This window comes from Lottia gigantea, assembly GCF_000327385.1.
Source record: "Lottia gigantea unplaced genomic scaffold LOTGIsca_15, whole genome shotgun sequence".
Lineage (NCBI taxonomy): Eukaryota > Metazoa > Mollusca > Gastropoda > Lottiidae > Lottia > Lottia gigantea.
Genome location: NW_008707797.1, coordinates 3,261,509 through 3,333,597, shown reverse-complemented (window position 1 = coordinate 3,333,597; position 72,089 = coordinate 3,261,509). Strand labels below are relative to the sequence as shown.

Below are 72,089 nucleotides of genomic sequence, written 5' to 3'. Positions count from 1 at the left end.
TCATTACATATTTCAACAGCACTTTAATATATTATGATAAATGGTCTCGACTTGTACTTATTTTTAAAGGGGTAATCGAAAAGTTGTTTCATTAAGATTCAAATTATGTAATTGAAACGACATGAGCAAAACTTTGGAATTTCCCCGACAACTGCGATCAGCTGGATGGTTGCAGGTTCCGACCGCTAAGTTCGACGAGAAGATCCAATTTTGCTGCAACATGGGCAACTGCGACTGTCGGTGCGCTAGTTGACCAATGCTAGCGATAGGTCATATTCTGCCAGATGCCACAAGACGCAATTATCTCGACCTGTTCCCGGCTCTCCTGGGTGATAAAAGGGGCCCCTTTTGTAGAGACATTCGTGTTGTATTCAGTTTGTGGTATGCTTGAATGAGTCTAGCGGTTACCGTAGTGGATGTAATGCGCGGGTAGAAAGCACTTACTCTACACATTGTGTCATCTTCATCTTGATCTTCAACTATAGATGGCTCATCTGCCTCGCCTATCTCCTTGTCGGCATTTGGACTTTCACTTATGAGTTGCGATGAAGTGAAGTTTGGTGACTTTTCTCATGCTGATAGAGCTAGAATACAAGCAACGTCAAGTAATTTGTAACGGAGAGATACAGTTCTACCTTCCACCACCAACCACTGAAACCAAGCAATACAGTGATAATATGAGAACTGCACTTTAAACCATTGACATTCCACTGAGTAAATCTCATTAGCCAAGTAGAATATTGCTCTACTCTCTGACTATTACTAATGTGTATTCATTAGAAACTAGAATTATCCTACATCTACCCCTGAAACCTGCAATGAACTAGTTTGTAATGAAGGGTAAAAGTTCCGTCGAACTCCGAACTCAAACTTCAAACCATTGACATTCCACTGAGTAAAGCTCATTAGCCAAGTACTCCTGCATAATGATATTCTAGTTTCAAACAATTACTATTGTCTATTCATTAGAAACTTACATGTAATCTATCAGACGTACTTCAACATTAAATAACCTACTTTCTCGTTTTTCTAATTACCTCACGTTAATTTAACAGTCAGGTTTCTGTTCCATTCTTCACTAAAGTTGAAACGATGCTTGAAATAAGTATTTAAATTTTAACTATCGACATAAGGTAACTATATATCATAATAAATTAGTTCCTGAATGCTGATAACGTTCTCAATGTTTTATTAATTTCAATGACAGAGTTATTCGTATAAGACTTTATCATAATGAGTTATTGTGTGTCATTATTTTAGGAATTAAAATAAGTTAATTGCCCTTGGTAAGAACAGAATACATTGTTCCACCTGTAAGCGTTCGAGGAGCCGCGATAAGTATCGGTATTCGGGAAGTCGCGGGTCTTTGAGAGATTCAAAAGAGATTATGTTCTCTTGCGCTGGCATTCAGCAATAGTGTCTAAATAAGTCAGGCAAATGAAATGAAATGGAGTTTTACGTCCTGCTTTTCTGTTTCTGATTGGGCTATCACCGAACAGATGAGCTGGAGATATAATCAACTTGTTCCAGAAAATCAGGACAAGACCGAACAGGTGCAAAAGAAACTGACCAAAATATCATGGTTTATTAAAGGTCAAGAACATAAGACGTAAAACTCCATTCCTAATCTATTTTACATTGTTAATTGTCGCACCTGCATGGACATTGTAACCTTTAAATGCTGATGTAGCAAATTTAAAATTGTAATGAAACCAGGGAAGGTCAGAAGTCATTTCAAATAAAGAGAGAATGAAAATATTATTGTTTAAAAACCACCATCAAAACATTTCAATGACAGGTAATCTAACCAGTTTGACAATGAAACAATAGACCACCCTATCTACAGCTAAATACAGCCTATCTGTAATAACGAAATACTTGAAATATTTTATTAATCCCATAATTTTAATTTATGATGTAAAAAACTTGATAAATAGGTTTGTTAAACTGTTATAGCAAGTTTGGTGACATTATTCGTAACGAAGTGCAGAACTTGTTTTAGGTCAAAATGTTCTCAAGAATACTCAAAAGACAGCACATGTTAAATTTATGCAAGATAAAACGTGTGAATATCATTTATTTATTAAAAACTTAATATTCTAAAATATACATATCATTGGCTGACCCCCTAATGGATTGAACTGGAATGACAAGTTAGAAGTGATGTAAACGATCAGTTATTTTGAGTCTTCCAGAGTTTATAGTCTGTTTCGACAATTTACCCTTCAGTTTTCAGACCGACACATGCTTAGACTCGTTATAATTTATTGTCTTGTTAGAAATAAAAAATTGTTTACCGAAACCATATTACATGTAATATGTTAGCTGCTCTTCAAGGTTTAGATCACTGCAAGTCTTCCGTCTCGCTGTGTCCACACGTCATCAAAAGACGAAATTTTGGGAAGGTGTAGAATATTTCAATTAGATCTTTATAATACTATCAATGGATTCACTTCTGCACATGTCTCAGTAAAACTTTAGTCTGTACCAAACCAATATACCATTCTAAATAACCTCTCTACCATATATTTATTTTATGCTAATCATATGAAAATTCAATATATTATAGGTTATTCCAAATTGCCCACAAGATCCTGAAAGTGGCTTATGATGCCAATACTGAAGATCTACAATGCGAGTACAGATTGAAGTATTATATTGTGTGGTGAGATGATTGTGAGAAAGAAATAACCATGTTTCTCCCAGGACTGTACATCTTCTTATTGGTAAGTTTTATATATAACATATTTTATACAAGCATTCAGCCAGCTCTATAATTAAAAAAAAAACACGAACTAACGATGTTATCCGAAACGCAATACGAAACCCGAAATCCAAAATAACATTTTGGCATCACATTGGTACAGATGTGGTATAATACGTTCTCAAAAATAATTCTCAAAAATGGGTACCACTTCCATCTTTATATTTGAATCGATAGAAACAATATATCTTATAGAAACTAGAGAAAATAAGATAGATATTAAGTCCAAAGCAATTGCTCGCAGAATGAATATACAAAATAAGGGAAGTGGATCGATACTTTGAAACAGCTCGATAAAGTCGTTCAGAAAATGAGGCTTCACAACAATTATGGTATTCTTAACAGATAAATTAAGGTTTCGATCCCCAAATTATGACTCACGTATGCAAATTACAGCAACACATCATAAGGTTATATTTACAAAAGGGAAAACATGTGTAGACGTCATTTCCGGACTAATCCTCAATTACAGCAGATCAGTAATGGTCAATGATCTGAAATCCTCCATTACACATTACAGTGGGATGTGGATACGATGGTCTTAACATCATGATATTACACAATGTCCTGTGGGAAAACAGTCAACGGGAAACAAACTGTATTATTCAGTCCTCTGAAATAAAACCGATTCGCATATCCAAGTCACAGGAGTCAAAATTTAACAAAATACGATACAAAGGCTATATTACATTCAACATCCACCAAACTTAAGGAAAGAGCTGAAAGGTAACACGTGTGAAATACTTCATCATATAAGATAGACACATATTGATCATAAAAATTTGTACATGACGAAAAATTTCAGGTAAGGTTAGGTTCGGGTTCCAAGTTTACTCTCATTAGCAAAATTATAAAACATCAGAGGATAGCTTATGAAGAAAATTTCTGAAATTCCCATAGCAAAGTCAAAGGTTGTCTAAATGATATCAAAGTTAAATAGAATATCTGTAGTTGATGGAAGTTTGATTAAACTAAACCCCTGGGACTTTCTATAGCAATCTATAGCAAACTATTAGTTTATTAAAGACTTTTTGATTTAATGAAGTTAGAAACGGTCTGGATAATAGATATTTGTCTGATTCTATTAATAAATGAAAGACAAACTTCTAACGATGAATCCCCGGTAATGAAATATGAAGATATAATCACACGATGTCATACAGAGAGTAGAGTCTATATCAGAGAGATCACAGTGTATCTAGCAGATCGTACCATGTTCATTCAATAGATAACGCTTCATTGGTTTGGCTCCAAAACCAATATTTGTCTGATTCTAGCTAATAGAATATTGGTTCTTGGTGATAAGGGATGGATTTGCCAAGTTAACAATATTAGCTGGAGGATTCTTTGAAAGTGGTGGAGAGTGGATAAACTAGGTCGTCAAGAAGTATCAGGTGTTTTAAGGAACATGCTGCCCTGGTATATTTGAGAATCAAACCCTCCATTCAGAACTTATGTAATGGAGCAATACCACCATTTAACTTGACTAAATACCTTTAAAAGGCTGAATAAGGACCTCGAGGGGATCGTGTCACCAACAGAGTTAGTTTTTATTAAAAGAAACACCCATCCTAGCGTATTAATGAAAAAATTGGTGGGTCACGTTGCTGAAGGGAGACTGGGGTTATTAGTACCCTCTTGCCCTCAGTACCGGTTTTAAGATGATTAAGGTTGTTGAAGAAGGACTTCGGGAACAATCTTGTCCACCAGCTGAGCAATTTCTTTTAGTAATTTTAGCCTCTATAAAATAGGTAGATAAAAGGTAATCGGTTCGGTTGTTGAATATTTCTGGTATTTAGATGGTTGAGCTGCTTCAACTGTGAATCTCATAACCGATTTAATAGTCGAATACTTGCTTTCTCTAAATTCATGAGCATAAAAAATGATGTAAGCCGACCCTTGACAGAAAACAAATCTCTTATGAAATGGAGCATGATACAGTAGAATAGCTAATCCCTTAAAACATGATCTACTTGAATACAAATTCACTCTTCTTATCGAATTGAAGCAACAGGGCGACAAGTACACAATAAAATGTCATTAAATAACACATCTACATTTTCTAAATATCTAGCGGTTAACACTCGTATACTACTATAGATGGTGTTTTAGTCTAATATTGGTCAGAAATATTGGAGAGGGCATCGAATTGAATTCGAGAGCATCGGTCATGACATGGATCTCTCTTTCTAAGGTCTACATTTGTACGCTGACAGTTTAATGCCGAGATAACAAGGAAGCATTACTGGTCAAAAACTATAGATAATTGGAGAAACCTTGTTGATACTCGAAAGTAAAAGTAAGACAGGGTATTTCTTGGCATAGCTGCATTTTATGGTCTGGTGATTCAATGTTTGAAATACTCAAGGGATCAAAAAGGGTGTAATAGAGGCCAAACCTTGGGGGTGATAGTTGCCACAGATATCTGAAGCACTGTTTGGTGTTTCTTTCGATTCCTGTATTTAGTGCTCTGGTAACTCATGACTACAGGATGAAAATCGGAACACAGCAATATTTTTGTAATCAGAATGTAATTAAAAATTTACTATACTCACCACAAAAACCAGGTAAATGGCCACCCAAAGTAGATAGAAGTTAAACAATTCATGACATGTGGTTTTGACATGTAGGCTGTGTTTCTAAATATGCACTTTAGTTTACAGTATGGTGCATTGGGAAACGTTATCTTAAATACTTGTTGACTTAATGGTTCGTTCATGCTTTTAACGGTTTTCTATAATAGAAGTTTAACGGGATTAACACGCAATGTTCACTGGATAATGATCTATCTAAATATTCAAACATTTTCGAAAAAATGACACAAAATCTACTCGCTTTCGTCTGTTATTTTGGCTACACTTTGTTGAGTTTCAACACAGAATTAACTGTGTGTGGTACACAATTTGGTGAGAACAATGACAGCGAAATTAGTTTCTATGAAATGATTAATAAGACAATGTGACATGTTGAAGCATCACAGAGATAATATCTGTAGTGGATATTGTAAGGAGGTGTCGAGTCGAGTGTCAAGAGGGAAGCATTTATCAATTTTAATTAATATATCAGTACAAAGGCTTACAGGCGTTGTATAGGGGTTAACTTGCAAAGTTTCTTTCAGGTAGAAATTAAAGCTTAATCAAGGAGTAGATTTGTAAGAAGTATATTTTATTGTGCACACTTATCCAGCTGATAAATTCAGTCTGAGACCATCAGCTCACATCAAGACGGTTCAAGAACTATCAAAATAGGTTTTGCCGTACCAGTATAAGTGAAACCTACAAAATGCGCCATAGAAAAAGAAATCACCTAATGTCAGATTGATATAAGGGGTCTGTATATAGTTATGCTTAGCAATTATGTGTATGAATGAATATACTTTAGTTAAATCGAAGCAGTAACAAGTCTCGGGAGTAAATCTAATTTTTTCAAAAGATTCAGTCAATATGTTTTCCATTCAAAAACGGGCGTTCAAGGAGAGTGAACATATCATGTCTAATTTTAAATTCAATATCGATTATATTTGATGACTTCACGCTGTTGTACGATTGTACATGTAGGCCTCTTCTTCTTTATCACAAATTATTATCTTTACAGCCATTGCTCATTTTTTCCGAATCACCAGATATTCTGAAAGACAAACATTCCCTATTATACTCTTCAATGTACACAAACAGTTTATAATAGTCAACAAATGATAACTAAATATCAAATCATCTTAATTGAGCAGACGAAATGAACAGTGGCAAGAAGATAAGTATTTATTTAAGACTAAAAATTAATTCAGAAGAAAAAATTCATTGTTAGAAAATGACCTCTCCATCATCTATCTTTCATCCTGGCTGAATAGAAGGGCAAAGTACTTGAAATTGGGGAGAACATAACACGCCTATTGAGATTGATGTTTTGTTATGACACTGTAACAATAAGAGACGGGTTAAGACGGAACCCTGTCTCATACCTTCAAAGGTAAACTTTCTTTCTAACATCTTACTTCATATTATTCAGTCATGTTTGTCCAAATTAAACGTCGTGTGGCAGATCTGAATTATTTACCATCAAAGTCTATAACAGCGCTAGTTCAGAGTGTCGTCGCATGTCAACAGCCGAGATGCGTCCACATATTGAAATAGAAACATGTGCACGTTACAAGAACGAAATACATGAAAGGACTCGTATCACATCAAAGGTTTGATTTTTAAAGTTTTGAATCTAAAAAGCTACTTCAACTTTAGGTAGAGAAGAAATAATACATATTAGTGAAGTATTTTTTAAATGTACAATAAAATATTGTATTCACCTGTATTAGCAATTGATACAATTACAAAAATCTTACAATTACTATAAGTGTTTGGCCTTCTGCATCACGAGATACATATTGGTTGGTAGAGATTATTGGGTAGTCAGCTATACATATTATACTATTTGGTGGCATATAAAGAACAATTGTAATATATTTTTATTTATATGCGAACCTAATATTATACATCATCTTCACCATTTCAAGCTGTTACGAACTTATACCTTGACTCCATTTTTTTGTATCACGAAATGCAGCGATTTGATTGGATTGTACGTCAGTGAATAAATCCAATCAGGGTCCTCGATAGAACGACTGTTAACATGTCGAGTCCTCTGATTGGCTGTATTCGCTAGCGTACAATTCAATCAAATTGCTGCTATTACAAACGTGTGCGAAAAATGAAAGGTGACTATTGACGTCAAGGCATAAAACGAAAGTTGTTATAGCCTGACATTGTGAAGATGAGTATTCATGTACTGTCTACTTCTTGTAGAGATTAGCAGTTTTGACAAATAGACGTTTTCTTATTACCAGTATTGTTTATTATTCTAGCATGTAAAACCATCAAACCGTCTTGTTTATGTGTAAATAATGCGAAAGCAAGTCTTTGTTATTGTTTATATAATAAACACCTAGATTCTATATACCATCTCTATTGTATCTATATTATGGTTTGGTTGATAATGGGCTGTGTTTCTTCAATTGCTATGGCTTTGTGTTTGAGTTTACACACGCTTGCTGATCAAGAGTTCCACGTTAGTTCTGTAATGGGGGTAATTTGGCGTTTTAAATCGGTTTCCTTTGTCGGTAATGCCAGTCGAAGAAGCTGAATTAAGAAGGGTTATTTTTAAAAGGTGCATGAGGTGTTACTATTTGACCAATCAAGACATACCGATTGCAGTGTGGTGAGAAATTTAAAACTAATTTTTTTCAAAAAGTTTCAGAAAAGTTTAATATAACAGAACGTTTTCACTTCGTTGGTCAAATTTCTACAAGAGGAGGTGGACGAAATATTCCCTGGCCCCAAATTTGTCACGGGACAGTGCCATTTGTGTGATATACCTTCACGGTCCACCCATACACCTTTGTGTACTATCATACAGGTAAACCTTTATAGACGTTACAAAACATAAATAGTCATTAGTCTAGGTGAATTAAAGCATGGTTCTAGAGTTACTAAATATTGGATATCAAACATGTCGTCAAAACATGCTGAGAAAACATTGGGTTGGTTTGTTTTGTTCTAGTGGTAAACCTGTATCATACTTTACTACCCGCAAGTTTCAATTACCGAATTCCAGCTCACATATCCAATTTGGTTATTATTTTGTAGGTATATATAAACATGTTTAGTAATATTTCTATATCTTTCTATAATTGGTGTATTGAGCACTATTTTAACTGTGGTATTTCTATATCTCTCTACAATTGATGTATTGAGCACTAATTTAACAGTGGTTTTTCTATATTTCTCTATAATTGATGTATTGAGCACTAATTTAACAGTGGTATTTCTATATTTCTCTATAATTGATGTATTGAGCACTATTTTAACAGTAATATTTCTATATCGTGCTATAATTGATGTATTGAGCACTATTTTAACAGTAAAAATATTTTGTTATTGTAGAATATGATATATGTATTTTCTCGAGTACCAATAGTCAAAGTATCAAAAACATAACAAGAATAAAACCTGATATATCACATTAATCATGTCTGTATTATACTTGTATGTATTATATTATACAACGTTCAATGGGTATCTTAACACTTCTCATACTCAACAAAATCCTTCTTGAAAGAAAGTCATCTTCACTAACTAAGGAAACCCACTGAAAAGGTTTAAAAATTATTACTCTTCAGAGAATAATTGAAAGTTGCTTCCACTTACGTTCTATAGCCTGCAATAAGGCAATCTGCCGAAGATTTATCATTGCATGAAGACCAGCAAACAATGTGCTTCAATCGAAAACTGAGTCTATAAGATGTCGGCTATCAGTATTGCTTTTCGGAATAAAAAGTTCCAGCTCGTCTGATCTGGTAACTTGAACTGTATTCATTTCTGTCGAAGGGTTGGAGTAAAGTAATTTTGAAAGTTAGATCTACCATCTAGTAAAGCAGAAGTCCCTTTAAGGCACTTCATAACTGTTATATCAAAAGACATAATGAGACGGAATGTTCTTTGAATCAAGGACAATAACTCGTGCCTTTCTCACACTTAAAATACCATAATACATAATAAATAACACGTTTTTTACTTTTATTTTATCGTTTACTTTTACATAGCTTTTAATGCCGTTTGTACTGTAGACTCTTGTTGACTATACATACAAAATACTTATAGAAATGAGAAAACTATGAAAGACTGTAAGATTATATGATGTTTTCTTCTCTCTACATTATATTGTAGTTCTATTAGACATAACAAAACTACTTGAGTTTTTCCTATTTCTACCACAAATTCGTTATTTCGTTATGAAAATTAAAAACAACATCACACAGCACAGTATACATGGTATACAGGGCCGTAACTTCATCAAGACAAATGAGGCAATGCAGAATTTGACAAAAGAATATATTTTGTTTAAAAAATTAGAAAAAAAACAAAGTTTCGACCCTGGTATAGTCATTTTACATTTGGACCTCACTAAGGAATACCCCATTGATACTCTGAAATAACCTAGATAACAATATGCTGGTACTCTGGATGGCGTCAGTGTTACTCTAGAATGCCGAGTGGTGCTCTGAAATGTCAACTGATGCTCTGGAAGTTCTGGTACTCTGGTATGTCTGGAATGGCCCACTGGTATTTCGCGTCAATGGTACCTTAAAATACCTGGAATTTCCCACTGGTGCAAAGCACCCTAGGAACACTGGAACGTACATACTGTACTCTGAAATGCCTCGCACGCAGTTTCCAAACTATATGGCGGTCACAGAGTGTAAAAATATTAGTAGAAACTTGGTAAGAGAAGACGTATTAAGAATATGTTTACGTGAAGAAGAATACATTAACAATATCAAGCCGCTTTCCTATTAAACGTAACAATTGAAAACTTAGATAGGATATTTAATCCGAAATATTCCGCAACTTTGTTGGATATGCGAAATGATATCTTTTAGACAGAGTATTTCACCTATCCTATCAATGCCTTACTGTAATAAGGACATGGGGTACTGCTATTTTACATAGAATGCAGCACCAACTGTTTTTTTTATTTCGATTTTTGAAGTGCACAGGTATCGACTTTCGTCTTAACTCGAGCAAAATGGCGCTTTTTTTGAAGCCATCGCCTATACATTTTTGAGTAAAATCTGCATAAATTGTATCTGCGATTTTTCACTTATATAGTTTAGATTGTATTCTTCAAATCATTATAAAATTCGTCGAAAGATGGTACTTTACGGCTGATTTGGGGTTTCTAATCTGAAAACAGCTTACCGTTACGAACATGGATGCAATACGAAGATTTTTAGAATCTGCCATTCTGATAGAAGTGTTCGGTTTACCAATATGACACGAGGTGGTGACAACAATCCATTTCTACCCCAATTACGTCTTTTCAATACCCATTCTTTATAAATAGATTGGTAAAACGGGATTACAAGACAGGTTCTACCCAGGTTTTTGTTGTCGGTAAATAGGTTTTACAAACCGTGTGATGAGCATTTTAATTCCCGCATTATTCCATATGATTTATTATGACTAGCTGTATATAAACTGTATTTTTGATATAAAAGAATACAAATTCGACCTACCCCAGGTGTAATATTTTATATAATACACGTAATACATGTCCTTTATAATAGAAGGTTTAATTTTGTTTCTTATAGTACTTTAAAACTTCAAAACTTTCACAAGTTATTTAGTCACCTCAATACTTATACTTTCATGTTAAAATATTCTTCAAAATTCGGCTTGAAAGTATTTCAAAACCTATACACAAGGGATGTAGTCGCCTCAGTGTCTTCTTCACCGACTGATAGATCTAAATTTTAGCTATTTTACGGAAAAATGATACGGTTAGGGGGGGGACTGGAATCAGTGGCTACCTCTAAGTATCCCTAACTTGCTTTCCCTACCGTAGACAATTCATATTACCGTCACTATTCCTAGCATTCCCCCCCCCCCCCCCCCCCCTTTGGCTCCACCACAAAGCCAGTTAGAAAAGTCGTCACAAGTGCACTTGGGTTTCTAATAGAAGAGGAGTAAATTGATACAGTAGGAACATCAGTATTCAAGTAGCATTGTTTACTCTTATTAACAACTCGGTGTGTAAAGTCCAAAATGACCAACAATACCCCTTTTTTCTCGATTGACTTTGTAACAATGGTCAGTGTAAGACCAATATTGACCTTCGACCCCTCTTGTACAATTGACAAACGTCAGTAACCCATACAAAGGAACAATTAGAAACAGCCACGCGAATCTCATCACCTCAAAATCTTGGCTTCCTCACTTTCGGTTAGTCTGAAAAGGATCAGACCATTCACTTTGTTACAATAATAAAATATTTTCACTGTCAGTGCTCAATAATCAATTGTAGAGTAGAAATGCCACTGTTAAAATAGTCTTCAATACATCAATAGTAGAGCGATATAGAAATACTACTATTAAAACAGTGCTCAATACATCAATTGTAGAGCGATATAGAAAAACCACTGTTAAAATAGTGCTCAATACATCAATTGTAGAATAGAAATACCACTGTTAAAATAGGGCTCAATACATCAATTGTAGAGTGATATTGAAATACCACTGTTAAAATAGTGCTCAATACATCAATTGTAGAGTGATATAGAAATACCACTGTTGAAATAGGGCTCAATACATCAATTGTAGAGCGATATAGAAATACCACTGTTAAAATAGTGCTCAATACATCAATTGTAGAGTAGAAATACCACTGTTAAAATAGGGCTCAATACATCAATTGTAGAGTGATATTGAAATACCACTGTTAAAATAGTGCTCAATACATCAATTGTAGAGTGATATAGAAATATCACTGTTAAAATAGTGCTCAATATATCAATTGTAGAGCTATATAGAAATACTACTGTTAAAATAGTGCTCAATATATCAATTGTAGAGCTATATAGAAATACCACTGTTAAAATAGTGCTCAATACATCAATTGTAGAGAGATTTCACTTGTAGAGAGATATTATAACAAATTTGCAAGCCTATGGTAATGTCATGGAAAAACATTGGAATTAATGGTGGCAATCTCCTTTTGTTTACATAATTTATTAATACCATTATCAATCAGTGAATGCATTATAACAATTCTATTCTTCGCAAATTTCTCTAAATACTTTATAAGTACCTCATGCTAAGAACCGGCAGTCCTCTCTCAATCCGGAAATCAATAGAAGATGACATTATGCAATTATATAATCCGATTTCATTAATAATCCCTTTATCAAACAATAATTTCAATATTGCATTTCCGCTCTTTCAATAACTCTTAAGCTGCCTTAAATAGCTATTATGGTAATAGTCAAGAAGGAATAAAAGATATGGAAAATAAGAAATCGTGATTCTGCATTAGTGAAGAGCTTACCTGGAATAAATCTGATTGTTGTAACAAAGAAATTGTGTGACATTGTAAAGAATGGGGTCAGTACATTGCGGACGATTATTGTCAGATAATGGTGGTAGTAAATAGAATGGGTAGTTGAGTGGTAGTGGTAAATGATAAGTTAACGTCCGCTTCCAGCAAACTGATATCACAGACAAGCGGTCAGTTAATTACAGCATGTTCTTGAATCGGACTGAGATATGGGCATGGTGCATGTTTTAATTAAAGGATCAGTGATCAGTAAAAGTAATAAAGATAATGCTTGCCATTAAATGGTTAAGACGCTTTTAAATCAGGGTCATCTAGTCCATTGGATTAGGTTCAGGGTTCTTCAATAAATGTGCGGTTTAAGAAGATCTTCAATTACACGAGAGTTAGTCTTTTCAATGGTATATCATAACAAAGTTTCTTGTATCTGCAGTAATATACAATAAGATTCCTCGGATTCGTTGCATTGAAGAAGGTTCCAGGGTATTTAAGAGGGTTCTTTGGAATTGACGTCCCTCCTACACCAACCCTCTGCTTCCCATAGGATTGTATTAGCTTGTTGACCAAAATAGACTAGTGTACGGGTCAGATTTAATAATGTTTAGAAGACAAACTTCTCTCACATGGTTCTTGTCCTCAGTTTACTTTATTAAAAATGACGTTTATATCAACCATTGAGTTTGCAAGAAGGGACATTCGCGAAATCAGTGGCATATCCACATAGATAACTTCGAGGGACCTGTAAAGTTACTTGGAACACACAAGGTCTCTCATCTCATCAGAATGATTTGTTCATTTCGATTATGAGATTAACACGGCAATTTATTAAGTTTTGTACACGTTAATTTAGTTGTGAACCTTTTTTCAATTTCGCGAGGTGTGGTCTCATTATTTGTGGTCATTTTGATGATTGGTCATCTGAAAACCTATCAAATCTAATCAGAATCAATGAAGCGAGATAAATACACGTAGTTGAATACAAAGCTGTAATGACCCGATCAGCCCGGGGCCTGACATCTGATCATGTGATTTGTAACGGTGAGTGTGGGATCTCAATGGTTTGTTATGAGTTGTGGGGTTAAGTTTAACCCCTCGGGCATGTTATGCCCAATAAATTAAAGCAGATATTCTGATGATGATCACCTCATAGAGATGTCATTTCTCGCACCGTCGTAAACATTTCAATTTATTTCCACTTTTAAACACTGTCATTCTGATTCTGTGTCATTTTGAAAATTTATTTGGCAATTAGTATTCAGGTATTAATTACCGAGACTAAAATTTGAATGCATTGCGTTGCATAAATTGCCATTTGTGGCGTTAAGCCATTGACATTTCTTCGCCGATTTAAACAGCATGTCATAGACGTTTTGATTCAGTTGGCATGCGTTATCCATTAGAATCTTTTAGTGAAAATTGTTTTGAAAGAGTTGTGCTATCTTAATGCTATTTATGGCGTTTCATCATTCAATTTTTACTCAACTAAATTAAATACATGCCAAAGACCTTTAACTTCAACTTCTATAACACGTTATCTTTAAAAATCGGCCAACTATTGTAGAATTGTTCGATATTAAAAAGACTAAATTGATCAGCTGTCAAATTTCCCAACTCGCTTGAAATACTTTGATAAGTTAACGTGCACGTTCTTTAGAAATTTGAAATAGTTGTGGGGCAAAGACCATGAGAAATTATTCTAAATATTTGCCCCTATAGAATCGAGAATGACTTTAGTATAATATTGTATTGAATTGGAACCTAACACTGTATTGTGACGATATTAATAAGCTGTCAGTCTTTTTTAGAGTTACTTTGTTTAACACTTCTAAATTTCAAAATAAGTGTTTAAAAAATAGTCTATTTTGTATGCAATACTATACACGCCCTAGCTACTACAAGACATGTTTGCTTTTTTCATTTTTGCTTTAAAATTCAAGGCGGATCCCTAAAATTAACTCAAAATCAAACTTGGGGCTCGTGAAATTTCTATTCCTTAGTAAAATGTGATTTGAGAGGAGAGGAACCAAACCTTGACTAGCCCTAGCCAGCCTACCCCCCCCCCCCCCCCCCCACCAGTCCCCGTTGAAACACTCCTATAAATTGCTTTGGGTAAAGGACATCCGACCTTTTCATGCAGTCCATCTTAGATAGCTCTTAGAAAAGGATGTACCTGTATGACCGTGGAAATGGACATGACTCGGTATCTAATAATAGTTTTTCTTCTGTGAGAATTTATAAGATCTGTCATTTAAAAATGTTTTCAGGATTGACAGTCGAGATTTCCATATATCTTCTTAGATACTAAAACAAACCTTTTTATAGTCAAGCTACGATATCGGCTCCGCTCCCTCGAACACGGTGTCGTAAGATATTTTGACTTGATTACGAGAAAGAAAAACTTGCCCATGTAAAAAAGAGTATTTTGATTGTATTGATAATGTATTTGTATAGTGTTGTATTGAAGATAGTGTCGTTTTATATTCCACAAAAAACAGCTGTAGACTATGTATAATACAGAAGTCGTTAGGTCGCAAAATACCTTTATTGTATACCTTATGATATTAAAGAGAGAGTCCCTAGTTCTTGATAATTGTGATTTAGCAAAGATATAAAAGACCGAAGATGTCTACCCCTGATTTACTAACTTGGCTTGACTATATAACATTCTGTATCGCTATATCGTCATCGTTTAGGTACCATTGATATACAACAAATACAATGCTGCGAAGTTAATGGGTTTGATTTTATCTGGAAGACCTTCGAACCAGGATCATCGTGATGCCAAAGACCGAACACTAATCTTGTAACCTATGTAATAGCACCCATTTAATACTCCTGTTGTATGTTCTGTTGATTATCGTTGGAGACATCAAACATTGAATTGTACGAACTTATCGGTTGAACTTTTGCTGTTTGTATATCGTCGGATCCTCTCTTTAATATCTTGCGTAAAGCTGTGTGTAGTAGGGTAAAGAAATATGCCATATATTTTGATTGTTTATATTGAACTATGTATGGTATTGTGTGAAATAATTTCAAGTGTTTGTGGGTTATATTTTATATCTCACCTTTATAGATACTGTAGATTTGTATGACCCAAAATATATTATTGTACATACCCGCCTTACATATTACACAGTTTTAGATTTTTTCTTCTTTCTCTTTCGTACGGTGGCTCACATACGACATATTTCGCTTTTAATTTTGAATTAAAAACATTAATTATGTCGTATGTGAGCCACCGTACTTTCGCTCTCATCACATTATCTTCACATTTCATCTCTTCCAAGCTGGGGAAAGATAACCCTATCGATAGCTAACAGGTTGGATTGCTGTCTGTGGGCCGTTTTGGTTTAGTCACAGGAAATTATTGTGACCAATTTACCTTGTGACCATATTTATGTGACCAATTTTCATTGTAGTCATTTCACTATGACCAATGAAGACTTTCCTTCGTGACCATTATACTGTGACCAATTCCGCCAAATGACAAAGTGTGCATCTCTCGGAAAATTTAGGCTGTTTTGTCTCTCTTATGGGTTGATTTTCTTACAAGCTGGATTATATATCAAAGTAGGGTCGTGTAATTGCATCACCATGAAGATGGTTTTAATATATGCTGCATTGTTTATTATGCAGATTTATTGCATATTTATCATACGTTGCATATCTCTTGAGACCTGAAAATTCGACTTTAGGTTTAATATTTTTCTACTTCAATGGTCTTCAAAAACTGTAAAAAAAAACGTTTACACTCCTCTCTTGACCTTTATGTAATAGTAAATTAAATAAACACAGGTGGGCCACAATCAATGGAGCTCAAATGATAAATACACCATACGATTATTATTTATTTTGAAAATATCATTTTAATTTAATTATTTCAATACATCTTGTTTATCAATATTAGAATTGGCCTACTTGAGTCTCGTCATGCATGTCAATAATTTTCCTCCTTCGATTTTACTTAATGTGGCTTACTCTGTTGATCTATATAGTACATTTATACATTCACAACAATTCGCTGAGCTCTCATTTTACAACACTCAACTTCTTGACGAGAATTCTGCTTGTTACGGAAACTAACGAATATTGGCGATGGTTGTGCCGAATGATTTTATAAAATATCCTCGAAACCCTAATGCGTTGTAAAATCCTCGAGTAAAACGGATGGTAGATCTAAATGTTTGGGACGGAGGGATAATTTCTGACCGAAATTTTCACCCAATTTTCGTCATTGGATTGTCTTTACTTTGATAGAGCGTGTTAGTGGTAAACCAAAATTACTTTTGTTCAGCATGAAACCTCTATCTAGAAACTCGGATCATATCCCTGCAATGAGCTACAGCCTTCCTCAAATTAGCTTCCACCATCCAGTCCCTCTTTGTTTACAAGCAACCTCGACGAAAAAACATTATATAGACAGGTATCGTCTGGGTATCAGAGACTATCCTCAAATTTCCACTGTTCTGATGATCTCTCACAACGAGCAGTAAATAAAGTACAACAGATATCGGCACATTAAAGTGTGACATAAGATATGAATGTACATGTTTTTGTTAACATAAATTCTATATACGAAAGGTACTGCTATATACATTGTGTATATCTTATTTACTGGTATTTTTGAAAAAGGGCCTTTATATAAAAAGAGGGTGGTAATTTCTAATAAATATGTACACGTATTCATCAGTTGAATGTAAGAAAACTAACACCCTGTATACACGAATACCTGTCATTTAAATATTTATAATTGGAGGCAATATCTTCAAAAAATGTCCCTTTGTACCTTCAGACATGGGCGTTTAGAAAGTATCAATTCAAACAGATGCAACTGGCAAATAATAAAGGTTTAGATCTTATTGAACTATAGGCTAACGATCTACTGAATCTTGTAGAAACAGGATTGAAGGGTCTCTGGGAGAGCCATGTGTTATTGTGTTCATAAGCGGCTCCAGCATCCTCGAACCGGGTATACAATTATGGGGCAGCCTGACTTAATAAGCACTGTCAGGAGGGTTGAGATTCCAAATACTGAAGCGCCCCGATCGCTGCCCCCACCTAGGCTCTGAGGTTGGGAGCGGTCTTGTTATGCTAGCTATTGATATGTTTTATGCCTATTACGGTATGTTGCTTGATATGTGCTTGTTGTGATAAGTTCTTGCCAATTTATGTCCCTATAACGGTATGTTCTTGTAACAGTATGTTCCTGAAACGGTATGTCCTTGTTACGTTATGTCCCTGTAACGGTATGTTCTTGTATGGTATGTTCTTGTTGTGATAAGTACTTGTTACTTTACGTCCCTATAACGGTATGTTCTTGTAACATTATGTTCTTGTAACGGTATGTCCTCGTTACGTTATGTCCCTGTAACGGTATGTTCTTGTATGGTATGTTCTTGTTGTGATAGGTTCTTGTTACTTTACGTCCTTTTGATGTTCTATTCTGGGTATGTTCCTTATATACTCGAATAAAGTGTGATCTTGTTATGCTTGTATTATAAAAAAAATATGCACGTCTCTCTCGGCCCACTGTCACGTTTCTTGACATAAAATATCGCATAATTCATGGTGTATTTGATAGAAAAAAATTAGTTGTAAAAAATAATATGCAAGGCACACGCCTAGGTGTAGATTATAAAAATATAATTGTATTCTATTACTCTATAAATAAATACTGTAATCTTATACAAGCTGTTTGAACATAAATCTTGACCCTAGTGAAAATCACACCGTTCTATCTGACATCACAAGTTGGCCTTACACCACAATTATTTGATCGCGAGTTATAATAATAGACAATAATAGAATGAACTTTACTGCAGTTTATTGTTGTTAAAATGGTTTGTATTGAGAAATCCCCTGTGGTTAATTAGACAAATTGTCAAAAGGAGCAGTGGTATAATAGGGGATTAAAGGAACAATCTTCGACATTTTCAATAACGGTCATCGATTACAATTTGAAAGCACGTTGGCAAAATTTGGCTCTATAGAGTTATTAAAACTAGTTAAAAATTATACAATTTCTGGCCTTATAAGTCGATCTGTTAACTTATTCAAAAGAATGGGTACTTTTGTTTTTCGATTGCGTTACATTTTGTTTGGACAGCAGTTGCTGATTCTCAAGGCTGGGATCAGATGTACGTACTATGTCTGTCTTGATATCTAAGATCTCTACTGCAACTAGTAACATTGTAATGAGAAATTCCCTTACTTTAACGTAATATCTCAGTTTGAGCACAGTTTCACCACTCTTGTTAAGTGACTCAGCTTTCAAGTCAAGTAAAGTTTGAACAGAGAAATCTGGTAATGTAACTGTTACTAAGGCCATAATGGACTATATGGTAGTGATTTGAATGAAAGCGTGTGAATAATCAGATAACAGATTAACTGTTGTTTCTTTCTTATTCTGAGAATTCGTCTGGTCGGGTCTGGCCATTTAGATTCCATCTCAGATTGCCATGGCACCATTTACAGGAATGATAGGTTATCAGTTGTCATTATACAACATATTATACCAGTAATAACCCGACTCCATACAAAAACCATTATTGTAACGGAAGCAATTTAGATAAGCTGATGGCTGTGTGTGTTTTTATACTCTCCTCGATGCATACCCACAAAATGTGAAATTGATAGTCGGTTATATAATATACAGTCATTATAAATTGTCAGGATTTTAATTTGAAAAACGAAATTTAATTTGGGATATAAAATTGGTTAAGAATTTGGCTGGAATCAGAAATATGCATGAAGAGAAAAACATCATAAGACATCATACTGGCATTATCCTAGCATCTCTCGCCAATTATCAATCGTCTTACGTCAACTCCCGATTTTTTAAGCTTGGGACGGGGTTTTCGGTTAACGAAATTTTTTACTTGTACTTGTACTCTCGGATTGTGTTATTAAAAGTAATACATGTTTCCCTCGTCCAATCATCCGCAAATGTTGCTAGCAAGGCAGGTTATGTCTGCCTTTGATGCTACTACACAACTTCGTTAGCATTAAGACTAAACTTTTGGAGAATTCACATAGTTAAGAATATCATATTTGATATTTCAAACAGTCTCTTTAACAATCATTTTCAGACGCATATACAACAATGAATGGGGAGTCTAGACTGGAATTTGTTTTGTTGGTTCCCACCATTCTCAGAATGGAATGTGAACGGAATTATCAGGAAGTACCAATGCTCCCCATGTCCTGGTACTGGCACTGTGAAGGAATGTCTGTTTTTTTTGGCACCACATGTTTTAGCTTGTATCAGCTGATTTTAATAGCAGACATGTTGTTATTTTCAACAGAACATTGCCAATTGTCTACTCCGTGTAAATGCTAAGTATTTGAGTATTTAAAGGAATTTAAAGAGGTTTATAATCATTATAAGTGTATCGGGGACACTGATTATGGTTCTTAGAATTGCACTGAAACTAAACTGCTTTTTATGGCGTCTGCTGATATAACAATGGAGCCTCGTTTATGAAAATAAAAATGCTAATACTTATATGAATAGAAAGTAGAGGTGTTATAATGACTTGGAAAAATACCAGTTTGTCTCATTTGTCCATAATTAATTCATAATTATCTAAATAAGAAGAGAATTACCAACAGAATTCCAATGAGTGACCGATCAAGAAAGGTCAAAAAGTTTTGTTCATTCAGACTGTATATACATGGATTTATTTGTGATTGGTTAAAACTCTTAATTATATGCAATAAATACATATTGATATGATTAAGAATACATGATAATTCATGTGAAACACCAATTAATCAAATAGTTTGCTTAATTTGACACTAACAAATATGGAAACCCATTTTTAACGCTGTACAGTGGCTTTAAGCTGCAAGTTGTTCTAATCAGCTAATAATTCTTTCATAATCCGCTGAATAATAATTTCAATCGATAGTTATGTTATGTTTGATTTATAAACCGCTACCATTTTACCCCAAAACAAAAGATTGTCAGTGTTTATGTTTTGATCGTGTTCGAATGTGCATATGTATCATATAGTTGCTCGATTGTTATATTGTTTCAGTAGTGAACTAGTGTATACGTGTAACTTATAGTATTAACAATATATCGAAAAGTCAACACATTAAAAAATTACACTAAATCTATCAGTAAATAGCTGGGTTCAACAGAGATCTAAATACTCGCAAAAACCACGATCTTACATCACTGGTGCACACTTTAAAATCCCACAAGTTTTAGCATTAAGGTGTTAAAATGCATTTTAAAAATTGAGAGGAATTTGAAGTTGAATGTCAACACGCACCTGTTGGGCAGTGAAAGTTGTTCTATTTATTCGTTACTGCTTGATACTGATGTATAGATGTATATGTGCAATATACCACCAATGTGTATTTAAAGGAACACTACCTCTTAGAATGGACTTAAAATTCAAATTGTCAAATTTGTCCCATTCATCACGATACTTACCTGATGTCATTACTGTACTATATAAAAACAGAATGTCTGTATATGATGATCAATCCAATATACCTAGTAATTATTGAACTTTCAAAAATTACTGGTAGTTTTCTGGATAATTACTTAGTTGTATGGATAATAGAGGTATTCTTTTTTTTTAGTTATGATACCAGGTAAGTCCACTGATGAACAAAGACCAAGTTCGAAAATCTAAACTTTATGTTCATTCTAAGTGGTAGTATTCCTTTAAAGTTTGATGGCGATGTTCGTTTTAAGGACAGAAAGTGTATTTAATGATGGCGATGCTAGTTGAAAGGACAAGGAGGAGTGATAATTGTAATAAAAGAACCACTGTAATTACATAGACTGGGTAACCAGATCTGCCTCGCTCTTTACCAGGTGTTTCAGTCAATGACCAGCTTGATTACATATTGCACTGTGAGTTGATTACATATTCCACTTTGTCTGTACGTATTGTACTACTCCCACTATCTCTAGCTCTTCATCTACATCATCAAATACTTCAACTAAAACTTGAAATATTTCTTGACAATTTTTTGCCTCACCCTTATACGTAACTACGACTCTAATGGTCTGTTCTTTTACAAACTTCTTGTACCTTCTTCTTATTCCTTGACACTGTTTTGTATCATGGTAGTATTCTAGCGAATACAGTCCTACTCGATTGTGCGTGTAATCGAGGCTATGATTGGTTGTATTTGTTAACATACAATCCAATCAAATCGGTGGATTAAAAAAACCCTCTGTGATATAAGAAAGGTGGCTGCTGCAGTAAAGTATGAGACTTGGTAAGGGCGTCGGCAACGTCAACCGTTAAGGTTTAACCAAATCGCATCATCATCTCAAATTGCAATGAAATTAATAATTGTATAAATTAGATGTTAAATTATATACATTATCACCTAATTTCATGGTTATAGAGCTAGGTGATGAGTATTACACCTCTACTAGATACTATGGTGTATCAGCTTTCAGGGTATTTTGAGAGTAAATGATACGGGGTAACGGTTAGCAGAAGATTGAAGGGGACAATACGATTGTTATTATATATTATCATATATTATAATTATTATTATAGGGTAATGATATCTTATGATATAGACTCTCATATTATTTCAATTATTTATACAATTTCTTTCATATCAGTGGCTGGACTACCATTGGGCCTGGTTAAACTACCATAGGGACTGGCTGAACTACCATTGGGCCTGGTTAAACTACCATAGGGACTGGCTGGACTACCATTGGGCCTGGTTAAACTACCATAGGGACTGGCTGGACTACCATTGGGCTTGGTTAAACTACCATAGGGACTGGCTGAACTACAATTGGGTCTGGTTAAACTACCATAGGAACTGGCTGGACTACCATTGGGCCTGGTTAAACTACCATAGGGACTGGCTGAACTACCATTGGGCCTGGTTAAACTACCATAGGGACTGACTGAACTACCATTGGGCCTGGTTAAACTACCATAGGGACTGGCTGGACTACCATTGGGCCTGGTTAAACTACTATAGGGACTGGCTGGACTACCATTGGGCCTGGTTAAACTACCATAGGGACTGGCTGGACTACCATTGGGCCTGGTTAAACTACCATAGGGACTGGCTGAACTACCATTGGGCCTGGTTAAACTACCATAGGGACTGGCTGAACTACCATCGGGACTGGTTTAACTAAGTCCACGGGCCCAAATCCCTAAGGGGCACCATTAGCATTAACTACAGACTGAAAAGAAGGGTTTCAGAATCTAGGGGAGCATAGGTTAACAAAAACATTTTACGGGGAACAGGCCCAACCACCACCCCAACCCACTAAAGTCCATTGGCCCATACTCATTTGAGCCACTGTTTCATATTAGATTTTATAATGTAAATACCTACATATTTTTTATAGAGATTGATACCTTGATCGTTCTTGAGATTAACGATAATAATGCATTGATCTGAACATTCAGAATGGGAATATGACGTCAACCAATCTAAATTTACCATTATTCATGAAATTATGGGTTTTGTGACTTGATGAGCTCCACCAGTCACGGCAATCCTTTGTAAGAAAACTATTTGTATAAGATACACTTGCATATATCAGACAGTTTGTAAATTTTCATGTAATTTGGGGTTTTATGATGTGATGAAGTTATCCTTTCTAAGAAAATAAGATTCGTTTTGGTGTAAAGCTATTTTATTAAATAAACTCACATATTACAGACAGTTTCTACAGTAAAAAATTTAACGGATGTAACTTCACAATAAAGTAACCTACAATGAACCGAGGTTTAAATCGGATTTCATTCATTAAAAATATTGTATAGCTGTGGTCTGTCGTCCCCATTCAAATATCCAACATCACAACTTCTTATAATTAGTTTACTATTCAAACTGTTATAAGATTTTGTGTTTTGGGCGACAGAAAAAAAAGATTAAAGTATATTTAGTGTGTTTTGTACCGGGTAATTCGCTGTTTGTCTAGACTCGCGGTAGTTTTCAAAGGTTAAAACATGGTAAAAAAGGACCCCAGGGCGACCTAGGTTCGACACCGTAGTGCGAGGTTTGTGTAACCCGGTGCACTATGAGGTCTTCAACAATAACACTGACAACATATGGAGATAATTACAGCTTAGGAGGGGATTTTCTCTGGAATTTAATTTTCTCAATTGTTCGAAATCTTTTTCTTCTCAAATATTTGATTCATTTTCTGACATTTTGTTCAAACATAACAACAAACAAATAACTTGTTTTCAAACTGAAATAAACCGGAAGTGAAGTCAATGGGGTACCAATTTACCGGAAGTACTAACATTATTTGAAATACTGAGATCGTTTGCTTAGAATTGTATTTTTAAAACAAAGAGAAAGGAGAATAATGACTTTGTTATATCATATGATATTCAAAAAAGTTTACCAAAAATTCAATGTAGGTATGTGGACTCTCTGAAAGGAATGCCGAGTTGTCAAACCCAGTTGCAGATTGGCATAAGGTGTCCTGGAAGGGCGAACGTACACACTAGTGATAAATAAGTACCTTCAGTACATGGCTAACTCCATGGCATGCATTGCAATACGACACTAAATACCTTTATTTCTATTCAGCATACACTACAATAATACAAAGCATGAAATACAAAGAGTGCAAATACAAAACTTCAATGTTTAATTCTTTACAGATTGAAATGGTTAAAAAGCCTTTGAAAAACGTAGAAAATTACGGTAAATTACTCTCTAATTGTAGAAATCTTTAGATTTAATCTTTCATAAAATTACCAAAGAATTTTAAAAGTTTTGACGTTTTGTCTGTGTATTGAGGTGTGAATCAAACGACAAGTGAATATTTCATGAAAAAAAGGTACAGTTGAAAGAGTAAAAAATTACTGCAAACTCTCTGTTTAAATGATTTTTCAGATCCAATCTTTCATAAAATTGCCATAGAATTTTAAAAGTTTTGAAGTATTGTCTGTGTATTGAGGCATGAATTAAACGACAAGTGAATGACAAGGCATATTGTGTTGTAGATGCTATCAGTACTGGAATAATTGCGGCTTTAGGCTATATATATTGGCATTCACTGGCAATTATCAGTTTTTATCTGGTTTTTATCTGTTGATATTTCTCTTCTTTGGTATGATATATTCCACTTATAGCTTCTATACAAATGCATAGTCATCTTAGCATTTCGGGGATTTAGGAGGATATACATACTGTACGAGGATATACATACTGAATGAGATTTAGATTGGTCGAGGGTTTAGTCCTTGCCCAATGAAATTCATCGAGACATACGTCCCAGAGATATGGAAATAATTAAGAAGGTACTGATATATATTTAAGTAATGTTGACGGTAATTGGTTAGTTTAAGGATTCCTAAACAATATATTAGAGCAATGAATTAGGGTATTTACCTGGTGAGACGGGACATGTTTACCCAACACAACCCCCGGACAATAGTCAAATACTGACACAAGGAGAGCCTTTTGTTACACATGTTATTGTTTCGTTTACATCAGTATCACAACACAGAGCTGGCGTTTCACATTTCCCCCTTATATCACTACCTTATTGGGTTCCCAGCGGTGTTAATAACCGAATATGACTAATAAAGAGGGGCTAAAATGACACCTTTGTCCAGGAGCTAACACATTGACCAAGATCTTTACTGCTCTTAATTCTTCCAGTTGAACTAAATTTCAGAAAGCACCTTCGGTTATATTTTGACACCAATCTTGAAAATGTTTGGATTAAATTGATGAAGTATAACCTAAAGCTGAATTTAGTAATGTATATGAAATGGAACCGACATAATGTTCCTTTCACGAGAAGACATTGTTATTTTGTACGATGAGCTAATATCTCACGGGTGTCATGGAGCTTACCCGCTTTACCGTTCTGAATTTTTCTAGTTGAACAAAATATCAGAAGCACCTTAGATAATATATTGACACCGAGCGTGCAAATTTATATGAAATGGAACCTATATAATGCTCTTTTCATAAGACGATATTGTTATTTTGTAACAGAAAGGGTCCTTGTTGATAATAAGTAATTCAATATTAGAAACAGCTATCGGATATCGAGCAAGAATGGTCATCTGGTTACTCTAGTCTACAGTTTCTAGTCTGGTGTCAGTATAGTGATATTATATCAATACACAAACAATGGTGTAACTTTCATACCTGGGGCTGGATGACCGAATAACTCAAATAATTTCAAAAGTGTTACATTCCGAACACTTGACAATGGCGTTTCCACAAAAACAGGGGGGGGGGGGAGGCTACTGGCCACAGTATGAGCAGGAAGAATTTGCATGATTTCCAATTCCTGTGGCTCTGGTCTTTCCAGTAGCACTTTAAACACCACTATCGAAGCAATCATTTACCCTGACAGAGAACCCTTTATGAATCTCTGTATGATAAATGTTAGGAGCTAACATTTTATGATTAACATTATCACCAGCGACACATTGAGATAGTAAGGTCTTTGGTCAAACCATTGTAAATCCCAAAAGCAAGTCATGTTGCACTAGGATTGCAGACCTTGTGTCCTTTCTCCTAGAGTTTATCATCAAGATTGTTAATAAAACATTATTTTGTTACAATAAAGTCTATTGTGGTTAGGGTGTGTGAAATGTAATAGAATGATAACTCAGTTGATAAAAGGCCAGACCCTTAATTCCACCGTTTTCACATACACCTCACGTCATCGTCTCGACAGCTCCTTATAAATTATACAATACATTAAGACACGAATCAGATATTGTATAATAGAATAATAATGTGTAATGTCATAACTCTAACATTATATGTGGTTTTATCGTGGTTTATCTTCAATAACGCCCAGTTTCAAATTGTGACCCGTCTACTGTTATCACAATAAATTCTGCTCACACATAAATTTCTTCAAACAGCACTCTGTTACCTCCACTCTGTGAATGGAAGTGATGTTTGTTGGTGTCTGAATTATTCTGAACTTTAACCTCGGTGAAGAACATTTCCTACTCAATGCATAAAAGAACTTGTGCGACATGTAGTTGTGAACCCGACATTCTGGGATCCCTTACGCCGCTTAGCTCCATTACAGTGCGACTTTGTTGTGAGGATTGTCAATGATCCCCATGCAGGACCTTATTGTTGTCTGGAGTGTCGCTTGCAAGTCAGATAACGACCACTGCTTGGCATAACTTTTGCCACTCACATGTTGGTCAACTCTCTCTTCTTTTCTGTCAAACAACATAACGTTATTTGGGATTCTCGTGTACCCCTTGAGAATTGTCATATATTTCACAAATTTACATATCATAAATTTGATTTTTGTTGGCTTCATAGTCTCTCGATATTATGTTTTTACGAAGAATTCATTCTTGTCTTTTCAGGTATTCTGGTCATCTCAAGCCGATCACTGGTCAAACTGGACGAGTTGGAGTGCTTGCTCCAGGACATGTGACGGTGGTGCCACCTACCAACTAAGAAAATGTATGAGAAGTTATAAGTCTCATGGGGGTTGTAAAGGAGAGAATATCCAATATGCGACCTGTAACAATAAGGTATGAATGCCTCGATCATTTACTCAATTCTAGAACAATGAAGGGCTAAGAAAACCGCCCTGCAGTACTCCGTTATTAAATTCGTTTTAGAGTCAGTGTATAACCTGAAATGGCCTGTATCTCATATAATTTGTATCTGTCATTTACACAATAATAGAATAGTGAAGGACTAAGAAATGCGCCCTGCAGGACACCGTTATCAAGAATTCATTTTTAGAACAGTTGTTTATCATGAACTGCATGCAGTGTGGCGTAATCTCTCATAAAATTTGAATTTGTACAATTACCAATATTCAAAAGAATAGTTTTGCACTAGATGTAACCATATCCGAAGAAAATCAGCTAGCTCTTTTTTTTCAGCCGTGTGACCCAGACTCTCAAGATTTTCGGAAGCAGCAATGTGCTGCCTATAATGATGCTACCTATGGTGGAAGGTATTTCAGATGGTTGCCGTACATAGATAGGAAGAATTCTTGTATATTATACTGCATAGCTAAAGGTACCAGAACAGTGGCTAAGTTATCACCCAAAGTTCTGGATGGTACAAGATGTAGGGGAGATACTTTAGATATGTGTATCAATGGTAAATGTTGGGTAAGTGTTATACCTCAAGCATCATGATGGTCGTCGACCAATAAGGGAGTATGGTTGAACCATCAATGGTCAGATGAGTATAACAATTATAAATCACGGAAAATTCATATTTTTGGCACTGCTGCACTGAATAGGATCAGTTCACGTTACCTCTGGATTTATTACACGATTGTTTATTGTACAATGGGACTGGATTGTAGATCTCCTTTTTTTAGCATAATTTTTTTGTGTGGGGTTTATTTATTCCTGATGATAAAGATTACGTGACATATGATTTTTTTTTCAAACATGGAAAAAATAGGTTTCTGGTAAGAATATAGTGACAGTGATTTCATGTCCTGCAAATATTTCCTCTTTGGCTTGTCATACTCCTGAAATGACTTTGATATATAACTGTTTAACTTCATTGTTTAGTTTCCATAATAAATCAAAAATCCCTTTAAATCACGTTTAATGCTATCTTTGCACTTCCGGATCACCTGTTTCAAAAGTTATGAAGTTCGTTTTTATTCTTTGATATACCACATTATGTGATATATTCGCATTTAGTGTACAATCGTGATTCACTCAGTTCTTATTTTAGACTCTGGCTTTCTTTGAAATCACTAACATGTCCTTTTGATTTCTGAAGACTATGAAAACTGTAAATCTGTGATAGAAAGGAACTGTCGACATTTGTGCTTCCTATTTTACTATTGAGCTTTGTTTGATGTTTGGTTATCAACCAGATATAAAAAGATCTGGTCCACAGATTTGGCAATGTAAAAAATGAACTAAGACACCTTCTAGCTATTAATTATCAATAAAAACACTGTAAGTTTCCTATAAAAACTAACTATTTCACGTTTTGAAGTGTATATTTTGTCTATTGGCAGGATGTGGGTTGTGATCATAAACTTGGTTCCAAGTTAAAGGTAGATTCCTGTGGTGTCTGCGGCGGAGATAACTCGTGTCTGAAGTTAGGTCTATCAGGCCGGTACCAGTGGGTGGAAACGGGCGTATCTCAATGTTCGGCCACCTGTGGAGTAGGTAACTCAATTATTACATTATTTTTCTATCAAATCATATCAAAATAATCCAAATCTAATACTAACATCTTGTTATAGTCAATTTTATCTCCTTATAAATGTTTCGAACTAATCGTGATTGAAACAAATGTCCAGAGAAAGTTAGAGAAATGTCGGTTGGGAAAACAGATTTAAATTTAAATTATGAATCGACACATAATGTATTTCATGGTTAGGGAATTGGATTAGGTGCAAAATTAGGAATCAAAGATATTGATAGCATTCGGGAAACAAACTATTCTGATCAGGGTTAGGGTAGGGTTAAGTAAGAATCCTTTCTGCCAGCTAGTCCTTGGACAAACCGCTTGGCATGGATATTTCCCAGATTATCCGTCCCCATTTACAACTGGGTCGTTTGGAATTATGAATGAAGATGACTTATTTAAGGTCATCGGACTTTCACACGCCAATCGAGATTCGGAACCCACCATTACAGAAACTACAGACCATATGTCACTTTAAATTTCCCATATTTTCATTAGAGGTCGTATAAATAATCATTATCTAACTCATTTGTTATGTATATTTTGATGAAATGAACCCGGCAAATGAAATAATAAACCATGGGAGGCCAAACTTCACCTAACCCGTGTTGTGGCAATTTGAAATAATTGTGTCAATATCAGTCAACTTTAACATATCGGATGGCCTTTACCACCCTTGTATGCCGTTGACATGATGTGATGGATGAAATGATATACGATGAACTAGTTAAAATGGTGCCTGTAGACTGATACACCAGTGAATTCTTTCTTGATATCGTTACTGTTAATCCGACATATTCTCTTGACCATACCACCATTATAGTCTAGAGGTATAGAATCAAAATGTCTCTACACAAACGTTTTAAGTCGAAAGGAATTCAAATATTTAAATCGGTCCCAGTTTAAAAAATAGAATTTTGACCCACAAGGTACCGACTTTGTCCTTCATATATTTTATTTCACTGGACCCACGCTTTCCTTGGGACGTAAAACTCCATTCTTTTCATATACACTCGCTTTCCTGCATGTATGTTAATTCAAATCGGTTTGACTATAACCCAGCACGATACGGGAAGACTATTTCGGACGATCACTGTATCAATATTAAAGAATAGATATAAGTATATATGTGATATTTGGCGTTAATATGATAATATATTCCACCAAGTCAATGATTGACATGTCAAAACTACAATATACCTGTTATAATAGTCAACTGTCAATTCGTTATATATGATCAGAGTCAATATCCACAGCTTTCTCGGTCAAAAGTCGCGGTTTAAGGTCAATATATGCAAGTATTATTCAAACAAAAACATCGTTCACATTGTTTATTTAAATGATAATGCGACTTCTAAAATAGTCAAGTTAAATCAATACATAAGTCCCAAACGTTAACCAAAAATCAAAAATCAAATGCGAAAGACTAGTTCAGAGGGAGGTGGGTTAGTGAGCGCCGCCGCCTGTGCACTGTGCACAGATATTAAATTGTGAAAGCACATTAACACCAGCCAAAAACCATAAATCGATATCTTTGAACCAAGATTATTAATATTTTCAAAAGTGTCCTTTAACAAAATTTCAAATTGTAAGCATAAACAGGTGTAGACCTATGTAAGATATTTTTCAAAATCAAAAACATAATAGCATTGTTATGAATAATATTTAGAAAATCTATTATATTCATATTGACACTGGTATTCTTTTCTTCTGAATATCAAATATCTTCATTATATCTCACAAAATTTCTCAAACTTTTGTTACATTTTCAATTTCCAATGCTATCGTTTAATCAAAATGGACAATCAGTTAAAAATTGATCTTCAGCATTGTTCTCTCTTAATCTTAAGATATCACTTGACACCAATAACAAACACAATATATTCTTGATAGATTTCAATGAAAAGAGAACATAGACCGTGTAACCATTTAGAAAACCTTAGTCTCGAGTTTATCAGTTAGTTGTTTGAATAATAATGGTCTAAGTAGATCTCCCTGCTGATTTCCGGCGTCCGATCTGAATTGGACGACCGATATTATATACCAGCGTACAATACTAAGACTTATTTATGCACTATCCTAAATATCAACAAGAGACGGGGAGTTTCGGGAAATGTAATTGTATTCTTAGTTGAATTCTAGGCCTAACCATTCACCGAAGTTGTGAACGATTACAATTTGCTTGTAATTTACTTATTTCCCTAAGGTAATCAAGCTTTCACTGGCACCATTTGACTACCATTTTCTGCATTGGGATATAATAAATTGCTCTTGTTTGTTGTGGTCACCTTATCTAGTAATAGGTTGGATACTATCACAGCAACGAGATATGCCACATATCATCAACCAACAACCTAACCTGGGACTGAGCTAGTTAGCCCAGTGTCTCATTAAGGAGCTCACTTGGCTATAAATATATTTTTAGGGTCTATTCATAGTATCAAACTGACATTATGGTCGACCAAAACAACCCTTAATTTAATGCGACCTTATTTGGAGAAGTTTTAAATTTTCCTAACGGTCACCCATCCAAAACAATGTAAATCCTATCTAATCTTAGCCATTGTTAAACATCGATATCAGTCCTAATATATTCAGTTTTAATATGATCTTATCATTAGATAAAGTAGAAATTAAGGAGTCGGGACATGCTAGGCTAATAATGACCAGAAATGACCACCTTTGAGGTTATGCCTTCTTAAATACGATCCGCCTACAGAACCCAATACTTCACTACACTCTAGCTTTTCACACCCTATCGCCTTTCAATAAAGGTTTCTTTCAACTTGTGCTGTTAAGTGATTAAGTTTGCTTACTTGTGTACAAATCCTATCAACAATTGACTGTAAAATATCCACTTCTAAAGATATTCGTCTTTGTACGAGAAGACAAGTCGCATTTCATTAAAGTAAGTAGTTACAAACAAACTCCGGCAAATCTTCAAATTTGTTTAACATTGTAAACAGGTGCCCTTTTTGTCAGAAATCTAAACTTGATAAAACAGGATGTTTTCGTTGGTAATTCAATGTAAGACCACCAAAATCAAAGAAGATACCGATATCATTCTTATCTGTACAGTAAATTGTTGAGAATTTAGCACTTAACTACATTCTTAACATTCTTTCAGTTTTATGAAAAAATACTTATAGGGTGTAGGGCATGCCCCGAAACTGAGCTAGCCCGGACTGTAACGATTCTTACATCTCGGTTCATCTGATCGGACTGTAACAGTTCTTACAACTCGGTTCATCTGATCGGACTGTGTAATCGTTCATATGGTCCGATCGTTATAGTTCTTACGTCTCCTGTTTATTTTCAGGATATCAAGAGAAGATTTATTCCTGTCGTGATAAACTTCATTCTAGAATGGTCAAAAATCATAAATGTTCCTCCAAGCATAAACCATCATCACAGAAAAAACAATGTTTCCACAAACGATGTTCTCCAAAGTAAGTTTTACACTATCTGGATTTTTGGAATCTGGACCTGCCTGAACCATATTTGCGTAGGAATACCTTTTCAGTTTTGAGTGAGGGGAGGGTGGGGGCATGGAAATGCATCTCGCATATTATCGCAATAATCTTAAGACCATTGTGCTACACGATTGCCCATTAGAGGCAATGTGCAAATGGAGGCAAGTAGGGATGATATCTCAGCCAGTTCACTTGATATTTGAAGAATGATAGTTGGTCCTTAAACATTGTTCAATGGCATCACATGATAGTAAACAGTTCTCATGTTATTAAGTTATAATCAAATTTTTGATGGTATTTCAGATGACGTGTCTGACCATGGCCGGATTGTAGACAGTTTTCCTTGTTGCTTTTAATTATTTGCTCAGCGATAAAGCTCCCATTTAATCATCCACTGTATTTCAGATGGCGTGTCGGACCCTGGCAGGAATGTTCTAAATCTTGTGGTGGTGGTATTTCTACTAGAAGTGTGGTGTGTGTGGATACCACACTAGATAATAGACAGCGAATATTACTACACAATAACTGTCAATCACCAAAACCAACCAGTCAGAAATCCTGTAACAATGTTATCTGTCCTAAATGGTACGCTGGAGAATGGTCTCCGGTAAGTATTCAATGGACAATCGGGTTTTGGGGTTAGAACTGGTGGTAGCTGAATCTTCTAAGGTTTGCAGTAGCCTTCAATTACCAACAGAATCAAAAATACAATTCTTTAATTTTGTTGCAAAGTGAATAAGTGAGATAGAAACCAATCAAAAACCAGAATCGACGAAAATCCACATGGACAAGAAGGGACATATCACATACTAAAGCTTTGATTTGTGGTTCGAAAGTGGTATACAATCTTCGTAGTGTCTTTTATATGAAACGAAATTTACAGGAAACTACTTCATGTATATATTTGTGGTATGTGGGAGAAACTAAAAACGGTAATAGATTTAGATTCAGACTATTACAAATACATATAACTTCAATATATATAACATTAATGCCCAATTGCTCGAGTAAAAACTACTTATGTTTTGCCTTCTGTAACTTGTGTTAAATATGATTTGTTTTCAAGTATTTGCCTTGTGTCCGATAACATGTCAGGGCGTACTTTACACACCTTGAAGTCGTTTCGAGAGCTGTTAATATATAATTTATAACTTTTCAACCACGTCATATTTATATAAAAAGAGGAAATGATATAACTCAGAAATGCGCAGATTCTCATAATATCATGCAATTATTTTATAAGTAGGCAATTTCAGGGTTGCTTTTCAAAATTTATTGGTACGAACTTTAAGTGAATTTGCCCCCACCTTCTAGATTTTTGCGTCATCGAACACATAGCATCATACAAAGTGTATGATTGACCTCACTTTAATCTCCTGCAAACTACACCAAATAATTGGTAAACTGCGATGCATATTGATTCATCTTATGGTGCCATTCTGAATTTGAAATTCAGATCGCAGCTATCAATTATTTTAACCAAGTAGTGTATGAATTGTATTATGTATTATAAATGTATTTGAAACCTGTAGTGTATGCATTCCGCAATGTTTCTATTTCAGTGCAGTGTAACGTGTGGTTGGGGACAACAAAGTAGAGATGTGGTTTGTCGACATGAAGGAGACACATTCTGTGCTAAAAAGCTGAAACCACCAACCAAGAAAAACTGTACCACCAACTTCCCCTGTCTGGAAACAGGTTGGTATTCTGATAGAGTCTATCATGGGTTTATCCAACTAAAGTCAACGGGGCTTTTTACACTGCATTTCGCATTATTTCTGGACAAGTTTCATCTTCATTTATGAAAAGTGTGCGCAACAGCATCTTTCGGCCTCAAAAGCAGTGAGTTGAAAATTCAAACTCAGAGCCTCAGAGTCACAAACCATATTGGGAGAGCCCGGTCGAATTGGATTGGCGTGTGCTTGTCACAATCGACGGTTCAAATACTCTTTAATGATGGAAAATTCTGATGCCACTAACGAAAGTCTGGCCGTTATAGGCTCAACCACCAAACTTTAATATCAGACCATCTACCACGATTATACTTCAATACTGTCTACAGGTGTTCGGTATTTAGAAATAAAATCTTTACTGTAATAATAAAAGAGTATTAACCATGTTTTAACTGTAGTATACTATAACAGTAATTATCAGTTAATTGATATTAATTAACAGGTTTAACTTGAACTTAATCTTTAAACTGGTTTTATTTCACTAGAATTACTGTTATTATATACCCAGTTAGATTCACAACTTCTTATTTTTATTCCTTCAAACTCGTTCTTAATTGTTCCTATAACAACATCATTAAATTTTTTGAGAATTCAAATTGCTTATTTTTTATGTCTCCGTTGACTAAAATTAAAAAGTACTACTCGAGTTGTCAATTTGTATCGTATTAGCAATTGGAATTGGAGCTCGTGTTATAGCAAATACTAGCGGTTGTAATCTGATTAAAAGACTTGTTTCGTTTCGTTTTTTCTCTGTAGTCGTACATTGAGTTGAGTAGCCACAAAAAGACAGGAAACGATAATTTGATCTTCATCAGAATTTTAATTGAATTGAAAGTGTAAATTTAACTAGCAAATTAATATCTTAGATATAGGAATTACTTAGAAATTAAGTTATTTTATTTTTGTGTTATATTTTTAGAAAGACGATACGTGGCAGCCGAACACGACAAGAAACGTAAGTATGAATATGACGTATTGCATACAAACTACATGCAAAACTGTACTTTGATTATAGAAAATTGCCACTTCGCAAAGTCACTATCTGATGGCTTCATAAAACAAACAGGGTGACAGTATTCCACTTCAAAACACAAATCGAAATAGTGTATGAATGAATGAATTGCGAGAGAGACTTGTATTCTCCTTCTCATAACGTTGCTGTGTACCTTTAAAGGAAAGCTTATGTCGCTTAAAAATTTTCATCAGCAGAGAAAAGGACGTAAAACTTCATTCCACACATTTTATGAGAATATCGGCCTCTTCAGAGGTGTTATATCTGTACCAATATGCTGTGATGTACTGAAACCTGCTGAGAATAATTTTACGATACTAAATACATTCACAGCTCTCCATGTGTTCTTAATTGATACTCTCACTGAAAAATATTCATTTAACAGTCTTGCAGCTGTAAATAATTAAAACTCATTACGACTATTTTCATCGAATATAGAATAAATGGGCGGGACCGAATTCTCATCAATATTAAGTATAAAGTGTAATTCCACTGTTAATTTCATCAAAAACTCCCGAGCCAAATTGGTTATTTGAATAAAATAATTTACTATTCGAATGTTAAGTGAATGTTTATTTTCGCTTGATTGTCAAGTTAGTTAAATACTGTTGATTGACTGCCAAAACTCTCTGAAAATCGTTAAAAATGTAAATTGATATTTGAAGAGGTCATGGGTCATTAGAGGCAGGTACTAAATGACTGTTTGTGAGTAAACAGATCCGATTGATAATAAACTACTAGTTGAATAAATAACATAAGTAACAATCTAAACATACAAACCATAAACTAACTGATATACTGTGTCTCGACTATATTTACTATTACTTATTTATTGCTTGGTTTAAGCCGGTGTTGGAACTGCCAATAATAGACCACTGAAGAGCATTGTAACACTACATTAATTTCCTATGATTGAAATATAGTCGCAGACAGATAAAATAGGAATTGTGTTGTAATAATATACTCAGTAAGCTGGGATAAAATTATTTCTAAACATCAAATTTGCAATACAGCAGACTACAGACTACGTTAAATTCTTCAATTTCCCCTTATGCTATAATAACATAACACCTGGCACTGGCTTAGACTTACACTAGCCTGCAATAAAAGACATTCATCTTTATTAAATGAGTGTTGAGGGAGGGAAACCACGTGTAGAATATTGGTATATATGTACAGTGTATATAGATTGTTTATGTATAAAGCTGATTTGTTTATAGTTTAATCTATCATTATAAATATCTTATTCATTAACTGGTATTTACTGGTACATTACACACATACACTGTTAAAATTAACCTGGAATTTCTACCGACTGAAATGGCAAGATGATACTCTCTTAAGACTATTTATCATTTAAAAAATATATTGGAAGAATAAAAACTGTTCATTGTTCGAAATCAGGATAACTTAGCCTATGGTGCCTTATCACGTAATAAACTATAATCCAACTCGCTACAGATCCTCATTACCTTAAGTAACCTGAAAGCAACTTTAACCGCTGATAGAACTTTTTTTACAGTGTAGGATACTAAAGAGAATAATAATCAGCATTCACCAGTAATTAAAAAACCTGGCTGAAATAATCTGTCTTCTACTTAATTGAATCTCTTGTTTTGTGTTGGTTTGTCTTAAAATAGCTTCGTTATGCTAGAAATAAACCAGATAATCTGCGTAAGAAGCTAGACTAGGTTGTTGAGGGTAAAAAACTCAGGGTAAATTAACTGTTTATAGTTCATGTTTCCCATTGAATTATATTAACAAGGTGATTACCCACACTGTAAAATATACAGGTAAATACACACTGTAAAATACAAGTTAAATACACACTGTAAAATATATCAGTAAAACCTGACTGTAAATTGACATTTGTTAGTGTTAATCTTGGCTTGAAAAATGAAATAGAGCCTTTCCTTCTGATTTTTTTCTCCAAATTTAACTTTGACTTAGGCACCTTACAGGTGATCAATTCACCACTAGAATACAGGGCCACGTTTCATCAAATGATCTTCGATGAAAGGTCAAATTTCTAAGGACTAAGGATACCTTCGGATCGTAACATTTGAAGTTTAAAAGCTATTTTTTGTCGGATCAATATGATTTAAAGAAAGATGTCTTATCTACTTTTAGAAGTCCAAGAAATATCATTGGGTGAATTACGACAGGCTCCACTGACCGCTGATAATACAGAAGATGCTGATTCCGTGGTGCACGAAGATGATGTACAGAATCATGACATGAGTTCTCCCAGGTACAAATTTAGAAACAAAGATTAGAATGTTTATCATCCTGAGGCCATGGGATATTGCTTCAGTGAACTTCTGGTAATCGTTTGATAAGGAGATGAACCCTTGCAGTCGTTTTCGAGTAGTATGCAGATATCATATCCATAGAGATGGAATAACTCTAATCATATATACTCATAGCAGGCCTTTGACGATCAATACTGAACTTACATTGTTCATCAGGAACGTTTGAAATGCAGCAAAAAGTTCCCAGAGCTTGCTTACTCTTTAAATATAAATTGTCTAAAGGGTATAATATCATTTGTTTGATACATTTGATGTAATTTATATGTACCTACAAGGAGGGTGTAAAACTCCATTTGATTCAATTTGTATATAGGTACGTGGTTTCAAGTTGGGGTACGTGTAGTGTGACATGTGGTACTGGTGTCAGAAGAAGATATGTCAGATGTCAGGTTTACCTGGTTTATCTTCAGGCTATAGTCGATCTGGCTGATTCAGAATGTGAAGGTTCTGGTAAGTTCTTCGGATTTCGAAGTCTCATTACATCTGTATTATCTACTGGTCACTAAGGGGGTTATCTTATACTGTACATTGTTTAGTTAATGTTATTAATGGAAGTGGAAAATATTTCACCAAGAACAATTTCGGCTCTTCTGTCATCATTTTAGATGTAAAAGATATAGCCAAATTAAGATGCATATTTGACGAGTACGACAACATGACCAAACCTAATGGATTCTTTTCAGATTCTAAACCGATAGAAACAGAACCCTGTTTAGAAGAGCCATGTTATGAAGATTTTATATTTAAAGCTGTTGGTTTCACAGAGTGTACTAGAAGTTGTCTGGGCGGTAAGTCAAATATTACTGGATATTGTTTTTACTGTAATCTTGATCATCCCAATTTCCCCTCTGTAAGTGATGAAGGTCGGAGAAGCTGTCCAGTTACATGTGATCCCCGCCAAGAACTGTGTACAATTCGCATACATATGGATGTCACTATAGCTGTACAAGACTTTCGGCCTTTGGAGGGCATGTGATGACACTTTCTGCGTGCATGAATTTGTTAAGTCGGTATTTCAATCGTAAAGAAAATTTTGTGAGTATATTTTAATTCCAACCAATCTCTTTCAGGTACTCAAGAAACAAAGTTAATTTGTGTTCATAAAACCAATGGAACAACAGTTCCTGATAATCATTGTGAAAAAGCACCTTTGATACCCATAGAACGAAAGATCTGCAACGACTTCTCTTGTCCACAAAGGTACAGTTATGAAACCAGTATAAAATAGATCTATCAAATTGTCATCGAAAGATTAGTTGTAAAATCATGAGATTCTCCTGTTGGTATTTTAAGCACTAAATTAAACTTAAAAATAGGATAATGCCAGCGATTGGCAGTATCATCTGTTATTATATTTGGAGGGCTGCTTTATGTAAATTTCCCAAAAATTATTAATTGAACCCGAAAACGTACTGGTCATAGAGGGTGGCATCTCAAGCTCCCGCGTCTTTAACATATAAAGTACCTGATTGTATACCACTAAACTGATTCTGGTGGTTTCAGGTGGCGTATTGGAGATTTCAGTGAATGTTCAGCTACATGTGGAGGTGGTGTGATGTCCAGAGATGTCGAGTGTATTCAGGAATTTAGTCACGGTGTCGATAACATCCTCCATCTACCAGACTTTATGTGTGAACAACCAGTACCAGAAAGAAAGAGATCCTGTAATACACAAGCTTGCCCTGCGTCCTGGACAACTGGCTTGTGGTCTGATGTAAGTAAACTATCATGATTTCTCTACTGTGAAAATTTCGTAACATTCTACTTTTCAACTGATGTAAGTTACCATTCCAAATATCCTCTAATGTTCCTGACATTCATCGTATAGCTTGTCAAACTAAAGTGGACTGCGTTTGATTAATTAGTTGCAGAAACCATTAATTTTCTATAATCATCGTGAGTCTTGGGTCTCGTGGACCCTATAGGGCTCATGATGCCTAACGAAGGAAGATTTTAACCTCTTTTAAATTTTCTCATTTTCAGTGCTCTGTAACGTGTGGTACGGGGATTCAGATTCGTCCTATCCTGTGTCAGAAACATTCAGGTGATAAAGTAACGGACGTTAGTGATAAACACTGTCGACCTAGTGAACGCCCTGTAGACACACAGCCTTGTAACAATACAGCATGTCCTGTAGTGAGAATTAAACAACAAAAACTTCATTTCTTTCAACTTAACAAGATGAATAAGATACGGCTGGTGGTTGGTACCAAGGCATTCCTTCTTCCAGGAACTAATATCATTGTCAGGTGCCCGGCTAAGGGATTTAATAAACGTATGATATTATGGTATAAAAATGGACGACCCTTAAAGAAAGGGAAAAGAGTGAATGTGTCTGGAAAGGGTAATTTAAGGATCAAAAGATCGCGCCCAGAGAAAGATACTGGAAACTATACGTGTTATGCTGATAGTGTTTCAGCCAATATCAGCATCCAATTCAGTAACTTATTAGACATATTTCAACTGTTATCATTCAGGGAAGCATTTTTAGATGCTAATATCAGTGATATTCAAACTAAAACTTTTAGAGATCCTTTCGATCATAAACAGAAACCTTTAAAGCTAATCCAGAGTGACTGGTCGGGGTGCAGTAAAACTTGTGGAGGTGGTAAACAAACTCGTAATGTAACTTGTGAAATTATAACGGACGATTATTTCGAGATCTTGCCGTCTCGGGTGTGTAGAAATGCAGGGATTACAGTACCCGCTTCTTCTAAAGGATGTAACAAAACACCGTGTGTTCAATGGACTACTGGCAACTGGTCCAAGGTAAGGCTGCTTATATTCAGAATCATTATTAAATTACCCTTTGCCAAAAATATTGTCTTTCATGTGTTGGAAGGATGTTCCTGGTTCTTGTAGAGAAGAGATGTCATTGAAAGCTTCATAATTCGAAAACCGTGTAAATATGTACGGTGCAATTAAAGAGTTACTTTTCTCTGACAACCAACTGTGAGATCTATATTTATCAGTTTGTTTGGCTTCCTTTTTCCCAATAATAGAGTCAGCACTATTGGTTCACTGGTATCTCGTCTCCAGCTGGTATTTTGGGAACGATCAATTAAGACATGTTTTTTTTAATTTCAGTGTGGTACAGATAAGTGTTTTCGAGATGGTTATGCCATACAGTCTCGGGCTGTAAATTGTACACGAGATGGTAGTGATAGAGTAATAGAAGACAGTTACTGTAATCCTGTAACCAGACCTGTCAATAAACAGGAATGTTCCAATATTTTGTGTAAACCATTGTGGAATACTTCTGAATGGTCCTATGTAAGTAATGTGTGTTCATGTTAGTTGTCTGGTTATGATCAAGGAGAAGAATATAGATCTTTGGTTACGATTTAGAAAGTGATATCCATAATTTATGCGCCATTTTATTGTCGAATGGTCAACGCTATTTCTTTTTGTGAGCGATGCAGGTTGACATTGAAAAAGAACCTTTTCTTTGACATGGGGCAATAAACTGTAAGTCCATAATCATTTTATAAAACTTAATATCATTGTCAGGATTAACACCTATTAATACCAATCATTCTGTGACTTTTAATTCCTTATCATTCTATATCATATTATAATTTCAGTGTGTAGCAGGGTGTGGAGAGAGTGGGTTTCAATCTAGAATGTTAACATGTATCTGGTCGGCTAGTGGTCGATCTGCTGGTAGAGCTTGTGCTGAACTCCCTAGACCAGTTGTTATTAAAAAATGTAATGCAGATCCCTGTACAGAAGGTTGGTTAATAGATCTTTATCCTTTGTCCTGTAATGGCCAGTCAGATTTGAAACGAACGCCCTAAACGAACGTTTAGGAACTTGAGAGATCTGTTCCAAATTTTGAGTAACTATAACGGAAGCATGATCACGAAAATGTCAAAAAGTTACAAAAATATGTAGGAAGCAAAACTGTTTTGGGGGAAGGTACAAACGACTCCTCCATCAGAAAACACCTTTTTTCCAACTGTGTTTAAAGATATGTCATATTTTCTATTTCAGAATGTAGAGATGAATATGAACACTGTCATATTGTTAAACTTGTGAAATTTTGTGACAATTTAAATTTCAAACGAACATGTTGTAAAACCTGTACATCGTGATTTGAGAAGATAGGATAAAAAAAGGTTAATACTTTTAGAAATAGTGTAGGAAAGGGACCATATAAAAGGTACTGGATATAGAGTGGTACCTGTCGTGTGAGAGAGCTAATTATTGTGACACGTTGCCAATGGTTTACATTATTTAACTCCTAGGAATATAAGAAAAGGTAAACGATCTGCTGATCGTATGATAAAGTTTCATTTCTTACAAGATTTGTAGTTAAAAATGTAATATAAAACTTAATTAATTATAAATATTATTTAAACATTATGACGATTTGATGTAATAATGAAAATCAATAATTATTTAATATATTTGCTATAATTGAAACAGTGACTCGACCACCTTAGGAACTGGGCTATTCTCTATTGTGGTCCAAGCTCCGAGAACAAAACGGAGGAGGGCATATGTTAAAAAAAAATACCAGGAGAGGGGTCCCAACCCACTGGCCACTGAATTAAAACACAGTAAGAATATATCATGCCGTATTGTGTCTCTGAGAGAAGCTTACCAGATGGGGCACCTGCTCTTGTGTCAGCACTAGAACAATGTTTCCAGACAATGCATGTTACTCCCACTGATAGAAGTTACTGTTAACGCCCACGCAGCCTTCTACGAACTTACTTAATAAGTTTATACACATAATCTGGGAAGGCGGGCCTTTCAGACATTTGCGCTGACCATAGAGAGCCTAGTTTTGTAGATTTGGTGGTATTTTAGGAGGATGTGGTAATATATATATATATAGGCCTATGGGTCCATACAAATATGTAGATCCACGAGTTAATTGAACGCTATCAACCCTTTAAACATCAGACTGGTAATATCATCATTAGAATATCAAAATGGTGAGGATATAGGCCTTAACTGTCTGGGTTTAGATGACGACTCCACCGAGCACTTCCTGAAAAATTGTTGTAGAAATGTGTGTTATAACTTTTGTAACATTTGTAAAGGAAATTTATTTGTACTTGTAAAATCTGACAGAACAGTTCTTGAAATAAAATATCTGATCAACTTGGATTCATGTTTTAATAGGAATTATTTTGAAAGATGCATTGTCTTTCTTTCTTGTATTCATTATGAGTTTTCTGTGGGAAACTTTGGACGGGTGGGGTACCAATGATGAGGTGGGTTGGTGGTGATATAAAAGGTCAGGCTCTCAAACTATCAAAATAAAAAAATGAGCTATCTCTGGTAGTAAATGAGAGAAAACAAATGTATAAAGGGGGATAATAATACTATCCATCCAGAATTTTCAAGACATTATCTGTGGCCTGTAGTAGGTTCATAGTTGATTGAGAAATTATCTGTGGCCTGTAGTATTATCTGTGGCCTATAGTAGGTTCATAGTTGATTGAGAAATTATCTGTGGCCTGTAGTAGGTTCATAGTTGATTGAGAAATGTAAAGATACAATTTGAGATCAAGCAAACATTCAAACAAAGGAAATGATCGATTTGATTGGATTGTACACCAGCGAATACAGCCAATCAGAACCCTGGATAGAGAGACTTTCCATGATACAAGAAAGGTTTTGCATTCAAGGTCTAAATACGAAGTTCGTTATTTAGAATAATCGAAAAAATTACTGTGGTCTGGCTAACTTTTGGAATTACGTCCCTTCGATTATCATTTAGAGTTATGTGCCCTTGAATAAAAATGTCAACAAATCGAAAAATTTAGAAAAATCGTTGTTACAACTAAATAGATCCATTATAAGACTGCAAATATGTCTTTAGTATCTTATTATGACAGCGATGATAATAGTGCAAGCGGCGAGGAAAACGAAGAAGCTATCAAAGTTGAAATAAAAGCCACTAAAACGATAACAACAGCTGAAAGTAAAAGTAGAGAAAATGATAAAACGACCCCAGCTTCACGAGTTACGGTTTTGTCTGGACAGATTAGCGATGATGAAGATGATATGACTGTGAGGCCGAATGATTATGGTGGGATTGGGTCAGGACAGACTGGTAAGGCTGTTACAATATTGATATGAACCATTGCTAAGCTATTTTAAAAAGGCATTGCTTATTCTCGATTTCATTAGGCCTACATTAATTTTGCCTTTGGTATACAAAAGTAAAGTAGTGCATACATGCATACAATTTGATAAATAAATTCAGTAGGTAGAAGTGTGGTGCATTGATAATTGAAAGCTCTACAGCATCATAAAATGTTATTTTTTTTTTTTTTTGGCTTTTTTGAAAGTTTCTAGCCAAGTAACAGCCCATATCATTATGTTCTTTTACAGATGAAGGTAATTTTCTTCACAATAATTTGCCAGTACCCAAAAGTTCTGTAGAAACAGTAGATGAGGCTGGTGTAGTTCTGGATGATAAGCTCGAAGATGAAGTCAAACCAAAAAAATCTCAGATGAAAGATGCTCCCAAACCACCTCCTAAACGTTCAAAACAACCAGTTAGAATAACTATTCCAAAACTTCAGGTTTGTTTTTAATTACTGTATACATGTATTTCCTTATAGAGTGCACAGTTGTTTTTACCTGTTTGAACTCTTATATTCTGCTAATTATTTGCCTTTGCTAACAGATAGAGCTCCATTTCTGCTATCCTTAATCTAGAACATATGAAATTCAACAAAAACCTATTATTTCGTAGTTTAAACTGTCTACACATTGATTGAAAAGGGATGGCTATCCTATACTTTGTGTCCAACAAAATACATTCTCTTTGATAAGGTACATATTGTACATCCATATATCTGTAGAAAATCGATAATTATTGTTTGTGTATCAATATTTCCATACAGGATGATGAAGATGAACCAAAACAGAAGAAAATAAAATTGGGACCATCTGTAAGTTTCGTATTATTTTTTCTTGTTTCAAATGAAAAGCACTATGCAGTTTCAGTGCTTCCAAAATAAAACTTACAATTTTTTAGGAAATGAGACAAAGAAATTATTACGTATTAAACCATTGGATTGGATGATTGTTTAACAAATCTCTTTGATATTTCTCTTGTGTACCCAAAATTGGGTCTTACATATTCAAGATCAATAGACTTTCACTCTTTGTGATTGAAAATAGAACTGATGATGTCACATATAATTTTAGACACAGAAGAGTGGATTGACATCTCTGTTACCTCCACCAGTTCATGCAGTGAAGAAAGAATCTAACAGAATTTTAGTGCCTCACACTTTAAAAAGGAAGCCACCACCTAAGCCTAACGTGGATAAGACTAAAACAGCTAGTAAGAAACCTAATGAAGAGGCCAAGTCTCTGAAGAAATTGACGGCATTTCAAGCAATGACTGGATACGAAAGTGATAGTGACGAAGAAAATTCAAATTCTGGAAATTTCTTTTCATTGGACGTAGATACTGAGAATAATGCTGAACATTTAGAATTGTCGAAAGATCTTCCACCTTGTTTGCCGTCAGTGTCCGATATTCTACCAGACGTGTCAGTGACGTCACAAACAGGGCCTGTGTCCACGCTACCTAAAATCACAGTGAACCCTGATGCACCATTAGGGTTCAATAAAGGACATAATAATCCCTACTCTGGTGCTCTGGTTAATTCACAACCCTCTGTCAGTTCAATAGCTTCAAGTAGTAATAGTCATTCAGATATATCTCAGTCATTTTATAATGTTCCTTATTCACAGGTATTTATCTTATTTTTCATATAGTTTTCTAGGCTGGCAAATGTCCCACTGTACCCAGACTGGCACAGCCACCTGTATTTACAGAGTGTCGGGTATTGTCAGGCATATTTCAGCAGATTTTCTTTGTTTATAGCTGTAACAACATAACCTTTTAGTCTTGAAAGAAGAAGTGTGATATCACCGATTTTTTGTTTTTGAATAATCAGATTCATTGATAAAGATATGGACAAAATCTTTAGCTCAATACTTAGATATTTCCCTGTATTAATGGTGATCTGTTAATCTGGTGATTAATAATGACACAAATTAATGAGGAACCCCACTAAACTTACAGACCTTTGAGAAAGTTATGTGATTTATATCAAACTAAACAGTAGTATCTACAGACCTACCTTTCTTTTCTTATTGATTTTATAATGACTATATTTTGTTATTTGACTAGAATGAAGAATATAGTAATAATTATGAAGAGCTACCACCTGTCAATAAAATACCAGAAGTTGATGATTATCTACAAGATGAACAGGTATTATAATAATTCATTGTTCTCCATTCAAACTTTTTCCATTGACCATGTACTTCTATTTAATAATCACAGACCCTTTTCTCCACTTAACTTCAAATGGAGTTTTTGAGATAGTGACGTCATATTTTGTCAAGTCTTTCAAGGATTACTGGACCCACAGTCGTCAAACAGGAAATTGGATTGGTCTTTATGGAAGCTAAAGGTGTACCCAATTCTCATACAAATACTAACAAACATCTTCACAATTCCTTTAACCATGTCTTTACAGTTTCTACGAATACAAGGAAAGAAACGGCGTGGTAAAGAAGATATTAATATTATTGAGGCCAATATGAATGATTATATTAATAGTAATGATATTGAACTAACTAAAACACTAACTGAAGAATCCACACATCAACCTCATAGAAATAAAGACAGTATGCCCACTGGTAAAGAAAAACGTAAACATCAAATTACCTACCTAGCTTTCCAGGTAAGGATTTTTATGATTTTTCAATTTTTGATGAATTTAACGAATAACTAACTAGTGACTCAGATAGTTTTATTAGGTGACTTTGTGAGGTAACTAAATATTTTTGTGCTTGTAGCAAAGGAGGAAGAAGGCTATATAGCTCAAATCCTATATAAACATTATCTTTTTGACAATTTTGTTTGGTCTCCGGAGCATTCCTGCCATTTGGTAAAATAAATGAATTCTGGTTGATATCTCAGAATTGCTTCTTTCACCTACTATAGCTAATTTGTTTTCTATTTTCAGGCTAAAGAAAGAGAGTTTGAACTGAAGAATGCCTGGGCTCAAGGTCGAGCTACTAAACGTCAAACTCAGTCTAAATATGGATTCTAAATACAGCTACTATCAGGGGACGATTTATTGTATAAATTCATTTAAATTAATATTATTTACAGACATTTTGTGTAATATTACTAGAGATGAACTTGATGTAATCTTATCAAATTTTAGTGAAACTGAATCTGTCTAAATATGGATTCTAGATATAACTACTTATTCACATCACATTGTATAAACTCATATACTGTACCTTGATATGAAATTTAAAGTCATTTTATGTAATACCACCAACAAGAAAATGAACTCTGCAATAAACTCAGTAGTCTAAGCCACTGTTTCTATTTAATACAATGGGTTAAGAATTGAAATGGAGATTTACTTCTAACTTTCCTGAATGTAGCTGATAAATACAAACATTAACCTTTTAATATCTACACATCAAATTCAGTTTCAGTATGTGTAAAAAAGTTTTCCAATTTCGAAAAGGAAAGTTGTCTTGACAAAACCACCGCATGGAATCAGATTTTCTATAGGGGTAAGCATTAGTGCTGGCACGATATATCGGTGAATTGATACGTGTATTGTATCCTGAGGTCGTGTATTAATTGTTGTATTCCATAAATAAGTGGGGATTTGATAAGTTGTTTTATAAGTGTGTCCAGAGCAAATAAACAGCCATAGTTTTATAAATAAAAAAAAGTATTTATTAAATATAAAATTTGGAATGCTAGGCCTAATATAAATAGAAAAATATTTATGAAATATGAACGATATAAAAGATGGTTGAAGAAATTTGAAAAATATCTTATATTTACATTAAATAACAATATACAACATATACAATATAATGGTTGGCAAAAGGAAATGATATTTCAAAATCAACCACAAGATATGTTACATAACAATACACAATACAGTGGAGCCCTGGTTGTCGATAATCTGGAAACCTCTATTATATATACTATTAAATAATAATTTCAAAATCAACCACAACATATATTATCTTATGTTAAATCAGAATTAATTTCTGAGACAAGTTTTTCAATATACAATAGCACTAGTTTGATTCATACATCTTAAAACTTATAACCAGAACTTTTGATATAATTTTCTTTAATTGGCATGAACATGAATTAAAATTATAAAGATGTTTTTATGGACTACAACTACTATTTTATTACAGGCAATATTGTATCTAGGGTTCTCTGATAATCTATCATCTGATGATACTAGAGAACCCTGGATGAAACTTCATCTGTAACAAAAATAGTAGTCTTATTCCATAAAAACATTTTCTTAACATAGCTGTAATATTCATGCAGACAAATCTAAAAATGTTATAGAATTCTTATAAGGACCTGCCCCTATTTTAACTATTTACAATAAACTACAAGTAGATATACCTATATATATAATAAATATGACTAATGATGAATAGAAAATGGACCTTAAATGATCACACGTTTAAGAATACATGTATATACAACTTTTACACCGTAATTCTATATTGCACGTTTATTTCCTTGAGAATCATTACTGCTATGTACAAAATAAAACTGTAAAACTAAAATTTACAAACATGGAAAAGGAAGATAAAGGTATTTTTTGATTAATTTTACTTTGAGCGCAGTTTCGTATTTTGACATTGAAAGGTCAAATTTGAGATTTAATTTAGATTATCTAAGTGTTTTGTACAAGGATATAGTAAGTGGTATCGTATTGTCAACTGATAAGTGCTTTATTTTAACTTGAAACATCCTTGCAGGAAGTAATTACCATGAGACAGTATATAAAACTAGAATTAGACTATTATTATGTCATGTAGTATGTTTCTTTTTCCCACTAGCAGTCAGATTTTCATTTTGAAAAGGGATACAGATAGCTATCAGCAAATTTCATGTCCATTATTATTTATACATATGACAGTCATACAAATCATTTTTTATACAATACTAGAAAAATCTCATCAAATTTAATTTAATACAACAATTTTGACATTGGGATCAGAACTAAAAGTATGGGAAGAAAGAGACAAAATGGATAAACTATTTCTAAATAATATTTCTGACTAAGTTAGGAAAGAGTATAGGCCTAACCATGTATTTTTTGCTTCTATAATTGAAACTGAAAGTAGGCCTATTGAAAACTTATGAAGCAAAAAACATGCGCTGAGCACTTAAAAGTTTTTGGCATTACAATTTAAGGCACTAGGATTTCTATATACAGTATAATTATGAATATAATGCACACCTTTTCTTACACTCCAATAAATCTTGAAAATTCTGTCACCTTTGACAAATTCACACCACCTCCAAATATATTGAGATTATCAATATTGAGAGTTTACTTCGTATATCTTGTTTAGTTTTTAAATTAGTGACTTTAACAGAATACCATGCCTGGTCATTATCATCCCCACCAAGCTTTTGGATTAAGGTGTGAACTCTGGCCCCTCCCTCTAAGCATTAGGAGTACCATTACGAGCTGGATACTGATCTATTCCTTCACCGCCATTAATAGACACAGTCTTTGTACATTGAATTAATGGAGAATTTTCATCATCAGAATCGTAACATATCGTCTTTCTTACACGTTCTTTATTTCCAGTTCCTTTTATTGGTGACTTTAATAATTTCACACCTAAAATACAAACACATAGATTAATAAATATCATTCATTTCATATTTTAAGGACTGATAACAACCATCTAAAGTATAACAGATATTATTAAACATGGACAATGATAACAGTGATCGAGTAGGCATACAGAATTGTCATGTAGAGTTTACAGGACTGTCTTATCTCTATGTAAAATAATGAGAAGGGGGGAGGGGTGTTGTAAATGAGGGATTACCTCAGTTCTTCACTCCAATAGAAACTATAAAATCTTAGTGTTTCGACTGCTGCCATAAACATAAATACTACAAAGGTCAATAGCCCCTTCCTGGCCCCTAGTCTCCTATTGAAACCCTTATTTCCCATTAAAGAAAGACCCCCAATAATTCCCACAGTAATCAAGATAACTCACTGTCACGTTTTCTAGTACCAATAACTTGAGGCAATAAAATGAGCAGAAACACCAAACCAAGTACAGCCACACCGCCAGGTACAAAAGATATTATGTTTCTATAGTAACCAATACATAATGGACAGCAACCCCTTAAAATGCCACTAGAGAAATTAATACACAATATTAGATAACATTAGTCAACCCCAGCTTGTTGAACTGTGATTCCTCTGAAAGGTATCACGACAATCGTTTAAATCAAAATGTTATTTCAGAGAGGTGAATTTGTAAAATAGGTAGATGGACAACATTAAGGTACAAGACAAACATCTAATCTAAATATTTATATTAAAATTAGTGAGTTGTCAATAGATGTTATAAGTTTCATGCAGTATGAGTTTAAAAGATATTTATTGATTTAAAAGACTACCACCGAAGATAAACAAGGAGTTTTACATCCTACTTTTTTAACTCACAGATCCACTGTATTAACGTAATCAATAATTACTATATCAGTATCTGTTAGCAAAGCAGATTGCAATATCTACATTACCTAGCCATCAAACCACCATGCTGTTAGTTAGAAAACAAAGTCAAATTCTATCAATATAAAAATTAAAGTGAAAATATAGGATAACTATAAAATATAGGGGCTGGGAGATAATCCTTTTTCCCATTGAACACAAATCCCCAAGTTTTGTTACAGGCTGTTTTTCCTATTGATGTCAGTAGCTGGAGTAATACTTCAGACTAGTATATAAATATCTCCACATATTATCATTAATTTGACCTACAAGAACACTAGCACCGTTATCATCAGTCTAATTAAAATTCTGTTATTTTTTCATTATCTTTTATTTTCAATATAGCCACTTCAGTTAGTCTAAAGACTGGCCTCTTTATCATTCGTCAAAATAACCTTTCGACCTAACCCTGCTTAACCAATCAAATTTGTGTTCTCTCGAGCTCTGGCATTTTGTGAGAGAGTGACGAAATGTGATTGGTTAAAGCAGATGTCATTAGATTAGGTCAAAGGGTTATTTTAATGAATGTTCAAGAGGCCAGTCTTAAGACCTTAACTGAAGTGGCTATATTAGAAATAAAAGCTAATAAAAAACAGAACGAAAGTTTGATCTAATTTTAATTAAACTGTGTTATCATTAGTAAAAAATATGGACTGTAACCTAAAGATAAAACATGCAGATATATAGGTCAACATTTATAGATTCACAGAAGAAACATGCATCATGCATTCCATATACACTTATATACATATACACTTTGCAAAGACTGGTTTTTACTATGGATATGAAGTCATCTACTTTATTGTTTAACTAACAATGACCTCTATTGGTTCAACAGCAAGCACAATACAAGCATGATTCAACAAAGAAGTTTCAATATGAGTGTTCAAAAAATCAGGATTTTAACAATTTAACAGTGTCGTATTGCCAACTTACGTGCAAGGATGAAATATCTGTATTAATTCTATAGCTATACCATTTGATAGTTTATCTGTAAAACTCATAGCTCCATACACAAACGCTCCAGATTCCTACAAAATTAAATTTCTAAAGATTGAAAAAATTGATTTGTCCCTTAAACTACTTCCTATTGTGACAATTTTATTCAGTATAAAAGATATTATATGCTCAAAGTAAGCAAAGTTTTAGAGCATGCTCCTTCCAGAAGATGATAGCAATATTCCAGTCAGTTCTCCAATAAACCTAGGAATTAAGGCACTGTTGCTGTTTCACCCCCCTTCCCCTTCTGTAGAGTTAACGATTTGGAATTACTCCAAGACATTGGCATATGAAGAACTCCATCAACAGGATTTGTAGAATATGTACTCTGTCAATTTTTCAAGAAGATACATATATGAAAATATTTCAGCATATGAAAGATGGCAATTTACCGTATTCTCTCCAATTAAATCAGCCGTCATAGCTAAAGATGTAATTAACATGGTGGAACCACCAATTCCTAATAAAACAGCTGCACCATAGACTAGATTAGCCTGGTTTTCACTAATAAAATAAAACCAGACACACGACCCGATTCCAATAACACCTCCGACTAGATATGTTAGCTGAAATAAACCAGAATCAAAAATTTTGTTTGAAATCAAATGGAGCACTGTTTAAAGATTTTGAGTCCAGCGCACACAAGACAATTGTCTGAATGCCCTAATAGATTCAAGGTATACATGTCACAAGCTCATTCCAAATTTATGGTAGCTATAGTTAAGGCTGCTAGGGTGCTCCAGTTGCCACAAAAGTTGCAGTCAGTGGCCAGATACATACAAATAAATCACCAAAGCACATCATGGACAAACAATAAACAATATAGATCCAGATCTGATTTTGAAAAGAAACTCCTACCTTTCTGCCAATTAGTTTATTTATAGGTTTCATTACTAATGATGTAACGAATCCACTACTAAATACTATCAGAGGAATGATAGCTATAATTTTCTAGAAATAAATACAAGAAATGAATCATTTAGAAATTAATATATAAAGACACATTTCTCAAAAATATCTTGTAAATGAACTATTTCTTTATCTTATTTTATGCCTATTAAATTCGACAGATGGTTAATTAAGCCAGGACTGGCTCCTTTCTTGGGCATCCGACCTCCCCCACCATTCCACCTGTAGAAATGCCAATGGTGACAAAGTATTTATTCTTACCTTTTCTAGTTTTAAAGATTCTACACAATATTGAGGTAAATATACCTGAGAAACATTAACAAACAACCTGGTAGACATATATATACCACCAATCTATAAATAGATATTAATATAATTTATAACAGACAACCTGGTAGACATATATATACCACCAATCTATAAATAGATATTAATATAATTTATAACAGACAACCTGGTAGACATATATATACCACCAATCTATAAATAGATATTAATATACTTTATAACAGACAACCTGGTAGACATATATATACCACCAATCTATAAATAGATATTAATATAATTTATAACAGACAACCTGGTAGACATATATACCACCAATTTATAAATAGATTATATTAACTTATAAGTTAGATTACTGAGACATTTTTAAAGGGATTGTATAAAGAGGTTTTCGAAATTTCTTATGTGTATCAGGGACACTGATAGCATCAATTTACACACTTCCAATCTTCAATCAGAAGTCTGTGGTTCCTGCAATTCCACTAAAACTAAGTGTTTGATGACATCACTAATTGCCAAGTATGCTTTATCAGATAAGGCCCTTCACCAATAGTGTCATCATCAAATTGATGTTATGAGTGTCCCAGATACACAAAAATTAGAAATCCTCTTTAACAAACATTGACACACATTTATAAATCATAGTTTTTTTGAAACCACAAGGTTTTAAGGGTGTGTTAATTCTTAACACTTTATCAAAACAACCACCTTTTTATGATTTTAGTTAACATTTTTAAACAGTCATAAAACTTCAAGTCTATTTTTATACTTTAAACTCTTTTACCAAAATATAAAATATAATTTTTTATACAAAAACAATTCAATTTTTAAAACAAAATCGCAATCATTAATGAATTCATTTCCCAATATTTTTTTTATTTTTTTGAGGTCAAATAATTTCATAAGATCAAAGGAAAATAAAAGTTTAGATAATTTCACTTCCTGGTAGAAATTGAATTTTTTTGTTAATGTTTTTAATTAATGAAGAAATTAATTAATTTTTTGCCAGAATAACATAATTTCCTCAAATAAAATAAGTAATTTTATCACTTTTTTATATTCATTTTCTCTGAAAATGACACCCCTGATTCTACATCTTGATTCATGTTTTCATATTTGTTAAGATCTATACTAAACTTATACTAAATTTATCTAAATTTATCCCTGTGCCAGTGCCTTCAGTTTAATAGTGACTAGTTTGTTGTCAATAGCAACTGGTTTCTTTTCAACCACTCTAATCTCTATACATATCCATTAAAAGTTTGGAAATTCATATTGGCTTTATATATCACCATCAGAACAGTGGATAGTGCTGGGCGAATTAATTAATTAACCTTGCTCCTATTGTTTCTATGGGTGTAGGAGGCATGATGAATCAGAGAATCATTCCCCTCACTTCAAGCAGGGACGAAAAAGATAAAGGCACCTGTTTCTATCAATAGTCAACTCTCTCCATAATAGTAGGTAGTCATAGAGAGAGTTAACTATTGATAGAAACAGGTGCCTGTGGTTCAGGCTGAATAAATGGCAAAAATGTTGAGAAATGTCATCTGCCTTCAAAATGTGTAAGGGCTCGTATAAATGAGAATAATTTATATAATCAAATACCTGATAAAACTGTGGTTCTTTTAGCCAACATTTGACAGTCATTTTAGCCTTAGCTAACATAGACTTCTCTATAGACATACCAGATTCCGAATCAGAGAGAGCATCTCGGACTGAATGTCCAGCCTCTATTTCTAGACTCTTCTTCTTCTCCTTAACACCACAGTGAAATATTATACTGAACACCAGTCCAATAGCAATAACTATGAACACTAATAACTGAAACAGAATTGAATTTAAAAAAAATTAGAAATATATATTAATTAAATTAAATCACAGGTAAATAAAATGAAATGGAGTTTATCTAGTAGCATGAAAGGACTTGCTATCAAAACAACTAGATGCTTTTTCCATATAACTCCACCAACTTGTATCACAGTCAGAGAGAAACCAGTTGAAAAAACTGAAGCCCTGTCATAAAGTATGCCTATAGGTAGCTACAGCAGATCTATCATAGATAAATTAAGTAAAAATATAGGCACAATTCTACCTGAAAATTGGGAGCATCAGCAGCTGAAAGTTTAGTAGTGTCTAAGGAATGTGAGGTACTATGAAATTGAAATAATAACCAAAACACAACAAACACTGTTAAATTAGATAATACTGTAAACGCATATCTGTAATATAAATATAGTAAACTTTCAAAAGAAACAATTGGTTTACTGTTTACTTAATTTGATTTTTGAATATGGGTCTGGTGACTACATGAGAAATATGTCGAAACATTGCATAAAAATGTTTTATTGATTTGTTAATAAATTTCTTTAAATCCATCATGACACAGGTGATATGCATTGGCCTCAACAACGGGGGTACATGGTGGATTTTGACCCCCAAATCATGTTTCTTATACATTTTTGCCCCAAAAATGTGTCAGAATGTTCATAAATTAAATTAATCAAATCTACACTCTTCCGCATTGAAATCCCAAACCTGTTAGCTGCCCAAATTTAGTCAGTCAGCCCCTATTTGTACCGTTAGTTCCAGGAAGCTGGCACCACCACTGGTGAGATAAAATATAGTAAATAATATATACACACCTATAGCCATTGAGTCCAACTCTCTCGCCCTCATCTGGTGTTATATCAGGTATAAGAGACAGGTGAGAGATCTGAGTTGAGGCCCAACCAAATTGAAATATCACAACAAATGGTGCATAATAAATAAACTGAGCCCAATCTGGACTGCTCTCACATTTTATACAGAGATTAAATAGAAATGGAAAACTACACAAGACACTAATAGTACCTGAAATATACAAACAGATACTATCTTTAATAACTTGGTTCATTTCATTTCTACCCCACAGGATCGACTCCTGGCATAAGTTAAGATAGTTTTCCCATGTCCATGTTACCCAAGGAACCTCACCCTAAGGTTGAGAAGGAAAGAATGTCTAGTAGTTCAATAAGACCATACAGCTCAATCAATTTAAGGAGATAAATGTAGTGGTCTATTGTGGTATATTTATCAGAGAACAGTGCAAAAATATCAGACATTTGGAAACTAAAGAATTTCAGCAATGATACAGTTTGATACTTGATAATTATAAATGATACTTACCAATAAGATGCCATGTTTTTCGTTTTCCAAGATTAAAAATCCCATTAGTTCTATCAGATTCGAAGCCAATAAATGGCGTACACAGAGCGTCACTGATTTGACCAATCAACATCAAATTACCTGATAATACATTGTTAAATTGTTTAACTTGGTGGAAAAATATCAATAAATAACTAAACCACATAGACGCACAGAGATCATTTAATACATGGCCTACACTGTAGGAAAATCTCTGTCTTTTAGTCAGCACCATTTTGATTTTTTATCAGGAATGTTTGACAGGATTAAGAGAACCAATTTATCTCTGGAACACTTTCTAAGGTAAGTCTGTTGTTGTGGGATAATGGTAACGCCACAAAATGATATTTAAAGTTTTTAGTACCAAAGTATGATTGTTTTTGTCAGCTAGGTTTCTCTAACACTTCATAAAATTACATACAGGTGCTTGCTTGAATAAACACTTTTTAAAATTCTCCAAAATACTAGATATCAGAGATATTATTCGTTATCAGCACCTTCTATTCCACGCTATTTGTCAGCTTGTTTTCCCTCTTCCTCAACACTTGAAACCAATGTCCTGTTTGGCTTGTCAGCTTGCTCATGAACACCTTTCAAAGCTCTTAATATCAATGTGCAATTGTCCACTTTTCTTTGGAGTGTACGTCTCAGTTTTATTCACCTAACACTTTAAAACACTTCGATTCTGATTTTATTGCAGAAGTCAATTTGGCTTTTACAACTAATCATATTTCAATAAGTTAGATGTTTATCTAATGCAACTTCATCCGTCTTCACTGTTTCACAAGTCTTATTTCTATTTCCTTAGGAATGTATCCTGACAGAAGTACACTGTTATCTGAAATAATTAGAGCAAATTACAGATAACAATAGAAATAAACAGTTGAATTCAGTTCACAATAGATAATGATATCACTTACTCTTTTTTTTAATATATGATGAAATCTTTACTCACATGGTTTCAAAATATCAAATGACTATTAGAGCAGGGTTGTTGATTAGGCCATATTTGCCTGTTTGTCTGCTCAAAATGTCCAAATGAAAATAGCCTCAGTCAGACATCAAAATAGGTCCACGACTAGAGATAAGTAGCTTACAGCTTAAGATATTTTTCAGTGGAACCCTTAAAAATCAAATTATGCCAAAGCCATGAAACACAGTTTTACTTAAATTTTTTGTCTATTTTGTTCTGTGATAACTGTTTTGTAAGTTATTATTTGCAAATAAAATATGTTTAAACTATATTCTGAAAGTATCAAAATTTTAATATTCACATATTTACCTTCATCAAATTAAAGTTAATCACCATGTTTAATTAAATTACTGTTAAATGTTTAAGGTTTGTCACCCAATCAAAAGTATCCTACCAGGCTAGATCTAGATCCTTCTGTTGAATAGTAACTTGTCACCTTTCAACCATCCTAGCTAATCTCCATGAATTAGCTGAAAGAGAAGACTTAAGTCATCCAAAGAGTAAATCTAACTATATTACTCTGAAACAGAAGACTGTGAATCCTAATATAAATCTATGATCATGAATTGTATTTACACCATGTGATATTCTCTAACATCCTCAATATTTCAGTCATATGATAAACATCTCAGTTTCTAGACTCTCACTATCTTCCTCAGTACTATATCATAAACAGGGAATAGCTATTGCTTTATCATTTTTAAACACACATGTCATTTCAGCCTTCAAATCATTTTGTAATATGTAAAAATATATTGACCATTTAATTATGTGACCTAACCTAATAGAGGCTGAAAAACTTAATCAGATATTGAAGAAAAATAGTCTTCCATCTTAATGAATTTAAAAGCAATATGGTTTTAAGTATACCCATGTTTCAAATGAAAACTTGAATAACAATATGATGCCATGGTATTTGTATTCAGATTAAGTTTTTACTAATGTAGCAAAAATATACCACTATCATTAGCATGGCTTTTCTAGTACTAAAGACTAAAATCACCCCCACCCCCCTCAAAAAAATGCCACACCTGTCCCGTAAAATAGGTTAAGTAAGCTTATTGGGGCGTAACAACGTTATCTTAATCAATCTTGGATTTTAATTTAACTAGGCCTAGAGATTGCAGGCAGTACTTACTTTTCTTCTAAGTTTTCTTTTAGTGTAGTTACCGTACTTGTCTTATAAAAAGTCAAGCTAATCTAGGCCTAATCATTATCATACATTTCAAAGGCTTGTCACAATGATGTTTTCTATATCAAATGTGACCATGCTAACCTAACTCGAACCAGTCACATGGTGACCCAATATTGATCAAAACCTGAAAAAAGTCCATTTCATTTTCAACTCGTAACTGTCACGAGAAAAGATCCGGTTGTAAACAAAGTCTGGTCATATGACAGGTCATGTGATTTCATGGTCACGTGATCTGTCAAATCGTAAAAAAAGTACTGGATGACCAAAGCTTGTTTACAAAAAAAAGAAGCATGGCTGACAAAAATGAATTTATTCCCTGTATCGATGAAAAAACTGCTGTTAACTTAGAGAACAGATTAAGAATGTGTTTAGATTTTGTTTCTCCCTTTAGATGGCTGATAGAAGCTTACGTCTCTGTGAGTTTTCCATTGATATGTTAACTGCAATTCCTTAAATTTTCTATAGCTCTGTTGGTTTCACAATTGCAAATATTTCATCAGTCAGAGAGGATAGTTGTCCTGCCTATTCTATCATTCCTTCAAAAATACACTTACAAGTCTGCAAAACTTTGATTTCTATGCCTACCCATTACAAAATCTTTCTACAGTCTAAGACTGTGAGGTTAGTACTTTTGTGAAATTAACATAATTGGTGAAATACGGTTAGCCAACAAATATGAGGATACAAAATCTTGAAGAAACCTTACAAAATTGCTGTTCATTTTATTTCACTTCATATTATCCAATCAAATGATCTATGTTTTCTTATATTAAAGGATTTTTTTGTGAATAATTTGTGGGATAAGCTTCTGCCATGTTGGAGAAGAAAGTTAGAAATGATGTCACCTCCCCAACAATCTGTTCTGTTAGATAGCGCAGCCTTCACTGAGAATAAAGATTTACAGTTGAGTTGTTTTTTGATAGTAAAGTAAACAAAATGAATGGATTTGCATCGATCTATTTTTCCCCTTTTTAGGTTCACCTGTCAATCACGTTGAATTTATTTGATATAGGCCTATACAGATTATGATAATATAAAATAAAACATAAATAGGAAGGATTGAACAGTGGAGTGACAGTAAATTGAAATAAGTCATTACCAAATTAGGCTTGAATCTCTATACTTTTTTATATTAAACATGGATGTAACTTGTTTTAAACAATATTTATTCATAATTTATACATCCAGAGATCACTGATGGTTTCAAAAACTAGCCCTAAGCCCCATTTATACGACTATGTTTACTTATATAAGTAATTATACTTACGTAAGTATATATACTCGTATAAACGCTTTTACTTACGTAAGCAGATATATTCCAGGAGTATTTTACTTCACTTCATAGAGGTCGTGCAAAAGTATATTTACTTATAACCAATTATACTCCAGGAGTAAATATGCTTATCTGAGTAACATTTGGCTGTATAAACAGGGCTTTAGGTAACTTAACAACGTAACAATATTTTTTGTATTTTTTCAGAACATTGCTACCGTTATCAATGCTGGCCTATATTAAATGTATTGACAGTCTTTCACTCAACAGACAATGTGTAGATTTAGACGAGTCAGAAACAGTTCAAGAAATCACTTCAATGCTTGTGGACTGGAATAGTTCACAAATGCAAGAACAGATACTTTTAGAAACAAAGGGCAAGTTTGAAGGGAAATATACACAAGGTAACAAAGAAAGGTGTGACACACTGACAGCAAATACTGACAGATCTGATAGCAAGAAAAGAAAACTTTCTCCAAGTTCAATGATAAATGGTCAAGATTTCTCTCTGCGTAATGTTTTTAGAAAACATGTGAAACCAAAGAAACAACATGAAATTGGAAGATTAGCTAAGGTAAGGTTGTTTCAATAAATACTACTACTAACTTTGACCCAGTACTAATTTCATTTCAAACAACTAATTTCCAAAATAAAGAAAGTGATGCACATGCTAGGATTATAAAATAATAAGAAAGCCACTCCCCATATCTCTGTCAATCATGTTATAAGTAATTTACAGCATGTTTTCATTCGTTAACGAATTTAAACAGTCCTGCCCTTGGACTCGGTGTTCAAATCAGTTAACTCATGAAAATTGTCGAGTTCGAAATCTCCTCAAGGTAAGAAAAAATTCTAATACCTGTGCTTCCGAGAGTCTGCCTGATGTCTGCTTTCGCTCCGTAATACCGAAAAATATTACTTATACCAATTTATTGTTTCTAGGGAGTAAGTATAGTAAGTGAAGTTAGTCAGTGTAAGAATATAGTAGATGTTGGAGCAGGGTTAGGACATCTATCTAGAATATTAGCTTTTAATCAGGGTTTAACAGTCACGACAGTAGAAGCTGCTGGTACTCACGCACCTAAAGCATTTAAATATGATAGGTATGTAGGTTGTTTCTACCTTCCCATCATGCGATATTTGTAACTTAAAGGAATTTAAATGAAATTTCTACTCTTTGTATACCTAGGGGAGCTGTGGTGGCTCAGCGAGTTAGACATTGGCTTGCTAACTTGAATGTCCAGGGTTCAATCCAGGCAATGTTCTAGATCATAGTTGTAAGGTCCTTCCAGAGGAACTTTATCAAATGTTGTGCATTTGAGTGTTTACATATTGTTTTACTGTTTAGATACCAGAACCTGTGTTTTCTTTTGTAGGGAAATGGAAAAGGATATAAGTAAAGCTTTAAAAAGAGTAAGTTTCTATGTGATATCTCACTTTTGATTCCCAGCTGTTGAAATGTCTTTCACATGTACATCCTGTAGAACTCCAGACCTCTGTAATTGTTCAGATGAAATGAAATTCCATTCCATGTCAACCATTGCCAATGGAACCAAAAAACACAAGAAAACACAAACTCAAACTCACAATGTTTATCTGTTTTTCAGTTACCAAAGGGAGAGACTGAATCGGGTTCGGTTGAAGTGAAAAGTTTTGATCAAGTTTTACCAAGTCATGTTGTATGTAGGATATCACCTGATATCACTCCCCAGCACTTTCTTCAACTTCTACAGCAGAAATATACAGAACCACACTGCCAAATCTCTACTGACAATAAACATAGCCTTGAGGAAAACACTTCCAGTGATCGTGCCTTAAAAGACTCAGAATTTGAAAGTGAAAAAGATGACCTTTCTTATAATTACCCTAGTCAACCTTCAGCTGGTGATTTCAAAACAGAAACATGTGTGTCTGATAAAGAAAATCGAAAAGAGTGTGTGGAATTGGCGGATACAGACAATGACCAAAGTGAACTATCGACTGGTGATTTTAGAACAGCAATATGTGTGTCTGATGAAGAGAAAGAGTGTTCAGGGCTAGTAGAAGATAAAAAGTTAATATTATGTGGTCTCCATGCTTGTGGTGATTTAACCTCGACATTATTAAGAATGTTTGTATCATGTGATAATATAGTAGGTGTAGCATCTGTTGGCTGTTGTTATATGAAATTATCTTGCAGGTAATAAATAACTCCTTTATTTTATAGTCAAAATTCAACTTGGGAACACTGATATCATCAATTTGCACCATTCTAATTTTCAGTCAGATGTGTTTGGTTCTTGGGATTCCACTAAACCTATGACATCACTGTTGCAAAAGTTGCTGGTAACAGTCAATGGCCGTTGCAACAGTAATGTCATGAAATGCTTAGTTTTAATAGAATTGCAAAAACCACAGCAGCTGACTGAACTAAAAGTTGGAATGGTGCAAATTGATGATATCAGTGTCCCTGATTTATATAAAAAGTGTAGAAAACCTCTTTACAAATCCTTTAATTTTTTGAATTAAACCCAGATGTGATGGATTTTTTAAGCTGACTACACCAACATTTCAGAGTTATCAGTAGTTTTCTGTTTTTAGATGTGATTCTAATAACCAACTAGAAACTGATGATAATGATGGTTATCCAATGAGTAATTTGTTAAAATGTTACCAGATCATCAGTTAAGTTATGCTGCTAGAGAGATGGCGTGTCATTTCATTGATGTATATAAAGACAGGTTACAAGGTAAGTGTCAAACAGTTTGTTTAAGGTATTAATATCATTTTTCACTCAAATATTGTAGATATTTAAAGGAATGATAAGACAACTTTTTATTAGGGGATACTGTCAATTTGCACCATTCCAATATTCAATCAAAATAATCAAAAGCCCTTAGATATTTTTATCACCTTTTGAAATCCTCTTTAAAATCCTTCAACACTTCAATAATTTCTGTTTTTTTAATGGCAAACATTGTGTACTGAATTGGCAAATTACTTTTGTTTTTATTTAGATGACAGTGACCATTTAAAAGTCCATTGTTATAGAGCTGCATTTCAACATATTGTAATAAAACTACATCCCGAGTTTGATAGAGGGAAGATTAAATTAACAGTAAAACATGCTACAGATCTACCATTTGAAAAGTAAGTTGTTAAACTTTTTACAAGTTTTTCCTTGGTTTATACATGACTTAAAGAGATGTAGTATTTAAATATTTAAATCACAGGATAAGCTGGATGTCTGATTTAGATTTGAGGAAGTGTATTATCCATGAAGGTCATCCTTGCCGGGGGAAATTGGATTGGAAAATCCAACGGAAATTATTTTCAAAATGTCTAGTTTGGCTTCAGGATTCAATTAATTTTGGTTGTGATAAATTATAATTAATGTTTTTATTTATAATATATATTATTTAGATATTGTAAGATTAATCTGAAGAAACTGGGATATAATGAAGTTATACCACAAGACTTGATGTTAGAGGCTAAAGTGTATTTAAAACAATGGAAGAACGTCATGTCTTTTTATACCATCAGACTAGCTTTATCTCCTGTTTTAGAGACTATTATTTTGTTAGATAGGATGCTCTATCTTTATCAACATGGTAGGTTTTAATACATTTCAATTTGTTAATCATTGAAACTAAACTATAGAAAGTTATGCCAGTAGGGCATACTATTCATCTCATTGGTACAACAATTCGAGATGAGAGATGTTCAGTTTACTTTCAGTTTATTTACTTGCATATCTTAGCTAATCTGTCAAATGTTTTAAAAGCTATGCCAGAAGGGAAAGTTTTTCAACTCAACATTTTTTTTTTCCTAATAGAAGCACAAAATATTTATATTCAACCAGAGGATGGTCACATAACCAAAATATGTTTTTGTATTTTCAGGTATTACAAGTATTTTAGTTCCTATATTTGACCCTAAAATATCACCTAGAAATTTTTTACTGTTATCACATAAAACATAAATAAATTGGTTGATCATATTTAAAACTGTTGTCTTGCATATTCGAACACTGGTGATGGGAGGGTATTGGTTTTGAGTAAATATACAGTCTCTGTCTATCTATAATTCGGAAAGAGTAAAGGAACTACTGCATATATTGAGCACTTAAGTCTCCAAAAGAGTCATAAACAGCAAAAAAATAAAGTTATGATTTTAATATTTATTGTAAATCTGAGTTTCTATGGTAACAATTATATAGATAATTTAAAGATGGAAGCTGGTTTTGGAAAAACAAATAAATTGTTACAACATAAAGTTGGAAAAGAAAGTCATTATTACAAAATACATAGACGTCTGCATCATTTCACCAAAATAAAAATCCTCGCACTTTTGTTCATATATCGAATTTTACTGTTTATTATCTTTCAAAATAATTTTCACCTTGAAATGACTATAATCTATATTGCAAAACCAACACATCTTTGAGCTGTCATGTGACATTTTGCAGCAAAAATTCATCAAGATCAATGGTTTGCAAGGTCCTTGTTAAGAAGTTATTTAAAAATATACATTTTAACTCATATAAATACAATTTCCTTTTCTTAATTTACATCATTTCTTGAGAAAACTAAAGTCTGATAAATTATTCAATGCCTTATAATATAATAAGATAAAATAAAATGTAGTATATGTACAATTAAATATAAAATATGAATATAAAAGTAAATTATGTGACCATCTAACAAAGTGGTATAATAAAATAAAGGAATGTAGGGCAGGGGCAAGACTGGATGGGAATTGGAGAGGTAATCTTAAAATTTTAATAAATTGTCAAAAATTTGAAAGGGGGTCGTTTCCAACAGTTAGACTGAAATAAATAACCCTGTGCCAGTGCCTTGTGTTGAATGGTGTTTAGTTGCTTGTCAATAGTAACTGGTTTCTTTTCAACCATCCTAATCTCTGAGATAAAGCTAATGCCTAGGACTTGAGTTCTGAAACAAGCTTTGTAGATTCTTTATCTCCAGCATTTATGACATTGAAACACTGCTGAGAAAGTGAAAACAATTTTCAGAAGAATGTAACTTTATGGTTACTGCTGGATGGTTCTGGTTGCCCACCCTGGTTCCCACCAGTCTAAGCCCCTGTTTATAGACATTATGCAATGTGGAATTAAAATTTAAATAATACTAACAAATATTTTGATTTTTTTATGATTATTGATATGTTTTGATATATTAGAATAATGATTGACCTAAACACCTAGAATTTGTGAGGAACAAACTAAGATAAATTTGAAATAATACAGGATCTAGATTCTGCACTCAACCATATACAAAATTAACCTAAAAACTCATTATAAAAATACAATAATATCAAAAATGCAAACAAACGATACCAAAAACTTAAAGATGGGAAGCCTCGCAGGCCCGTAGCTACCCCAGGGGGTACCAACATTTTCTTTTGGGGAGCTTGGCCCCCCTCTAGCTATGGGTCTGTAGCCTTGTTATTCTTAGTAATACATATATTGAAATACATGCATCAATATCTCTCTCTAGCTCTGTTACAGCTCTAAATAATCTTACTTTTTCCAAATTCAAATTTCAAAAAGGCACTTCATTGTCATGCATTACAGGAAGTTTTTAAACTTTGGCAAACTATTTTGGCAGACAGAAACATATTGATGGTTATTTCTGTTCTAGAATGTGAACTTCAAAACTTTCATTTAATGAGCCTTATCAAAAACATCAGAGGTCATTAATATTGCTAAACCCTTTTAAAACTAGCTTCTCTTCAAACTTCATAATATATATCTATACCAATGGAAATCTCTCAAGTCAATTTTAAAGACACGATACATCTCTTGTTCAATAAGTAAACACTAACAGACTGATTTGTTGTAATGGAGGATCACTTATGACTTTCAATAACTATATGTGGTTTTTAAATGCACACTCTATACTGGAGTTTAATAGGGAAATACACTGCTAACAGAATTGTTCCATACTGCGTATTTCTATTATATTATTCAACGCCTGGTTCACATCAGGATCCATGTGGCCCTGAAATAGACAAATATATTCTCAATTGAATCGATAATCACTTCATCAAATAAATAAATCATCCCCACCAGATACACACTTGATATGAAATGGCAAAGCTTTGCAGTGGAACATTTTGCGGGGACAACAGCTCTTGATTTACCATATTTATAGATATTTAATGAGCAAAATCTGTAGCAAGACCTCCAAGTACCTGAACGGACACACCTCAATTGTCCTCAAAAAATTCTATGGTACAGAGATGAAGGGACAGAAAAGGAAAAGGTTGAGAACTAGGACTAAATTATGTTTATCAAGATGAGGTTAAAATAAAGATAGAAGTATAGAACAAACCTGTACAGCACTAATTAAATGTGTTCTATACATTATAACAGCTTCTTCATGATGTTTATTATTCTCCTACAATATACATACATTGTAAAATTGAGAACCTGAAACATGTACAGCTAAAAGGTAGGGGAACAGGGAATGTTTCACAAAATCTTAATGAAGATAATGCAGCGATTTAATTGGTAATAAAGCTGGATTAATTAAGTGATCGACCAATTAGATAACTGGAACACTACCTGTTAGTATTCCCGAATATATTCCTTCAGTCTTAATAATCAAAATTAAACTAACCTCTAATTGTTTCTGTAATGAATTAAGTTGAGACTGTAGAGATTGAATTTTTTTATCATGTTCTATAATCTGGATGGAATCATTATTATTTAAATTGCTTTCATTGGACACGTTCGGCGAGATCTTCTTCATCATTGATATTTCTTCTTCTAACAATGCGTTGGCTTTAGAGAGTTCATCAATAGTCAGATCTAATTGTTCCTTATCAAAAAGTAACGTTTTATTTTCTTCTTCTAATCTTGATATTGCGTAATTATTGGACATTTCTTCGCCAGTAGTCTCAGACGCCTGGTCTTCTAGTTCTGCTTCTAATTTTTCTTTGTCTTTCAGTAAATCTGTGTAGTCTTGCTCTAACTGGTTGTAATCCTGTTGTAGCATCTCGTGCTGTTGAATCACTCCTTCGTATTCGTCCATTTCCTCAAACATCTGATCTCTCTGCGTGGTCAGCTGACTGATTTGTTCCTGCAAGCTCTGGACTTCTTCCAAGACAATATCATGGTCGTGCTGTAGAGTAGATGAGGTGTCTTCTAACTCATCGTATTTCAGTTTTAACTTTTCCTTTTCCTCGATTAACGTAGCCACTTCTCCAACCTTTCCAGCTAAACTCACTGCACTTACTTTAATTTCCAAATCTTTCTTTTCACTCGCTAGAGTTTTATATTTTTCTTGCAGATTTTCCAGTTCGTACACGAGTTTGGTCAAATCTTCATGCATTTGGTTACCATCTTGTAGCAAGTAAGTATTCTCTTTATTGAATTCATCTCGTTCTTCCACGATTTTTTCATAAGCTTCTTGAGTTTTTTCCTTCTCTTGTTGAAGTTGGTCAAAATCTTCTTGAAGGTCATCGCCAGCTTTCAAAATGGCGTCAAATGTCTGTCGTAGTTTGTTTAATTCCGTACTTAAAACCGTCACCTGATCTTGTAATTTTTCATTCTCACTTTGTAACATTTCTAACGTGTGTTTTTCAGATTCAACCTCACCACTGTCGTCTGATTCTGTCCTACTAGGTGGCGCCACTGATTTTAACATGACCACTTCCTGTCGTAAACTTATCAATTCTTCTACAAGTTCCACACGATCTTTGCCCTCTAAATCACCCTCTTCCTTATTTGGAGAATTTCGTCCCAAAACTTCTTTTAAATTAGAGTTTTTCGAATTTAATACTTGGTTTGATAACTGAGATTGCTCTAACAAAGTTTTTAACAACTGAATTTCTTCAGCCGATTTTTTGATTTGTTCCTCAGATTTTTTAATTTCCTCACTTGATTTTGATTCTTTTGATTTCACATTTTCTAATTCAGATTTTAAATGTTTAAAATCATGTAACAGTTTTTGATTTTGTTCTTTAAGTTCTGTAGTTTTCGTGTCATTTTCAGGCAGAGTTCCGCTCTTCATCGATTCCAAACCGTTGAATTTCTCCTCCCAGGCTTTATTTTGATTGTTTAATTCTTCTTCTATTATAGCACTATTTAATTTATCCATCTCCAATGTTTCTTTCAACTGAAAAAGAAGAAAGATAAGCCTGTAATATTCTTGTTAAAGATCTTCAAAAACATTTGTGGAATCGGGGATGAAATCAAAAACATTTTTTAGAGATGAGATAGAATTGTTAAATTTCTTGTGATGAGAATAAATATCCTTGATCATGGTCCTTATTACAAAATGAGTAATAGACACAGAGTATGTATTTTTAATCTATGTTACTAGCACAAAACGGACGTGAATTTACAACCAATCAGATTCAATAGCCAATATAGACTCGATCAATTACAAAGATACCAGGTAATTTTAGAAGCCAACTTTCGTCGTAGCTGTGCATAGACAATGAGTGACTGGATGATAGAGGCCAGCTAAATCTTATCTTACCTCAAATATTTCAGTTTTTAAGTCTTGTTTTTCTGTTTCTAAAGATTGTATTTTATCATTTAATTCCTCTAAATCTTGTAGAGAGATTCCAGTAGAGATAGAATCTAGGATTCGTTTATTCTCATCTAATTCAACATGGCCGTTGGGAATCTTCTGGAAATATATACATTGACAATTTGACATGTGTTTACAATGAGAAAGAAAGAATATCGCCAATATCTGTGACAGCTCTATCAGTAAGAACTGGGTAGTTATGTATTAAGTGATTAGGTATCACCGGTTAGAATGCCCCTCAATTCAGAACAATTCTGATGCCACAGTCGGTGTCTGCTCTCAAACTTCTACATAAAAATACCATAATCCTATGTTTTCAGTATCTGGTTATCTAGTAGTTAATGGCAATGCTGCTGCTCCAAAATAAGCCATTTCTGATCAATAATTTCCCAAAGCCACACTTTTAGAAAAAATGTCCAGAGCTTTTTGGAATAAGCCATATTAGATTTAAAGTAAACAGCAACTCATATATACTGCTGACATTTCCAGATCAATCTCTTTTTGTGATAAACAGTTGATAAATATGAAAATCTTACCTGCAATTTCTCCTTTAATTCCTCATTTTCTTTATTTAAAGAGACAATTTGACTTCGTAATAAAATAACTGTTTTTTTATCTTTGATATTCTTCTGATCACCTGTAACACATTATATCAAATATTATACAAGTCAGTAGAAACTGCAATTTACTAATAGAAGACCACAATCTTGTATTTAAAAAAGACCACAATATATCCACTGCTATACTAAGATTACTAATCATGATGTAAGGTCAAAGTCGAGAAAAAATGCACTAAAAGTAAGTCGTTAAACCAGTTTGACTAATTACAAGTCTGAATAATTAAAATATTTCTACCTATATCATCATCACTCTCTGGCCATCCATCATCACCTTGTTTCTTTATTACTGGTGGTGTTTTCTATAATACAAGTTATACAACTATAAATACTTCTCTATTACATACATGTTACTTTCTACCAGGTATTGGGTACAATAGAAACTCAGTTTGGATTTTCCTTTCACTTCTCATCACAGCTGAAGGTTGTTGATTTGACTGCATTTACCAGTCAAGCCTGGCCAGAGCTGTAGTTTACATGTTTATTTGTGTTATTTACCAGTCATATCTGCCTCAAGCTCTATTAGCTAGTTGTATTTACCAGTCATATCTGCTTAGTTGTATTTTAGTTGTATTTTAGTTGTATTTACCAGTCATATCTGCTTAGTTGTATTTTAGTTGTATTTTAGTTGTATTTACCAGTCATATCTGCTTAGTTGTATTTTAGTTGTATTTTAGTTGTATTTTAGTTGTATTTGCCAGTCATGTCTGACCAGAGTTTTAGACTTTTATTTGTCTGTTAGATGTTAATAACTTACTTTATTTTCCTCAATGATTCTATTTAAATCTTCATTTTTCTCTTTTTCATCATGTAATAGTTGTTTTAAATGATTGATCTAGAATAAAACAGAATGTGACATTGCTTGAGATAATCCTTGTATTCTACAAGTGTACGTTCAGTTCAATATCCTGCCCAAATCACAGTGCGTGAGGACCAGCTTGAAGACAACTGGTAACATGAATTTAATTCCACTTTGTTTAAAACACAGAGCATTACACAAATAGCTGTATTCAACTCTTCTTTCAGACTAAGATATAAATCCCCTCCTCCCCCTCCCCTCCTTCCGAATTATAATAGATCTTCTTCCTACCTCTAATTTCATATCTTCTGAGACAATATCTTTACCCTAAATAATATCCAACAATAAATACAAAATACAAAATACATAGCAAGGACAAGACTCACTGGAGTAAGAGAACTGTATTTTTACAATCCGTAGGCTATTGTATTGAGACACTATCTAAGACCCAGCTGGTAATGGATACAAATTAGTTTTACACCAAGCACTCTAGCCTGATAGAAAGGAACGTTGTTAACCTTATTGGTTATCCTTATATGGTTGTTTTCATTCTTTTCTTATAACATACATTTTCTCTGGTGTATCTAAATTTCTGTCAAGTAGAAGTCACTTCTGCATGGCATGATTGTTAAAACCCAAGAGAACTTTATAAACTAACCTGATTTTGTTGTTGTTGTTGTTGTTGTTGTTTTGAAGTTTGTTGTGTTGATTTTAACGAGGATTGTAATGTAGAATTATCTAATAATAATTTATGATATTCTTCATTTAGTTGATCATGTTCTTCTTGTAATTCCTAAATAAATAAAACACTATAATTCACTGGCTTTCAGTAGAAGTAGAAAAAAAAACTCAGGTTCACAAGATTTCTGCTTTATTTTGCCAAACCTCTTGGCTTTGATATTTCCAAGATTATCTGTACCCATTTACAGCTGGTTCAACTGAGGAGGGCGAAATATCTCAGGTTGCCCGAATTTCGAACCTAGTTATGAAAGTCATGCCCGAAAAACTCTGCCCCCCTTTGGATCTGCCACTGATCAAGTATAAAATATAATTTACCTGTAATTTTTTAGACAAGTTAGTTGGACCATCTCTAGGAGATTCAGGTTGATCAACATTTAATAAATTAGGGGCTGATGATGTTCTTTTCATTTTTTCAAGCTGGAAAAATAAAATTATAATTGAATAACTTATGGTACAAAGATGAAACAGAACTGATAGAATATGTAAATAAGGAACACAATTTTATGGTGTAGCCCTTATCAGTTTTATAGTATTTACTATTATCATCAGCAAAGTTTCTTTTTCCTGATGATGACAGTGTAAATAGTTGAAACGTTGAGATCTGGGTGGATTTAAAATACATAGTTCAAAAGAAAGACACTTCTATTGTTTGGTCATTTTTTGAAAGTGAGGCCTTTGCCTCATAAGCCTGCTTAAGGCTACAAACTTGTAATTGCTCCCTTTATTATGGAGAAACTAGGAGATGGGGTAAGAAATATTTGTATTAGCTCACCATATCTTCATTGTCTTCATGATCTGATTTCTTCTGTTCTACAGGTAACTTATCTTCTGTGGTTGGTGATTGTCTAAACTGAGACACCATGTCAACCTACAATAGAGAAATTGAGTATTATGTCTGACTTTTCTCCTTCAGATTGGGCCAATGAAAGTGAGCAAAGTCATGTAGTGTGCAATAAGGGTAATTTTGTAGGACAGCAGCAATGAGGAATTTTTAGTGTGCTCAGTCATAAGCACACTTGACCTCGATTTATTTTCACATCCTGTTCACACTTTCAGCCATCTCAGCTCCATATATTTATCTAGAAGATAATTGCATAATTACATACCTAATAATTGTTTTTCATGAATGAAAAATGAATACAACTCATACATTAAAATTCCTGCAATACGAGGAAATAAACAGAATAATAAATGATAATAAGAGGCTGTATAATATGAATAGTTGAAGAGATTTTAAAATGATGGAAATTACCTTATCTTTCCGTGTATTGTCTGTTTGATCTTTATGAGAACTAGAACTAGGAGACTTGTGTTTATCATTCATATGTTCTGGATAACAAATCTCTGAAATATCACATCATAATGTTTAATAGATTCCCTTGTCTAAATATATATATATACATACATATAGGGCTCAATTTCAGCCACGGCTATACTGTAGAAATCACATAAGAGAATAATCCCAAACAGTCTCTCAATGACTGTCTCTTGAATCAGAATAAACACAAGACCCACTAAGTTTTGAGTGAATGAAAAAAGTGCAAAGGTTATTTACCTCTTTCGTTGAATACTGGTACATTCCATGATCTGGCCGGTGCGTTGGCGAACACTTCTCGTAAATGTCCATGGCCTCCATTCATTGCATAGATTAATGCTATTTTACCTAAAACACAATTTAAAATTAAAGAGGTTTACAAAACAATGGAAAATTGAAATTATGCATATAAAAACCATAGATTGCCAAGATCTACATAAAAAAGCTTAAAATGTTACGATCATCACTTAGTAGGCAGTAGGCCTACAAATCAAAGGTTAATAATTGAAAACATTTTATCATAAGTGAATGTGATAAACTTGAGATTACTAAAGAGAGTTATCTCCCTTCTATTAGTAATTGTGTTTACCTTCTTTATCTTGAATCTGTGGATTGGCTCCTGCTCGTAACAAAAACTCACAAACATCCCGATGTCCTTCTTTAGCTGCTATCATCAATGAGGTCCTGCAAAACAATAGATATACCCATTAGATACTCTATACTTTCCTGACAGTTGATTTATTGGTCTGAGATAGAGTAGCTTACTATTAACTAAATTTCATACAACTGAAATTGATGTCTACAGCAGTTAGTATGTTCTGAAAATAACCTTGATTCTCAAGGTAGGTTCATATGCAATTTTAGCAATGCTAAAAGGTCATTTTCTGAACATGGGGTGATGGTGGGAATGGGCATTTGTCTCACAGAACCCTCGCATGTACTACTATATTTACATTTACTTATAGTAAGGAGGGTTACTTAAGCTTGATACATGATAGAAAGGGGGAGATAGGGGAAGCAGGGTTACTTACACTTGATAAGTATCTTGTGTATTAACATCAACACCTCTTTCCACTAATAATTTACAGATATTGATATCACCACGGTGACTGGCATAGAATAATGATGTTTTACCCGTCTGCAATATCAAATAGTTTGGTTTATATTTATCATACAGTGATATCTTATTGAAAGTACAAGCTAAGCACCAAGTTGAGATGTCTGCAGTGGCGGAGCCAGGTTTGCGTCCGAGAGGGGGCGAAATATCTGAGATTGCTCCTAACCTAGTTATGAGATTTTTGCCCGAAAAACTTGCTTTCGGGGATTGCCCCCTCTGACCCCCTTTGGCTCCACAACTGGA

The 72,089-nt window shown here is 33.9% G+C and overlaps 6 protein-coding genes across 6 annotated transcripts; 4 read left to right on the top strand and 2 right to left on the bottom strand.

Moving 5' to 3' along the window:
• Positions 1 to 22,221: 22,221 nt before the first annotated feature.
• On the bottom strand, positions 22,222 to 22,773 carry LOTGIDRAFT_112603 (hypothetical protein; the record flags this gene model as incomplete). The annotated part of the gene is made up of 1 exon (XM_009050551.1): positions 22,222 to 22,773. A coding segment is annotated over one exon (552 nt), but the record flags the coding sequence as incomplete, so codon positions are not given.
• Positions 22,774 to 24,894: 2,121 nt separating this feature from the next.
• Positions 24,895 to 41,410, top strand: LOTGIDRAFT_157969 (hypothetical protein; the record flags this gene model as incomplete). The annotated part of the gene is made up of 17 exons (XM_009050550.1): positions 24,895 to 24,912; positions 26,971 to 27,141; positions 27,502 to 27,735; positions 28,611 to 28,764; positions 32,106 to 32,235; positions 32,665 to 32,866; positions 33,822 to 33,957; positions 34,912 to 34,947; positions 37,135 to 37,255; positions 37,630 to 37,766; positions 37,922 to 38,104; positions 38,387 to 38,516; positions 38,820 to 39,030; positions 39,300 to 40,085; positions 40,404 to 40,589; positions 40,901 to 41,048; positions 41,310 to 41,410. 17 exons carry the CDS (start codon positions 24,895 to 24,897, stop codon positions 41,408 to 41,410), a joined length of 3,084 nt encoding a protein of 1,027 aa, XP_009048798.1.
• Positions 41,411 to 43,142: 1,732 nt separating this feature from the next.
• Positions 43,143 to 46,420, top strand: LOTGIDRAFT_157968 (hypothetical protein; the record flags this gene model as incomplete). The annotated part of the gene is made up of 7 exons (XM_009050549.1): positions 43,143 to 43,386; positions 43,668 to 43,861; positions 44,186 to 44,233; positions 44,493 to 45,047; positions 45,490 to 45,573; positions 45,842 to 46,048; positions 46,334 to 46,420. 7 exons carry the CDS (start codon positions 43,143 to 43,145, stop codon positions 46,418 to 46,420), a joined length of 1,419 nt encoding a protein of 472 aa, XP_009048797.1.
• A 2,960-nt stretch (positions 46,421 to 49,380) lies between these two features.
• Positions 49,381 to 55,511, bottom strand: LOTGIDRAFT_177990 (hypothetical protein; the record flags this gene model as incomplete). The annotated part of the gene is made up of 9 exons (XM_009050548.1): positions 49,381 to 49,537; positions 50,834 to 50,928; positions 51,289 to 51,462; positions 51,755 to 51,847; positions 52,067 to 52,159; positions 53,699 to 53,914; positions 54,186 to 54,312; positions 54,736 to 54,943; positions 55,259 to 55,511. 9 exons carry the CDS (start codon positions 55,509 to 55,511, stop codon positions 49,381 to 49,383), a joined length of 1,416 nt encoding a protein of 471 aa, XP_009048796.1.
• A 2,223-nt stretch (positions 55,512 to 57,734) lies between these two features.
• On the top strand, positions 57,735 to 60,900 carry LOTGIDRAFT_157966 (hypothetical protein; the record flags this gene model as incomplete). The annotated part of the gene is made up of 6 exons (XM_009050547.1): positions 57,735 to 57,860; positions 58,220 to 58,371; positions 58,925 to 59,291; positions 59,660 to 59,820; positions 60,094 to 60,130; positions 60,325 to 60,900. The coding sequence occupies 6 exons, from the start codon at positions 57,735 to 57,737 to the stop codon at positions 60,898 to 60,900; spliced, it is 1,419 nt and encodes a 472-aa protein (XP_009048795.1).
• A 463-nt stretch (positions 60,901 to 61,363) lies between these two features.
• LOTGIDRAFT_157965 (hypothetical protein) lies at positions 61,364 to 62,678 on the top strand (the record flags this gene model as incomplete). Its single annotated transcript, XM_009050546.1, has 4 exons — positions 61,364 to 61,445; positions 61,714 to 61,846; positions 62,120 to 62,307; positions 62,599 to 62,678. 4 exons carry the CDS (start codon positions 61,364 to 61,366, stop codon positions 62,676 to 62,678), a joined length of 483 nt encoding a protein of 160 aa, XP_009048794.1.
• Positions 62,679 to 72,089: the final 9,411 nt, after the last annotated feature.